Raw genomic sequence first — 54,706 nt, 5'->3', positions numbered from 1 at the left:
GTTGTCGCCTGTTTTGCATGTTATTTTGACATTAATACTAGTCACATATCAGTTTACAAACAATGTAAAAAAAAAAATCTAAAAAATAAAGATATGGTCTCTTTTTTGCTTTCTTGAGTAAAGCAGCTCAAAATGCAGGTGTTTCAGTCAAGCTCAGTGCTTTCTGTGGTGGTGGGAGGGGCAGCCAGTAGAACATACAGAGCATAGGGGTTGGTAATGTTCTCTAGCTGCGCCGTGATTGGCTCAGTGTTCTGTCACTCATGGGGACACTGCCTCACCGCAAAATCTACAGGATGAGCTCTAAAACTTCAAACCCCTTGGTGCTGCCATAGATTTATATTAGAAATGCCCATCCAAGAAGGCTCAAGGTCACAAATGAAATGACGTCAAATCATGTTATATCTACCGTAGCTTTGATTGTAATGATCAAATAGCAAGCTAGACAGTCAGTCATCATCAGGAAGTCGACAATCTACTGGCAAATCCTTTTCAATCATTGTCATATGAAGAGAAAATATAGATAAAACATCGGTGCTCATCCGTCATTGGACATAAACATTACACAACAAGTTGGAAACTGCAAATTCCACAATGAGTGGTTTGTAAGGAATCAGTGGCTAACTGCAAGCGTTGCAAAGCAATCACTAGCCTGCTATTCAGTGGAAAGGGTGTGTGGTTCAAGTCTGGGTTTAAGGGTCTCTTTTCCAAGCTTAAAATGATCGACATTCACATGCAACACCATTGTCCAGAAAAGGTTGAATACATTGGCCATGACTTCTGCCGCTTTCAAAATAACTGGAAATTCGGAACTGGGCAATCTCAGACTTCACTGAGTTCAAGACAACTGGAAACTTGGAAAATGATGAGCTCCGACTGGGAAAATACGTTTTGAACGTTCATCCAACTCGGAATTCCGAGTCAGGAACTCGGGCTCTTTCTAGAGCTCCGACCTCAAGATCACTGACGTCATGATTCAACCTTGTTTTTTTCAGAGTTCCCAGTTGTCTTGAAAGCACTATAAATCTAGAGATGACATAAATCCAGTTTGATGACAGAATTTGCCCACAGGAAGGACCACCACGCCACTTTGCTGTTCAAGTGAGCATAGCACAACAAAAATGTATTGTATGCTGCTGCATAAATTATGTAATTTGTCAGGGAGATATGTATACTGTAGCTAAGAAAGTAATACTAAGTGTATGTTGTGTAGTAAGCTGTTAGTAGCCCGTATGCCTCACCCTAATAATTTGGTCCTTTTCCCCCTCATAACTTAGCCTACTGTTCTGACTTGGTTGTAGCCTGTTTTAGAGAAATGTCCTCATCAAATATTGTACGAGCTTTCACTGTCTGTTTATATGCCCCTTTTATTTATCCTACGGTTCTGACTTTGTGTACAGGGAGAATACTGTAAGAATGGCCCATGTTCTGAATTCTGTCGCTGTACATTTAGAAAGTGCTAAACAGATAGTTATATTGACTACGTCCGTCCTAGCTAGCTCATTAATGCCTTAATCGAAATTACGGATTGCCTCTTATCCGCTCATCGTTCCCTTATGCCATAGTTTGTACATCTCAATTGTCAGTAGAAACCACATTTGTTGAAGCAAGTCAGCCATATCCACTATGTTTTATAAAAGGCAGTAAATGAGGCTGAATGAACTGTTTCACTGCCAGACAAGGCTCCGCTGATAGCCAGGTGTAGCGGTGGTAAGGTGTTGGGACAGCTTCATGTAGGTCCTAATAGTTTGTGGACACCGTTTGTCACCGTTATTGTGCAATTAATTGTTTAGTGTTGTGTAGTGGGTTTGCTGGCATGCATCCCCCCCCCAAAAATTGTTTTGCCCCACCAAGATTGACATGCTAACATTGCCACTGATGATGGAGGGTGCATATTAGCATAATAGGCTATTACAAATATTCATAAGCATAGTGCTTAAGTTTTTCCTTCGCTGTAGTTAGACTAGCCTATATCAATGAATGTCGGAACAATTTTGGGAATAGGAGTGTAAATATCTAAATATACACACTTTTCAAAGTAGTCACATTCTAACTGAAAACTGGGACAGAGGACAAAGGAGGGGTGATGACAGGTGAGGTGACGTGGTGGAATTGAAAAGCTCCTCTATGTTTTCATGTTGTCTGTTTCCCTCTAGTGATTCACTTAATCATAACAGAGTACCTCAGCTTGAGAGCATTGTGCTATAACCCCCTTGGAAAGGTCATGTATCAGGCTGCTTGCTGAGAAAGTCCACTGTCACTGTCGTAGGCTGGTTTATTTTGAACATCTTGGGATTTATATTTTACCTCGGCCAATCATTCCACTCAGTAGAGAGAGAGGTTTTGAATACTGTGCCTCTTTGAGAACATGAATCTGTTCTGCTTCAATGTGGCTATAACAATTGAACATCTTTGAATGTAATTCACTGAAAAAGACATGCATTGTCCTATCCTATCATCCTATGTCTGACTATGTCTGGAAACTGCCCATAGCAGATCAAACCCAGAACCAGCGCATGTAGTTGTACGGAAACAACTGATGACAGCAATTTTCATGGCAATTTTGCCTGTCTGAAAGGGTTCCCCATTCAGATCGATGGCTGATTGTGTGACAATGCATCATCATTAGAATCTCCATCAGACAAACAATAGGAAATGGGCTGCACAAAGAACACATCACCAAACAAGGAACAGATGGACTTTACATTGCCCCACATAGCATAACGCAACATGGCACACACTGAAGTGAAAGTGGTGCTTGTATTATTACATACAAGGGTGTATTCTGTAAAGCCTTGAGCAATATTTTAAAAAGGATATAATTATGCTAACACTACAATAAAGTGGATTGAAGTGAACTGCATCATTGGTGTTGAGCAAAACCTACAACAGAAAGTTGAGAAGTGTCGAGGTAAGTAAGATAAATGAATTATATTTTAATGGAACATAGATATAGGACTTTGAAAGGTTAAAATCACAGGAGGTTGGTGGCACGTTAATTGGGGAGGACGTGCGCGGGATAATGGCTGGAGCGGAATAGGTGGAATGGTATCAAATACATCAAACACATGGTTACCATGTGTTTGATTCCATTCCATTCTATCCGTTATTATGAGCCATCCTACCCTCAGCAGCCTCCACTGGTTAAAATGTTGAAAAGAAGTCAGGAGTTGGCTGGAGTACCTGCTGGAATTGTATTAAGGAAGAAATCAAATGTATGCATAGTCAATATTCACTACTTCATCATAAAAGCTGATTTATTGTCAATGCCTTTCAAAGTACACTTAAATCATATTAGAGCTAACACTTTTTATGGCATGACCTATAGAGTATGGCAAATGCAGTAATGAGAGGACAATTTAACTAATGCACACAGATATATGATTCAGTATGTACTAGAATTCTGCGTGCAAAACCAATCAGTGTCCAACTGTCCTGATACACAGTACCAGTCAAAAGTTTGGACACACCTACTTATTTCATGGTTTTTCTTTATTTTTACTATTTTTTACAGAAATAATAGTGTAGAATAATAGTGAAGACATCAAAAAAGGAAATAACCCATGTGGAATCATTTAGTAACCAAAAAAAGTGTTAAACAAATACACATATATTTTATATTTGAGATTCTTCAAAGTAGCCACCCTTTCCCTTGATGACAGCGTTGCACACTCTTAGGATTATCTCAACCAGATTAATGAGGTAGTCACCTGGAATGCATTTCAATTAATATGTGTGCCTTGTTACAGTACATTTGTGGAATTTCATTCCTTCTTAATGCCTTTGAGCCAATCAGTTGTGTTGTGACAGGTAGGGTTGGCAAACAGACGATAGCCCTATTTGGTAAAAGACCAATTCTGTATTATGGCAAGAACAGCTCAAATAAACAAAGAGAAATGACAGTCCATCATTACTTTAAGACATGAAGGTCAGTCAATCTGGAAAATGTCAAGAACTTTTAAAGTTTCTTCAAGTACAGTCACAAAAACCATCAAGCGCTATGATGAAACTGGCTCTCATGAGGACCACCACAGGAAAGGCAGACGCAGAGTTACCTCTGCTGCAGAGGATAAGTTCATTAGAATTACAGTACCAGCTTCAGAAATCCGCAATTAACTGCACCTCAGATTGCAGCCCAAATAAATGCTTCACAGAGTTCAAGTAACAGACATATATCAACATCAATTGTTCATAGGAGACTGCGTGAATCAGGCCTTCATGGTTGAATTGCTGCAAAGAAACCACTACTAAAGGACACAATAAGAAGAAGAGACTTGCTTGGGCCAAGAAACACGAGCAATGGATATTAGACCAGTGGAAATCTGTCCTTTGGTCTGATGAGTCCAAATTTGAGATTTTTGGTTCCAACCGCCGGGTTTTGTGAGACGCAGAGTAGTTAAACGGATGATCTCCACATGTGTGGTTCCCACCATGAAGCATGGAGGAGGAGGTGTGATGGTGTGGGGGTGCTTTGCTGGTGACAGTGTCAGTGATTTATTTAGAATTCAAGGCACACTTAACTAGCATGGCTACCACAGCATTCTGCAGCGAATCACCATTCCATCTGGTTTGCGCTTAGTGGGACTATCATTTGTTTTTCAACAGGACAATGACCCAAAACACACCTCCAGGCTGTGTAAGGGCTATTTGACCAAGAAGGAGAGTGATGGAGTGCTGCATCAGATGACCTGGTCTACACAATCACCCGACCTCATCCCAATTGAAATGGTTTGGGATGAGTTGGACCGCAGAGTGAAGGTAAAGCAGCCAACAAGTGCTCAGCATATGTGGGAACTCCTTCAAAACTGTTGGAAAAGCATTCCAGGTGACTGCCTCATGAAGCTGGTTGCGAGAATGCCAAGAGTGTGCAAAGCTGTCATCAAAGCAAAGGGTGGCTATTTTGAAGAATCTAAAATCTAACATATATTTCCATTTGTTTAACACTTTTTTGGTTACTACATGATTCCATATGTGTTATTTCATAGTTTTGATGTCTTCACTATTATTCTACAATGTAGACAATAATAAAACATAAAGACTAACCCTTGAATGAGTAGGTGTGTCCAAACTTTTAACTGGTACAGTACATAATTCATATCCGCTACTATGGAACAATTTGATTTGTCACATGCTTTGTAAACAAGAGGTGTAGGTAGACTAACAGTGAGATGCTTATTTAAGGGCCCTTCCCAACAATGCAGAGAGAAAACAAGAGAAATAATAGAAAAATAATAACACAAGGAATAAATACACAGTGAGTAATGATAACTTGGCTATACACGGGGTACCAGTACCGAGTCGATGTGCAGGGGTACGAGGTAATTGAGGTGGATATGTACATATAGGTAGGGATAAAGGTTACCAGGCAACATGGTAGATAACGAACAGTAACAGCAGCGTATGTGATGAGTTACAGTAGTTCACTGTGAAAAAAAGATTCTGTGTTCTTGATCAATTGGAACAATTGGAACGGTTGAACATCCTTATTGAGCAGTGTCTTCTTTCTCTATAGGTTCCTATACATTCCTGTAACACTTCAATGAAATAGGCCTCTGGGGACATCAAAGTGCTCCTCACAATCAATATGGTGATCACGGAACACTTTAATCACCTGTCTACGCTGAGATTGGTCGTTCTGTGTTCTCATACCACGCTGATTAGGGTTTCTAATTGGCCAAACCAAACTCATTATGCGTATTGTGCTAAATCAGTGTTGCATGGTCCCATCCAGATGCAAAGTCGAGAAATATGGACAAGATATACACACGTACACGTACACGTACACACACAGTCCACTAATTACCCTCCAATATTCTTGAGTTTGTTTACCCAGACGTCACAACAAACATGCTCATTCATTCTGACAGTATAGCAAGTCACAAGCACACTGATTTTATTTCAGATAAAGCAGTGATATTGTAAATCAAGATGTTCAAAGCTCTGTGTTTTCTAAAGGTCCGTCTATAATTGCCATTCATGGGGTAAAGCTCTTCCTACAGTATTTCATAATCATGTCAACATTGTTCAGACTGCACACTGTGCACAGCACATTGCTTGTATTTCTTAGACTTGCACCACAGCGCCTTTCATGAATGTACATGAGGCAGCAAGAGAACTACAGTTCCTTTATTCAATGTCTGTATTCAGTGGATGACATAATATAAAAGGAGTAGTCATTAAAGTTATAATTGTTAAAGGCTCTAAATGCCTAGAACAGACATATTCCCAATTGTTGGTCAGCTCCATGAATGTATTTATTGTGATGATCCGTACACATTGACCAAGCTTCATCTATCCCCTGCTGATTTTGTACGTTTGCCCACTGACAAAGAAATTATCAGTCTATAATTTTAATGGTAGGTTTATTTGAACTGTGAGAGACAGAATAACAACAAAAAAATCCAGAAAAACGCATGTCAAAAATGTTATAAATGGATTTCAGGAAGATGGTGAACTAGATAACATGGGATTGGTATACAGTCAGGAAGATGGTAAACTAGATAACATGGGATTGGTACACAGTCAGGAAGATGGTAAACTAGATAACATGGGATTGGTATACAGTCAGGAAGATGGTAAACTAGATAACATGGGATTGGTACACAGTCAGGAAGATGGTAAACTAGATAACATGGGATTGGTATACAGTCAGGAAGATGGTGAACTAGATAACATGGGATTGGTATACAGTCAGGAAGATGGTGAACTAGATAACATGGGATTGGTACACAGTCAGGAAGATGGTAACTAGATAACATAGGATTGGTATACAGTCAGGAAGATGGTAAACTAGATAACATGGGATTGGTATACAGTCAGGAAGATGGTGAACTAGATAACATGGGATTGGTATACAGTCAGGAAGATGGTAAACTAGATAACATGGGATTGGTACACAGTCAGGAAGATGGTGAACTAGATAACATGGGATTGGTACACAGTCAGGAAGATGGTAAACTAGATAACATGGGATTGGTATACAGTCAGGAAGATGGTAAACTAGATAACATGGGATTGGTATACAGTCAGGAAGATGGTAAACTAGATAACATGGGATTGGTACACAGTCAGGACTGGATAGGTGAGCATTCAGCCAGTGACTCTCAATCAGATAGCGTAGCCAGCTCTATGCATGTACACACAGTGGCAAGAAAACTATGTGAACCCTTTGGAAATACCTGGATTTCTGCATAAATTGGTCAGAAAATTTGATCTGATCTTCATCTAGTTCACAACAATAGACAAACACAGTCTGCTTAAACTTATAACACACAAACAATTATACATTTTCATGTCTTTATTGAACACACCATGTAAACATTCACAGTGCAGGGTGGGAAAAGTATGTGAACCGTTGGATTTAATAACTGGTTGACCATCCTTTGGCAGGAATAACCTCAACCAAACGTTTTCTGTAGTTGCAGATCAGACCTGCATAACAGTCAGGAGGAATTTTGGACCATTCCTCTTTACAAAACAGTTTCAGTTCAGCAGTATTCTTAGGATGTCTGGTGTGAACTGCTCTCGAGGTCATGCCACAGCATCTCAAATCGGGTTGAGGTCAGGACTCCGACTGGGCCACTCCAGAAGGCATATTTTCATCTGTTGAAGCCATTCTGTTGTTGATTTACTTCTGTGTTTTGGGTCGTTGTCCTGTTGCATCACCCAACTCCTGTTGAGCTTCAATTGACAGACAGATAGCCTTACATTCTCCTGCAAAAATGTCTTGATAGACTTGGGAATTCATTTTTTCGTCGATGATAGCAAGCTGTCCGGGCCCTGAGGCAGCAAAGCAGCCCCAAACCTTGATGCTCCCTCAACCATACTTTACAGTTGGGATGAGGTTTTGATGTTGGTGTGCTGTCATTTTTTCTCCACACATAGTGTTGTGTGTTCCTTCCAAACAACACAACTTTAGTTTCATCTGTCCACAGAAAATGTTGCCAGTAGCACTGTGGAACATCCAGGTGCACTTTCGCAAATTTCCGACATGCAGCAACGTTTTTTTTGACAGCAGTGGCTTCTTGCGTGGTGTCCTCCCATGAACATCATTCTTGTTTAGTGTTTTACGTATCGCAGACTCGTCAACAGAGATGTTAGTATGTTCCAGAGATTTCAGTAAGTCTTTAGCTGACACTAGGATTCTTCTTAACCTCCTTGAGCATTCTGCACTGTGCTCTTGCAGTCATCTTTGCAGGACGGTGTAACGGCCGTCTGAAAGAGTAGACCAAGGCGCAGCGTGGTTAGTGCTCATCATGAAATTTATTTGAATGAACACTGAATCAAAAAAAACTAAAGTGCAACAGCTAAACAGTTCTGTCAGGTAGCAAATGACTAAACAGAAAATAACCACCCACAAAACCCAAAGGAAAACAGGCTGCCTAAGTATGGCTCCCAATCAGCAACAACGATATACAGCTGTCCCTGATTGAGAGCCATACCCGCCGAAACAAAGAAATACCAAACATAGAAAAAAGGACATAGAATGCCCACCCCAACTCACGCCCTGACCAACCAAAATAGAGACATAAAAGGATCTCTAAGGTCAGGGCGTGACAGACGGCCACTCCTAGGGAGAGAAGCCACAGTGCTGAACTTTCTCCATTTATAGACAATGTCTTACTGTGAACTGATGAACATCAAGACTTTTAGAGATACTTATGTAACCCTTTTCAGCTTTATGCAAGTCAACAATTCTTAATCTTAGGTCTTATGAGATCTCTTTTGTTCGAGGCATCGTTCACATCAAGCAATGCTTCTTGTGAATAGCAAACTCTAATTTTGTGAGTGTTTTTTATGGGCAGGGCAGCTCTAACCAAGTCTCCAATCTCGTCTCAGTGATTGGACTCCAGGTTAGCTGACTCCTGACTCCAATTAGCTTTTGGAGAAGTCATTAGCCTAGGGTTTGACATACTTTTTCCAAACTACACTGTGAATGTTTAAATTATGTATTCAATAAAGACATGAAAAATACAATCATTTATGTGTTATTAGTTTAAGCACACTATGCTTGCCTAAATTTGATTACCAATTTATTCCAAAGGGTTCATATACTTTTTCTTGCCACTGTACGTTGTAGACACACACACACACACACACACACACACACACACACACACACACACACACACACACACACACACACACACACACACACACACACACACACACACACACACACACACACACACACTGACACACACACAGTGAAATATACAGTAACTACTGACATTTCATTACATGTTCGCTTTTAAACCAAGGCCTACTATTACTTGCTCTGATGAGTGCACTGCAGTAAAATCCTACAGGCTGTATCGTTAAAACGCTTTCTGCCTCAGATTCAAAATAAAATTATTCCACTCGTCTGTTTTTCTTGGCAAATTTCAGGTTTTTAATTTCAGGTTTTAATCGAAAGGTTTATTCCATTCAATTCATTACGGCTGCGGAGTCAGTCATGCATGAAAGTGATCATTTTTCTCTATCTCCTCCACCTAATTTCATGCACCTCACTCTCTCACCCCACTTTCTATACTTTCTGGAATGTCATTAAAATGCCAGAAGTCTTTTGCCCTATCTCCAAAGGAGCTCTTTACCTGTCAGTGGAAATGAAACAGAGCCAGAGCTTCTCTATGTATTTCACTAGATAGATAGCCAAAAGTGGGGATTTTAAAACCGTGAAATAATTTAGGCACGTGTATTCACTCCGTCAATTTGTACACCGCAGTCCAGTACTTACAGGAGATCATTCAGAAAGGAGATCTTCTTTCTCTTCTTGAGAGCCACTAATGTTCCGTTCAGAGTTCATTTCCCAGGGAGCTATGCGATGAACTGTCTCCCTCCCGTCTTTCATTTATCTGAAGGAGTTTTGCTTTGGCAAAGTGTGAACAGGAGCCAATTTTACAGCCTGTTTTGTCCTAGCACCTCTCTATCACTCTCTGACAGACAGACAGACCTCTTCACTGGCTGTTCACTCCGACAGGAGGTGATGATTACTATGAAGAAGTGGAGCATCTCACAGCAACGGGCTCTCTCCTCCTCTCTGCTCTCCTTTTCCAACATCTCCTCGTCTCTTCTACAAGAGCAGAACAGTAAGCCTGAGTATCAGTGGTTGAAATGAGAAAGTTTTACTTCCTTGAAGTGCAAAGGTTTTCTTGCAGTCTTTTTGTTATCTGCCATAACGTCTGCAGGAAACTTCCAGAAATAGTATGGGGTTGTATACTCTAAAGACCAAAACTGGTGAGAGAGTCTTGAGTAGAGCTTCCAATCCCTCACAATGCGGAGGTGGGTTATGGCCCACATCTTTCCTCCATCATTCTGAGCTCCTCCACTTGCAGTGGAGAGTAGGAGATGACAGAGTGCGGGAGAGATTGCGGCCAAAAATAAAACTTCTCATCCCGACTGTGTTGAAATAGACTTAATCCACTTCCCCCATGCAATAAACGATAGCTGTTATTATGGCAAGTGTATAATAGTGCTTTCATGTATGTGGACTGCATTCAAGCAGCATAGCTGCATATAGTAGGGCTATGAATAAAAAGCACCATCACACAAGTGTGTGTGTCATTATTTGTGCACAGAGCTACATTTTAAATATGTAATTTCCCTTTTTTAACTAGGCAAGTCAGTTAAAAACAAATTGTTATTTTCAATGACAGCCTAGGAACAGTGGGTTAACTGCCTTGTTCAGGGGTAGAATGACAGATTTGTACCTTGTCAGCTCAGGGATTCGATATTGCAACCTTCCAGTTGTTAGTCCAACGCTCTAACCACTAGGCTACCTGCCTAGGCATATGTATCCCCTTAGTATATCCCCTTAGTAGGCCTATGTATCCCCTTAGTATATCCCCTTAGTAGGCCTATGTATCCCCTTAGTATATCCCCTTAGTAGGCATATGTATCCCCTTAGTATATCCCCTTAGTAGGCCTATGTATCCCCTTAGTATATCCCCTTAGTAGGCCTATGTATCCCTTTAGTATATCCCCTTAGTAGGCCTATGTATCCCCTTAGTATATCCCCTTAGTAGGCCTATGTATCCCCTTAGTATATCCCCTTAGTAGGCCTATGTATCCCCTTAGTATATCCCCTTAGTAGGCCAATGTATCCCCTTAGTATATCCCCTTAGTAGGCCTATGTATCCCCTTAGTATATCCCCTTAGTAGGCCAATGTATCCCCTTAGTATATCCCCTTAGTAGGCCTATGTATCCCCTTAGTATATCCCCTTAGTAGGCCTATGTATCCCTTTAGTATATCCCCTTAGTAGGCCTATGTATCCCCTTAGTATATCCCCTTAGTAGGCCTATGTATCCCCTTAGTATATCCCCTTAGTAGGCCTATGTATCCCCTTAGTATATCCCCTTAGTAGGCCAATGTATCCCCTTAGTATATCCCCTTAGTAGGCCTATGTATCCCCTTAGTATATCCCCTTAGTAGGCCAATGTATCCCCTTAGTATATCCCCTTAGTAGGCCTATGTATCCCCTTAGTATATCCCCTTAGTAGGCCTATGTATCCCCTTAGTATATCCCCTTAGTAGGCCTATGTATCCCCTTAGTATATCCCCTTTGTAGGCCTATGTATCCTCTTAGTATTGCGAGGGCAACTATATGCATTAAAAGATTATGACAGTTCAAACATGAGCTAATATCAATGACAAAATGCTAACTTGGGCACATTTCCTTTAGTTGGTTAATTCAATGCAATCCAACAGCAGCAAACTAAATTCTTGAAGTAAACATTCCTCCCAATCCAAAATGGTGTATTCTGCAGCCTGTATCTCTTCGACTTGGGTTCAGGGAGAGATTGGAATAATAATACATTGGTCATAGCAGACAACACAACCAGGCCTACTGTAGGTACATGGTGCATAATACCCTCACAGGAAAGTCAGTCAATGTGGCAGAAATGCCCACTGTGTATACCTAGTCAGCACATTATTGAAATTAAGAAGTGTAACATCAGATATCACATATGTACACACCCACATACACACACACATGCATACACACACACACACACACACACACACACACACACACACACACACTCCCCCAGGAAGACCCATCACAGCAGAACAATAACGTGATGGATTCAGTGCTGTGGCTCAGAGACTGTTTTCTAAAGGCTGGGACAAGCTGCATTACTCTCTGCCTCATGTAACAACCAGACTGCTACATGCAGAGCTTGGTGTAGATTAGAGTTTGTTGGAGTCGTTTGGAGAGTCTAAACACCATCCAACGCTGAAAAAACTTCTGAAGACAGAAAGAAAGTAAGAAAGTTGCCAGTTCTAAAGAAAAATGTGAAAGAGAGAGAAAAGGGAAGAAACAGACAAAGAAAGCAAGAGAGAGAAAAATAAATGACTATAAAAAACAAGCAACCAACGTTTCCTTCCGTTTCCTCCACTATCCCTAAAACAAAGACATGCGCAACAGCTCTGCTGTGACCCTATTTTCAGGAACAAAGTCTTGTTTCCAGCACCTCTACAGTATTTCAAAAAATATTTGACCTTTAGTTAACTAGGCAAGTCAGTTAAGAACAAATTCTTATTTACAATGACAGCCTAGGATCAGGGGATAACTGTGAAACTGTGATACAACAGTGAAATGCTTACTTACGGTGAAATGCTTACTTACAAGCCCTTAACCAACAATGTTTTAAGAAAAACAAGTATTCAAGTATTTACTAAAATAAACTGAAGTAAAAAATAAAAAAATAAAAAAATAACATAATTAAAGAGCAACAATAAAATAACATTAACGAGGCTATATACAGGGGGTACCGGTACAGAGTCAATGTGTGGGGCACAGGTTAGTCCATGTAATTAAAGTAATATGTACATGTAGGTAAAGTGACTGGTCCCTGCCTCTGGAAAAACATCCCCATAGCATGATGCTGCCACCACCATGCTTCACTGTAAGGATGGTGGTGGCCAGGTGATGAGCGGTGCCTGGTTTCCTCCAGACGAGACACTTGGTATTCAGGCCAATAAGTTAAATCTTGTTTCTCAAGGTTCTGAGTCCTTTAGGTGGCTTTTGGCAAACTCCAAGCGGGCTGTCATATCCCTTTTACTGAGGAGTGGCATCTGTCTGGCCACTCTACGATAAAGGCCTGATTGGTGAAATTCTGCAGAGATGGTTGTCCTTCTGGAAGGTTCTCTCATCTCCACAGAGGAACTCTGGAACTCTGTCAGAGTGACCATCGGGTTCTTGGTCACCTCCCTGACCAAGGACCTTCTCCCTGATTGCTCAGTTTGGCCAGGCGTCCAGCTCTAGGAAGAGTCTTGGTGATTCCAAACTTCTACCATTTAAGAATGATGGAGGCCACTGTGTTCTTGGGGACCTTCAATGCTGCAGGACATTTTTGGTACCCTTTCCCAGAGCTGTGCCTCAACATAATCCTGTCTCGGAGCTCTACGGACAATTCCTTCGACCTCATGGCTTGGTTTTTGCTCTGACATGCACTGTCAACTGTGGGACCTTATATAGACAGGTGTGTGCCTTTCCAAATCATGTCCAATCAAGTTGTAGAAACATCTCAAGGATGATCAATGGAAATAGCATGCATCTGAGGTCAATTTTGGGTCTCATAACAAAGGGTCTGAATACTTATGTAAATAAGGTATTTATTTATTTTTTATTATACATTTGCAAACATTTCTAAAAACCTGTTTTTGCGTTGTCGTTATGGGATATTGTGTGTAGATTGATGAGGGGATAAAAATATTTTATCAATTTTAGAAGGCTGTAACGTAACAAAATGTGGATAAAGTGCAGGGGTCTGAATGCTTTCTGAATGCACTGTATATAGCCAGTAGACAATAAGCTCTCAGAAAGACCCTCCGCTGCCACTCAGATGAAAGAGAATGAGAGGTACTTTCTAAGAGTCACTTCCCCTTCCTCTCTGTTTTGATGTGGGGTTGTCTGATGAGTGCTGTCTGATGAGTGCTGTCTGATGAGGTCAAATAATATTCTCTGTCTATTTAACCCCATTGGCACAGAGGAATGCATGGCAGCCCAGCTAGTACATAACATTCTGAGAACCATACTTTTCTTAGAGCTTGGTGAGAGCGTGGTTGTCTTATGGTTATTTTGCATACAACCTTCCCACAACTTTCTAGGAATGTTATTGAATAGTTGCTTGGCTTTGGAACATTCTCAGCACATTTAAGGAACTTGACAAAATAACGTTATTTTCTTGGTATTTTATTACATTAACAGAACGTTTCCTAAAAGTTCAAACATGGTTACGTTTAATAAACATTTTGGTAATGTTCTGGGAACGTTCTGGAAATGGTTTAACATTGGGAATGTTCTCAAATAGTTCACTGACTTTAATTCTGAGGAATGTACTTTTCTGGTTTTGAACGATTACAGTAATTTGGCATGGAGGGAAATAGCCAGAGGCACCTATTACCTTGGTGTTTGACCATTTCCATATTAAAACAGTTTACATAATTTGGTTCAGAACCGGTTACATACTCTTTCGTAACCTTTCAACATCAATCATGTTTCCCTTCAAATCACCTTCACAAATTCATTAATAAGTAATCAATGTATTTTAATTTCGGCCTGCAAACCTTCAACACCATATCTTTGAGGAATAATTCTGGGGTGGAACGAGAGACCATAGGGCATTTTGTTACTGTCAAACCTGTGTCCCTCTCACCTTTAAAAAACAATAAAAACAATTGCAAAAACAATAAAGCTGTGTGTCCCTCAAAGCTGCAAGGATGGAATGTGGACAAGCAACACGCAAAGCAGTCTGGGAAATGTTAATAAATAACAAGGGGAATTGAATAATAAGAACACTATTGTTAGAATGATCATAGGCTCTCCTTAGGAGTTCCACTGACCAGTTTGTTCTCCACTTCCTCAGTGACAGACGAGCCGCGGGACATGTTCACGTTATTGTGGTAATGAGCTGAAATGGTCATTTCCCCTGAAAGCTTGAGTGATCACAGAGCGTTCAAACTACAGCTGCTTGTGTCTGAGAGACATGTAAGGGGACAGAACATACGATGGGTGAGCTAACAGTCTTCAATATGAGGAGCACATCAGTTTGGATTCCAGGCTAATGTGACCATGTTAATGACGTGTGAGCAATGCTAGCTTGGTGACCTGGTCTGGTCTGGAGCATAAAGATTGGTGTTCCTCTAAGCTAATACTTAGGCTCTAACTCAGTGTGAAACAGGGTCTTGACTCTTGAGTCATGTCGATGATCTGGGTTCTGAACCTTGTAGGTTTTATGTTACAATATTTCCATTCCGTGTAGGTTTAGGTTACATTAGTTCTGTAACTTGGATCATCAGTCAGATGGGTTTTCTATGAATAAAGCACACTATGCTAAATGTATTACATATTACACATGCCTTCTTTTTATGCAAAATAACCCTCCCGCTAACAGACGCCACAGGCTCATTGTACTGTGGTTTGATGGATGGAGGGTATGTGTCCTGTGTCATGTCATTCCTGATGTATCCTGATATGACTGATGCTTGTCGTTACTGACTCTCCATACAGAGCTCTGTTGATTAGAGTGTCTCACGCACACAGACACACACACACACACACACACACACACACACACACACACACACACATGCACACTTTCTGCAATTTCTTAAAGTGCGTCCTGCATGTTTTCATTATGCATGTTAGAGACGCTGGCTAAATATAGATGGGTTTCTCACCCTTCATTAGTTCTGCAGGCTCTCCTCAGATTTTTTTGTGATGGTCTTTCGTGTCGAAGCAATCATTGATTTATGCCCATCAACACACACCCTGTGTAACTAATGGAGTGGCTGAGATGTTCTTGGAATGAGACTCAGTTAGTCAGTGAAAGCATAGGGATGTGTTAGTTATAATATTGAAGGCAATTTATTCACATTCCATGTTTTATATTGACTGATTGATTTTTGCCCTTAGCTGTTGTATAATCCTACCAATTAGGCAAATATGTCTCTCTCTCTGTCTCTCTCTCTCTCTGTCTCTCTCTCTCTCTCTCTCTCTCTCTCTCTCTCTCTCTCTCTGTGTCTCTCTCTCTCTCTCTCTCTCTCTCTCTCTCTCTCTCTCTCTCCTCAATTTCAATTCAATGGCTGTATTGGCATGGGAAACATATGTTAACAATGCCAAAGCAAGTGAAGTAGATAATAAACACTCACTGTCAACTGCGTTTATTTTCAGCAAACTTAACGTGTGTAAATATTTGTATGAACATAACAAGATTCAACAACTGAGACATAAACTGAACATGTTCCACAGACATGTGACTAACAGAAATTGAATAATGTGTCCCTGAACAAAGGGGGGGGGATTCAAAATAAAAAGTAACAGTCAGTATCTGGTGTGGCCACCAGCTGCATTAAGTACTGCAATGCAACTCCTCCTCATGGACTGCACCAGATGTGCCAGTTCTTGCTGTGAGATGTTACCCCACTCTCCACCAAGGCACCTGCAAGTTCCTAAACATTTTTGGGGGGAATGGCCCTAGCCCTCACCCTCCGATCCAACAGGTCCCGGACATGCTCAATGGGATTGAGATCCGGGCTTTTAGCTGGCCATGGCAGAACACTGACATTCCCGTCTTGCAGGAAATCACGCACAGAACAAGCTGTATGGCTGGTGGCATTGTCATGCTGGAGGGTCATGTCAGGATGAGCCTGCAGGAAGGGTACCACATGAGGGAGGAGGATGTCTTCCCTGTAACGCACAGCATTGAGATTGCCTGCAATGACAACAAGCTCAGTTTGATGATGCTGTGACACACCGTCCCAGACCATGATGGACCCTCCACCTCCAAATCGATCCCGCTCCAGAGTACAGGCCTCGGTGTAACGCTCATTCCATCGACGATAAACGCGAATCCGACCATCACCCCTGGTGTGACAAAACCGCTACTCGTCAGTGAAGAGCACTATTTGCCAGTCCTGTCTGGTCCAGCGACGGTGGGTTTGTGCCCATAGGCGACGTTGTTGTCGGTGATGTCTGGTGAGGACCTGCCTTACAACAGGCCTACAAGTCCTCAGTCCAGCCTCTCTCAGCCTATTGCGGAAAGTCTCAGCACTGATGGAGGGATTGTGCGTTCCTGGTGTAACTCAGACAGTTGTTGTTGTTGCCATCCTGTACATGTCCTGCAGGTGTGATGTTCGGATGTACCGATCCTGTGCAGGTGTTGTTACATGTGGTCTGCCACTGTGAGGACTATCAGCTGACCTGACCTGTAATGTCTTCCTGTAGTGCTGTCTTAGGCATTTCACAGTACAGACATTGCAATTTATTGCCCTGGCCACATCTGCAGTCCTCATGCCTCCTTGCAGCAGAAAAACTCCTTGCAGTGTTTTTCAGAGTCAGTAGACAGGCCTCTTTAGTGTCCTAAGTTTTCATAACTGTGACCTTAATTACGTACCATCTGTAAGCTGTTAGTGTCTTAACGACCGTTCCACAGGTGCATATTAATTAATTGTTTATGGTTCATTGAACAAGCATGGAAACAGTGTTTAAACCCTTTACAATGAAGATCTGTGAAGTTATTTGGATTTTTACTAATTATCTTTGAAAGACAGGCTCCTGAAAAAGGGAAATTTCTTTTTTTGCTGAGTTTATGTAAGAAGACTGTAGTCGGCCTCAGCATCAAATACAGTGTGAATACATGGTGACTGTAGGGAAAGAGCAAGAGGCTAACTGAATGATGGTGTCTTTACAATGGAGTAATCAACCAAGCTTCCTAGTGATGTAGTGAGGCTAACTGAATGATAGTGTCTTTACAATGGAGTAATCAACCAAGCTTCCTAGTGATGTAGTGAGGCTAACTAAATGATAGTGTCTTTACAATGGAGTAATCAACCAAGCTTCCTAGTGATGTAGTGAGGCTAACTGATGGTAGTGTCTTTACAATGGAGTAATCAACCAAGCTTCCTAGTGATGTAGTGAGGCTAACTGAATGATAGTGTCTTTACAATGGAGTAATCAACCAAGCTTCTTAGTGATGTAGTGAGGCTAACTGATGGTAGTGTCTTTACAATGGAGTAATCAACCAAGCTTCCTAGTGATGTAGTGAGGCTAACTGAATGATAGTGTCTTTACAATGGAGTAATCAACCAAGCTTCTTAGTGATGTAGTGAGGCTAACTGATGGTAGTGTCTTTACAATGGAGTAATCAACCAAGCTTCCTAGTGAATGTAGAAGGGCACAGTTGACAGATGTTTGGCACCAAAGTACATTTTTATTAAAAAAAATTACAATGTACAATATACAATAATATAGAGTACCAAAAAATTCACCGTGTCTAAAAGGCATTGATTAAAAAGTCTCAATTCACAAATCCAACAGCCATGTTTGTAGTTCTGGAAAAGAACAATAACTTGTGAGCAGGACTACAATACCCAGCTGACAGTACCACCTGGTTGATTTACAATGAAGTTCTGTGAAGTTATTTGGATTTTTTACGAATTATCTTTGAAAGACAGGGTCCTGAAAAAGGGACGTTTCTTTTTTTGCTGAGTTTATTTACTATGGCGTTTGTTCTTCACTGGTTGTCCTTTTCTTATGGCAACAGGTCACAAATGTTGCTGCTGTGATGGCACACTGTAGTATTTCACCCAGTAGATATGGGAGTTCATCAAAATTGGGTTTGACTTCAAATTATTTGTGGATCTGTGTAATCTGAGGGAAATATGTGTCTCTAATACGGTCATACATTTAGCAGGAGGTTAGGAAGTGCAGCTCATTTTCCACCTCATTTTGTGGGCAGTGTGCACATATCCTGTCTTCTCTTGAGAGCCAGGTCTCCCTACGGCGGCATTTCTCAATAGCAAGGCTATGCTCACTGAGTCTGTACATAGTCAAATCTTTCCTTAATTTTGGGTCATTCACAGTGGTCAGGTATTCTGCCACGGTGTACTCTCTGTTTAGTGCCAAATAGCATTCTAGTTTGCTCTGTTATTTTATGAATTCTTTCCAATGTGTCAAGTAATTATCTTTTTGTTTTCTCATGATTTGGTTGGGTCTAATTGTGTTGCTGTCCTGGTGCTCTGTGGGGTCTGTTTATGTTTGTGAACAGAGCCCCAGGACCAGCTTGCCTAGGGGACTCTTCTCCAGGTTCATCTCTCTTTAGGTGATGGCTTTGTTACGGAAGGTTTGGGAATCGCTTTCTTTTAGGTGGTTATCCATAGACAGGATAACAGTCTAATAGTCTTTCTCCCTTCTCTTCCTCCCTCAATCCCTCCATAGACAGGATTCTAATAACAGTCTAGGTGACAGGTACAGTTGAAGCACCAGTGATTCTGAGAACACTGTCCTGCGGCGACACAGCAATGATTTGTCACATATAGGAGACACTTCTAGTGAGTAAGTGATTCACTTGGCTGTCTGACTGTGCCAACTGTCAGTGTGTCTTCTCTACCATGAATAAATAACATGCTCATTTTCCTTCAGCTTGAGTCAGTGGAGGGGGGTGGCATGTGCCACACTCTGTGGCTTATGTCCCTGGCAGGCAGATGTCTCAGCCAGCTTATGTTTAACCAGGGCCCAGATGTCGTGCACTGCTTGTCAAAATGATGCTTCATGGTTGCCAGACTTGATATAGCTCCCGAGTGGCACAGCGGTCTAAGGCACTGCATCTCAGTGCAAGAGGAGTCACTACAGTCCCTGATTCGAATCCAGGTTGTATCACACCTGGCCATGATTGGGAGTCCCATAGGGTGGTGCACAATTGACCCAGCGTTGCCTGGGGTAGGCTGTCATTGTAAATAAGAATTTGTCCTTAACTGACTTGCCAGGTTAAATAAAGATTAAATGAAAAATATTGAAGGCACCTTTAGCTCCCAGGAGATTGACTGGGACTTTGTGGGGATGTGGGGTTCGAGTTTCAGAAGAAACGGTTCCAAGCTGTGAGTCTATTAAAGTTTAAAACCATATCAGAATACAAGAAGAGCTTTGTTTTGTGTTACTCCCTGACACCTAACACTTCTGGATTGTGGTTTTGATTGATAGTGCCCTCAGGCTGTATGCAGGTTGGACAGCCTAGTTTAAACGCACTCTGCTCTTCTTGACCATGTTGAATGACAGGTGTGAGAGGAAGCAGAATAGTTTTAATGGCTTCCAGAATGTATTCTCAACATTCCAGGGAAAAATCACTCAAATGCTCTTTACTCCTGAAGTCCTGGAAGGCCTAATCTCAGAACCCAGAACCAAATCTCCTGTGCACTGGCCAGCTACTCCATTTATGTTAACAATCTGTCACGAGAGACCTACCTTCCCTGTATGGCTTCGTAAAGGGTCTCTCAGCCCCTCCACATTTAACCTTACATCCCCAAAAAAACACTGTATGAAAACATCTCACCACTTCTCCAGCCTTAACCACTGTGTTATTTTCTAGAACATGGCCCTGTTGATGTGTTAGCAATGAAGTTGGTACAGAGAGCACGCGTGTGAGCGGAGATTTGCACCACTTATTACATGGATGAATGAAGTGAATCAAAGAAGTACATTATACAGCAGAATAATTGGGTGTTTTAATGTCATGGAGCAACAGCTGAAAACAAGAAATGTTTTATGGCTGACTTAATGACTAGTGGTTATGTTCTAAGGGATTTTATAGATGCTTAGCAATGACTGAGTGCCCTTTATAAGGATCATTTAAGGGTTTTGAAATAGCTATTGTGTCAAACCCGGTGAGCAATGTCATTAAAATAAATATGAAACGTTCGTTTAATGCTTTAATCTGAGTTATCCCATAAGAGAGCTAATGAGTTTGTCTCTTATCCTTAGAAACATCAGAAACAGCATCAGTAATCATTTTCTCAGGTCCTTTTCCATTACAATCCCTTTATTTAAGTAGGCTTCACACAAGTTAAGGACACACAAGTTTTTAGTTGCCTTTAGACTCAAAGAGCCCTGGAGTGACATGTAATGCCACTTGTTAATTTGTACATTTTCATCCCGAAAATTAAATGGGTCAAAATTGATCAAAGCTGTGTCTGGGTTCAGGAAATGACTCTCTCCAATGACTGGCAGACCATGAAATAGGTTAAGGTTTGTCCTTACCAGTTCCAATATCTGTATCTAACAAAGATCCCGACTCTTATGGATACCCTCTATAACTACAATTTAATTAAGCAATAAGGCACGGAGGTTGGCCAATATACCACGGCCAATCTACCACAAACCTGAGGTGCCTTAATTGCTATTAGAAACTGGTTACCAACGTAATTAGAGCAGTAAAAATAAATGTTTTGTCATACCCGTGGTATACGATCTGATATACCACGGCTGTCAGCCAATCAGCATTCAGGGCTCGAACAACCCAGTTTATAATTAGGATTCTAAACCTGGGGTTTGTTCAGGAGGATGCAACATTATTGAACATTCAGAGAGAAACATGGAAGTCAAATAATGTGGCTCAACTTGTTTGTTTGTTTATTTGGATCCCCATTAGCTTTTGCAGAAGCAGCAGCTACTCCTCCAGGTGTAAAATATTCAATACATTTAAAAACCCATCACACAAATGTTAAATACAACGATATATAAATACAAAATAAAATACAATTCAAACAACACAACAACAAAATACTGTGTGTGTTAAGAGTGTCTGTACAGTATGTGCGTGTTTGTGTCCGTTGCCGTTCCATGTTTACCCCACAGAGAGGCAGTATTGGACTTTAAGCAAGGTGAGAAAGTGTGCGCTTATTTTTGGTCAAAGAAATGGGTAGATGGACCAAGTATGTAAAGTATATGCTTTAGGTTACATTAAACTATATATCTTTTAGAAGTTTTTAGCTTATTTGATCATTTAAAAAATGTGTATATGCCTATCAAATTTGGAAAATGTCGGTCAGCCTAATTCAATTGTAGTCGAAATGTGACACTCCCAACGAATTTAGAGATGTAAAATAGTCTAAATCAGAGCCAGACTGAGGGCATTCTGACATCAGCAGTCCAAAAGGGGATGAGACCCTCGGAAGGAAGAGGCGGTTTGTGATGATGTCACGGAATGCCACTGTAGTGGATCAATTTCAATTTGAAGCTCGAGCTCCTCGCCTCGCGGTTGCGGTAGAGCACACTGGATTGAACCATCAGTGAACGGACAACAGGACTATTAGCGCTCTGGGAAAAGGGTCGGGAAAAGCAGAATTTGATATTTTATTTTCATTTGAAGACTACATTTCTCAGTAAGGTAAGACACATTTTAATGAATTCCAGTCCAGCATAATGACAGATGTGAATAACTTCTGGTCTCTTTCTGAAATTGGTTCTGATTGGGTTTGGGTTGGCTATCAAGGAGTATCAGAATAAAATTGTCTACACAAATAGGCCTAATGATAATAAAGTGATAGTATATTGTTGATTGTTAAGATTGGGTCAAGAGCTAATAAAGCTTGATCAACCATGCAGAGTTCCTTCTGAAGAACAGTTGTTTAAACATCTCGGTTTACGTCCACTCCCACCCTGTTGCTGTTGTTGTTTTTGTTGTTGTTACCTGCACTCTTATGTAAGAGGGAGTTTGAAGATGATGAAATGTTAAGGGATAATATGGTTTAGATAGATAGGGCTGGCCATGGTGTGATGCCACGGCAGGATTATATGCACTTCTAGAAAGAAAACTTCACGAAAGGCAGGGAGACAAGCGTACACGACAATATGAACAAAGGAAATAACACATATCAACGGCTATATCCTTCACACACAAGGGGATACTATTGAAGTTTCATCGTTTTTCTACCAACTTGTCATCTTGTAAGTTTAATGTTCTTTCTTTTGAGCATTACAATGCCACATATTGGCTGGTTGCGCAGCTCCACTGAGTTCTATGATGACATTGTTCCTTCTCAGGATAATAGAACCTTCACTAGCTGTTGTCATGGAGATTCAGACAGTTTGGAGTATGTCTGGATGCCACTTCTTGATGCCTGCTGAATGGCTCACACTGCCTGTTATGAAATAGTCTGGACTGCAGACTAACAGAAATAGTCTGGACTGCAGATGTCTGCTGGCAAACGTCTCATTACCATGGTTACGTGGTTACAAAAGCACCATGGTCAGTCTAAACAGATTGATAGAAGGCTTTGGTTCTGACTTCAGAAGCAGCACCATGTCAAATGTACACACATTGGTGATTGGTTTTGCTGCAAATCATTGATGTGAAAAGATTCCATTCCAAAGAGATGAGATGTGAGAGTACACACACACACACTGACAAAAGCTTTATCTTATTTCAATACACTATACAGATGCAGGCGGTGCTTGACTTCGGCAGGAGCTCACCGGAGCTGAGTACCGGCACCTCAACGTTTCTACTGCTTGAGCTCCTGTTCTTCATATAGAATATTAGCTCAAAGGTATAGTGGAGCTCCTGCACCTAAATATATACAGTACAGGCACCTATTTCAGTCCAAGTCAAGCACTGGTTGCAGGGCATGCTGTAACAAAACATGTGCAACAACACTTTCATCTTCAGGTGTCCTAGCTACACAGTGGAATGGGCTTGGTGCCCCTGAATGTGCCCCTTGACGAGAGAAAGCACTGTGTGTTGACTAGGGTTTTGGACAGTGGAAAGATTTGGGTACATTTCCAGGGGTGTGTTGGAGAAGGACATAAGTTAAACAAACTGTCAGAGGGTTGACAAGTTCTTCCTGATTTAGGAGGGCTGGGATGGGGCTACTGCAGGAAAGTGAGAAAGAGAGGGGGGAGAAAGAGAGAGAGGGATAGAGAGAGACAGGGAGAGGAGAAGGAGAGAGGGAGGATGGCAGGGGGGTAAATACCTCCATGTTTTCTTGGTTCTGCCAAGCTCTCTCACAAACGCTCTCTCCTCACCCCCTCATGAATTCCATTCATTTGGTACTGTGGAACCTTTGGGAGTGTTGGCCGACTCAACCCTTCATGTTATGACCCAGGAAAGCTTGGAGAGGAAACCCTGACATGTCTCTCAGGCCCCTCCCTGCTGTTCCTCCCTGCTGTTCCTCCCTGGTGCTTCAGGAAGGGCACAAGGTTATCATTGTTGGGCCTGCTGTTATTCTGCTTGGCTTCAGAGAAGAGAAGTGCTTTTGTCTTATTGCCAAGCTGATGGTTTAAACCTGACGCTGCATGTTTGGGGAACGAGCGTCGCTAGCTCTGTTTTTGTTTGAGAAAAAGATAGCTAATGCATTAATATCCAGCGGTGGGAGTTTGAGTAGCCGAGATCCCTGTGGATTTACAGTCAATCCCATAAATATTTGGACATTGACCAAGTTATTATAATTTTGGCTCCGTACGCCACCACAATGGATTTGAAAGGAAACACAGCATATTGGAGTTGAAAATAAATTAAATTGAAATTAAATAATGAATGTGAGCTGACAGTTTTTAGCTTTCATTTGAGGGTATTTACATCCAAATCGGGTGAACAGTGTAGGAGTACAGCACTTTTTATATGTGCTCCCCCCAATTTTAGGTGCTCAAAAGTAATTGGACAAACTAACATAATCATAAATTAAATTGTGAGTTTTAATACTTTTTGCATATCCTTTGCAGTCAATGACTGCCTGAAGTCTGTAACCCATAGACATCACCAGATGCTGGGTTTCTTCCCTGGTGATGCTCTGCCAGGCCTTTACTGCAGCTGTCTTCAGTTCCTGCTTGTTCTTGGGGCATTTTGCCTTCAGTTTTGCCTTCAGCAAGGGAAGTGCATGCTCAATTGGATTCAGGTCAGGTGATTGACTTGGCCATTGCAGAACATTCCACTTCTTTGCCTTAAAAAAGCATTGGGTTGCTTTCGCAGTATGCTTCGGGTCATTGTCCATCTGCACTGTGAAGCGCCGTGAAATGAGTTTTGAAGCATTTGGCTGAATCTGAATACAAGGGAAGCAATTCCATTGGCAGCCATATATGGCCATAACACTACCTCCACCATGCTTCACAGATGAGGTGGTATGCTTCGGATCATGAGCAGTTCCTTCCCTTCTGCATACTCTTCTCTTCCCATACGTCTGGTACAAGTTGATATTTGTCTCATCTGTCCATAAGATGTTGTTCCAGAACTGTACAGGTTTTCTTAGATGTTATTTGGCAAACACTAATCTGGTCTTCCTGTTTTTGAGGCTTGCCTGTGGTTTACATCTTGTGCTAAACCGTCTGTATTTACTCTGGTGAAGTTTTCTCTTGAATGTTGACTTTGACACAGATACGCCTACCTCCTGGAGGGTGTTCTTGATCTGGCCAACTGTTGTGAAGGGGTTTTTCTTCACCAGGGAAATAATTATTCTGTCATCCACCACAGTTGTTTTCCGTGGTCTTCCGGGCCTTTTGGTGTTCCTGAGCTCACCAGTGCGTTCTTTCTTTCAGAATGTACCAAATAGTTGATTTGGCCACACCTGATGTTTTTACTATCTCTCTGATGGGTTTGTTTTGATTTAATGATGGCTTGCTTCACTGGCAGTGTCAGCTCTTTGGACTTCATATTAAGGGTTAACAGCAACAGATTCCAAATGCAAATGCCACACTTGAAATCAACTCTAGATCTTTTATCTGATTACTTATAAATGAACTAATGAGGGAATAACACAAGGCTGGCCATAGAACAGCTGAGCAGACAATTTTCCAATTACTTTTGGTCCCTTAAAAAGGGGGGGACCACATATAAAAAGTGCTATAATTCCTACACTGTTCACCCGATTTTGATGTAAATACCCTCAAATTAAAGCTGAAAGTCTGCACTTTCAGCTTATATTAATTAATTAATTTCAACTGTCCGAAATAGTTATGGACCTGAATGTATGTGATAGACAGATGTATATTACCCACTACTCGCTATGTACGGTATCTTAGTTTTACGGGTAGTATATTTGTCAGTTGGTGCCGTTCCCTTCACAGGTGCCATTGGGCTGCACCTCCATGTGTGTTTTATTATTGAGGAAAGGACCAAAGGGGCCGGTTCTGGGTTCAGTTCTGTGTGATTGATGGCTTCATCACATCACATCACATCAACACGTGTCTCTTTAATGCTTTCAAACCAAAACAAGTGTGTTTTGAAATAGACTCAGACGATTTGTTTACTGACATGGATGTGATAGGGTAGTTGGCTATGTCAGTGGTGACATAACCAGGGGCGCAACTTTGGTTTTAGAAGTGGGGGGGCATGAATAATTTTTTTCCGCATGGGCCAAAAGCAGACCGTTGCCTCATTTTGTATCACATTCCAATGATAAAACTGGGGGAACAAAAATGCAATTTCAGAATGTGTGGGGGGCATGTCCCCCTTGTCCCCAGTGAAAGTTGCGCCCCAGGACATAACATTCATATAAGTGACAATGTCATTGATAATAATGTAATTAATTTATCATATGAGTGACATAGCATTCAATCATATGAATGGTTAATCTAGATCCATCTATGAAGGTTTTCTTGAAGAAACCTTGTTTAGTGTATTATTATGACTGTGATCTCTCTCCCTCTTCTCCCTGTTTCTGCAGTACTTTCTCCCTCTTCTCCCTGTTTCTGCAGTACTTTCTCCCTCTTCTCCCTGTTTCTGCAGTACTTTCTCCCTCTTCTCCCTGTTTCTGCAGTACTTTCTCCCTCTTCTCCCTGTTTCTGCAGTACTTTCTCCCTCTTCTCCCTGTTTCTGCAGTACTTTCTCCCTCTTCTCCCTGTTTCTGCAGTACTTTCTCTCTCTTCTCCCTGTTTCTGCAGTACTTTCTCCCTCTTCTCCCTGTTTCTGCAGTACTTTCTCCCTCTTCTCCCTGTTTCTGCAGTACTTTCTCCCTCTTCTCCCTGTTTCTGCAGTACTTTCTCTCTCTTCTCCCTGTTTCTGCAGTACTTTCTCCCTCTTCTCCCTGTTTCTGCAGTACTTTCTCTCTCTTCTCCCTGTTTCTGCAGTACTTTCTCTCTCTTCTCCCTGTTTCTGCAGTACTTTCTCCCTCTTCTCCCTGTTTCTGCAGTACTTTCTCCCTCTTCTCCCTGTTTCTGCAGTACTTTCTCCCTCTTCTCCCTGTTTCTGCAGTACTTTCTCTCTCTTCTCCCTGTTTCTGCAGTACTTTCTCCCTCTTCTCCCTGTTTCTGCAGTACTTTCTCCCTCTTCTCCCTGTTTCTGCAGTACTTTCTCTCTCTTCTCCCTGTTTCTGCAGTACTTTCTCTCTCTTCTCCCTGTTTCTGCAGTACTTTCTCCCTCTTCTCCCTGTTTCTGCAGTACTTTCTCTCTCTTCTCCCTGTTTCCGCAGTACTTTCTCTCTCTTCTCCCTGTTTCCGCAGTACTTTCTCTCTCTTCTCCCTGTTTCTGCAGTACTTTCTCCCTCTTCTCCCTGTTTCTGCAGTACTTTCTCTCTCTTCTCCCTGTTTCTGCAGTACTTTCTCCCTCTTCTCCCTGTTTCTGCAGTACTTTCTCCCTCTTCTCCCTGTTTCTGCAGTACTTTCTCCCTCTTCTCCCTGTTTCTGCAGTACTTTCTCTCTCTTCTCCCTGTTTCTGCAGTACTTTCTCCCTCTTCTCCCTGTTTCTGCAGTACTTTCTCCCTCTTCTCCCTGTTTCTGCAGTAATTTCTCTCTCTTCTCCCTGTTTCTGCAGTACTTTCTCCCTCTTCTCCCTGTTTCTGCAGTACTTTCTCCCTCTTCTCCCTGTTTCTGCAGTACTTTCTCTCTCTTCTCCCTGTTTCTGCAGTACTTTCTCCCTCTTCTCCCTGTTTCTGCAGTACTTTCTCCCTCTTCTCCCTGTTTCTGCAGTACTTTCTCCCTCTTCTCCCTGTTTCTGCAGTACTTTCTCCCTCTTCTCCCTGTTTCTGCAGTACTTTCTCTCTCTTCTCCCTGTTTCTGCAGTACTTTCTCCCTCTTCTCCCTGTTTCTGCAGTACTTTCTCTCTCTTCTCCCTGTTTCTGCAGTACTTTCTCTCTCTTCTCCCTGTTTCTGCAGTACTTTCTCTCTCTTCTCCCTGTTTCTGCAGTACTTTCTCCCTCTTCTCCCTGTTTCTGCAGTACTTTCTCCCTCTTCTCCCTGTTTCTGCAGTACTTTCTCCCTCTTCTCCCTGTTTCTGCAGTACTTTCTCCCTCTTCTCCCTGTTTCTGCAGTACTTTCTCTCTCTTCTCCCTGTTTCTGCAGTACTTTCTCCCTCTTCTCCCTGTTTCTGCAGTACTTTCTCTCTCTTCTCCCTGTTTCTGCAGTACTTTCTCCCTCTTCTCCCTGTTTCTGCAGTACTTTCTCCCTCTTCTCCCTGTTTCTGCAGTACTTTCTCCCTCTTCTCCCTGTTTCTGCAGTACTTTCTCCCTCTTCTCCCTGTTTCCGCAGTACTTTCTCCCTCTTCTCCCTGTTTCTGCAGTACTTTCTCTCTCTTCTCCCTGTTTCTGCAGTACTTTCTCCCTCTTCTCCCTGTTTCTGCAGTACTTTCTCCCTCTTCTCCCTGTTTCTGCAGTACTTTCTCCCTCTTCTCCCTGTTTCTGCAGTACTTTCTCCCTCTTCTCCCTGTTTCTGCAGTACTTTCTCTCTCTTCTCCCTGTTTCTGCAGTACTTTCTCTCTCTTCTCCCTGTTTCTGCAGTACTTTCTCTCTCTTCTCCCTGTTTCTGCAGTACTTTCTCCCTCTTCTCCCTGTTTCTGCAGTACTTTCTCCCTCTTCTCCCTGTTTCTGCAGTACTTTCTCCCTCTTCTCCCTGTTTCTGCAGTACTTTCTCCCTCTTCTCCCTGTTTCTGCAGTACTTTCTCCCTCTTCTCCCTGTTTCTGCAGTACTTTCTCTCTCTTCTCCCTGTTTCTGCAGTACTTTCTCTCTCTTCTCCCTGTTTCTGCAGTACTTTCTCTCTCTTCTCCCTGTTTCTGCAGTACTTTCTCCCTCTTCTCCCTGTTTCTGCAGTACTTTCTCTCTCTTCTCCCTGTTTCTGCAGTACTTTCTCTCTCTTCTCCCTGTTTCTGCAGTACTTTCTCTCTCTTCTCCCTGTTTCTGCAGTACTTTCTCTCTCTTCTCCCTGTTTCTGCAGTACTTTCTCTCTCTTCTCCCTGTTTCTGCAGTACTTTCTCCCTCTTCTCCCTGTTTCCGCAGTACTTTCTCCCTCTTCTCCCTGTTTCTGCAGTACTTTCTCCCTCTTCTCCCTGTTTCTGCAGTACTTTCTCCCTCTTCTCCCTGTTTCTGCAGTACTTTCTCCCTCTTCTCCCTGTTTCTGCAGTACTTTCTCCCTCTTCTCCCTGTTTCCGCAGTACTTTCTCTCTCTTCTCCCTGTTTCTGCAGTACTTTCTCCCTCTTCTCCCTGTTTCTGCAGTACTTTCTCCCTCTTCTCCCTGTTTCTGCAGTACTTTCTCCCTCTTCTCCCTGTTTCTGCAGTACTTTCTCCCTCTTCTCCCTGTTTCCGCAGTACTTTCTCCCTCTTCTCCCTGTTTCTGCAGTACTTTCTCTCTCTTCTCCCTGTTTCTGCAGTACTTTCTCCCTCTTCTCCCTGTTTCTGCAGTACTTTCTCCCTCTTCTCCCTGTTTCTGCAGTACTTTCTCCCTCTTCTCCCTGTTTCTGCAGTACTTTCTCCCTCTTTTCCCTGTTTCTGCAGTACTTTCTCTCTCTTCTCCCTGTTTCCGCAGTACTTTCTCTCTCTTCTCCCTGTTTCCGCAGTACTTTCTCTCTCTTCTCCCTGTTTCTGCAGTACTTTCTCTCTCTTCTCCCTGTTTCTGCAGTACTTTCTCTCTCTTCTCCCTGTTTCTGCAGTACTTTCTCCCTCTTCTCCCTGTTTCTGCAGTACTTTCTCCCTCTTCTCCCTGTTTCTGCAGTACTTTCTCCCTCTTCTCCCTGTTTCTGCAGTACTTTCTCCCTCTTCTCCCTGTTTCTGCAGTACTTTCTCCCTCTTCTCCCTGTTTCTGCAGTACTTTCTCCCTCTTCTCCCTGTTTCTGCAGTACTTTCTCTCTCTTCTCCCTGTTTCTGCAGTACTTTCTCTCTCTTCTCCCTGTTTCTGCAGTACTTTCTCTCTCTTCTCCCTGTTTCTGCAGTACTTTCTCCCTCTTCTCCCTGTTTCTGCAGTACTTTCTCTCTCTTCTCCCTGTTTCTGCAGTACTTTCTCTCTCTTCTCCCTGTTTCTGCAGTACTTTCTCTCTCTTCTCCCTGTTTCTGCAGTACTTTCTCTCTCTTCTCCCTGTTTCTGCAGTACTTTCTCTCTCTTCTCCCTGTTTCTGCAGTACTTTCTCCCTCTTCTCCCTGTTTCTGCAGTACTTTCTCTCTCTTCTCCCTGTTTCTGCAGTACTTTCTCTCTCTTCTCCCTGTTTCCGCAGTACTTTCTCCCTCTTCTCCCTGTTTCCGCAGTACTTTCTCCCTCTTCTCCCTGTTTCTGCAGTACTTTCTCCCTCTTCTCCCTGTTTCTGCAGTACTTTCTCTCTCTTCTCCCTGTTTCTGCAGTACTTTCTCTCTCTGCTCCCTGTTTCTGCAGTACTTTCTCTCTCTTCTCCCTGTTTCTGCAGTACTTTCTCCCTCTTCTCCCTGTTTCTGCAGTACTTTCTCCCTCTTCTCCCTGTTTCTGCAGTACTTTCTCTCTCTTCTCCCTGTTTCTGCAGTACTTTCTCTCTCTTCTCCCTGTTTCTGCAGTACTTTCTCCCTCTTCTCCCTGTTTCTGCAGTACTTTCTCTCTCTTCTCCCTGTTTCTGCAGTACTTTCTCCCTCTTCTCCCTGTTTCTGCAGTACTTTCTCTCTCTTCTCCCTGTTTCTGCAGTACTTTCTCTCTCTTCTCCCTGTTTCTGCAGTACTTTCTCCCTCTTCTCCCTGTTTCTGCAGTACTTTCTCCCTCTTCTCCCTGTTTCTGCAGTATTTTCTCCCTCTTCTCCCTGTTTCCGCAGTACTTTCTCCCTCTTCTCCCTGTTTCTGCAGTACTTTCTCCCTCTCTCTGAGACCGATAGGGTGATTATTGCAAGCAGTCTTGGCTCTGAGCCATAAATAGCAGTTCGCTTGGCTGGAGGTCAAATTTTCCTCTCAGTAAAACCCCATCTACCGTTCACAGACCTGCTGACCTGTCTCTATCTCTCCTCCAGGACCCGTTGACAGCAGAGCCAGGATGGATGCTAACGGCATATTCTCACTTCTGTTGCTGTGTTCTGTCACTGAGGTAATATACTCACCCAAGTTGTGAAGTCATTTACCCTTTATCCTCGATATGCCTTTTATAAACTCACTGTGGCATGCAGAGTGAATATGGTTCCTCTTGAAAGTCGTTAAAACATGATCAGAACTCATATTTAACGCTCAAATCCACACTCTCATTTTTTTGGTTTGATACGCTAAAATACTCTATGATCATCTCCTTAGCTGTCTGTGAGTGTATCGTTTCCTCTGAGTGTTAGCCATTTTTTTCTCAGCTGTGTGTGTTGGCAATCCCTGAGGGGAATGACTCCCAGCAGCAGCAGCATACCCAGAACGTCTACCACGACATCGGTGTCACCAGGAACACCATAGTCACTGCTCAGTTTGAGTGCTATCAGAAGATCATGAAAAACGACAAACACAACAAAATAGGTAAGGGTCCCTTACGGGTGGTGTGGTGCAGGTTGTAATGGGGTAGCTCATTTGTTCAATTTCAATCTCATGATTTGCATGGTAGAGCATTTCAATTTACTCTTAGCATATTCAATTTGAATTTGAAACAATATTCAGTCTTAACTGAAATGGTCCTAACGCCAGTGAATATCACCTTCTAAGGGATACTTCCGGATTTTGGCTAAATCTATTTCCCCAGAGTCAGATGAACTTGTGGATACCTTTATAATGTGTGCAGTATGAAGGAAGTTAGAGGTAGTTTTGCGAGCCAATGCTAACTAGCGTTAGCGTGATGACTATGGGTATCTGCTAGCATGCTCATTGCCAAAATCCCGAAGTATCCCTTTAAACTGCATGTGTTGTCGTGTCCCTTCACTCAGGGCCAGTTTGTAACAGGACGTGGGATGGCTGGCTGTGCTGGGAGGACACAGAGGCAGGCTTCACTACAAACCAACACTGTCCAGACTACTTCCAAGACTTTGACACAGCAGGTCTGTATTTTGCACCCTGGCTGGTCTCTCCAACCCAATGACATTGAACAGAGATTATTGTATGACTGTTTGAGGTAATGTACGAGTCAGCCTGGCTATTCTTTGTTAGGCTTTTAGAGAAATGTCCTTTGCTGTTTTCAACGTTTATTTTAGTATGGATAAAGGGATGAAATTTATTCTCATGAATGGATATCGTTCTTTTTGAATTAATGCTGTGTTGATTGCTGAGATGAGCAAGTGTCACAACTATCCACTCTTCTGTTGACTCACGTTGGTTGATGCACTACACCACTCACCTTCTGTTTCTAATCACCAGAAATGGCGTCCAAAGTGTGCAGTGAAACGGGTAATTGGTTTCTACACCCGGAGAGCAACAGGACATGGACAAACTACACCAAATGTACGGCATACACCAGCGCAGGAAGAGTGGTAAGAAAATTGACCTTTTGATAAGCTTTTTAATGTAGTTATATTGTTGTGGATATTATATTGTAATGCATGTTAGGTTGACATGTTGTATTCTTTCTCAGACAGCGATGAATCTCTACTACCTGGTTCTGATTGGACATGGACTGTCGCTAACATCATTGTTCTTCTCATTGGGAATATTTTTCCATTTCAAGTAAGTCACTCTGTTAGCCAATAAGTATGCTCCTGTTTTATATTTTATTTAATTAACCTTTATTTCATCCTGAGGAAGGCACAGTGATACCGAAACGTTGGTAAATACCCTTTCAATTGCTGGGAGATTAAGCATGCAGTGTGCGACTTTCTTTATTTTGATAGTTTATAGTTTATTGGCCGTTTACTAACTAACAGAATCTTCACTTAGAGCATTCCCCACTACTGTTTTAAATTATATAGAAATATATCTAAATTAAATTAATATATATATGGTGTTATTCATACTTTAGATTGAATCATTTAATTATTATATATGGAAAGAAGAAGGATCAACATACTGGCCTACTCATAAGGAGCCATTAACAACAACAGCGTGATAAATTATGTTGGGAGAATGTATTTATAAGGACTTGTAGAGAGTTTAACTCAATAAAGATACTACATTGATCCCCTTCCATTGTTGTCCATTCAACATAAGGATATTTTCTTTCTTTCTTTCCCTACCAGGAGTCTAAGCTGCCAGAGGATAACGCTCCACAAAAACCTATTTTTTTCGTTTGTGTTGAACTCAGTCATCACCATCATCTGGTTGACAGCGGTGGCTAGCAACCAGGGACTAGTGCAGAGCAACCCTGTGAGTATGATGGCTAACAACCAGGGACTAGTGCAGAGCAACCCTGTGAGTATGATGGCTAACAACCAGGGACTAGTGCAGAGCAACCCTGTGAGTATGATGGCTAACAACCAGGGACTAGTGCAGAGCAACCCTGTGAGTATGATGGCTAACAACCAGGGACTAGTGCAGAGCAACCCTGTGAGTATGATGGCTAACAACCAGGGACTAGTGCAGAGCAACCCTGTGAGTATGATGGCTAACAACCAGGGACTAGTGCAGAGCAACCCTGTGAGTATGATGGCTAACAACCAGGGACTAGTGCAGAGCAACCCTGTGAGTATGATGACTAACAACCAGGGACTAGTGCAGAGCAACCCTGTGAGTATGATGACTAACAACCAGGGACTAGTACAACCCTGTCAGTATGATGACTAACAACCAGGGACTAGTACAACCCTGTCAGTATGATGACTAACAACCAGGGACTAGTGCAGAGCAACCCTGTGAGTATGATGGCTAACAACCAGGGACTAGTGCAGAGCAACCCTGTGAGTATGATGACTAACAACCAGGGACTAGTGCAGAGCAAACCTGTCAGTATGATGACTAATAACCAGGGACTAGTACAGTACAACCCTGTCAGTATGATGACTAACAACCAGGGACTAGTACAGTACAACCCTGTCAGTATGATGACTAACAACCAGGGACTAGAACAGTACAACCCTGTGAGTATGATGACTAACAACCAGGGACTAGTACAACCCTGTCAGTATGATGACTAACAACCAGGGACTAGTACAACCCTGTCAGTATGATGACTAACAACCAGGGACTAATACAAACCTGTCAGTATGATGACTAACAACCAGGGACTAGTACAGTACAACCCTGTCAGTATGATGACTAACAACCAGGGACTAGAACAGTACAACCCTGTCAGTATGATGACTAACAACCAGGGACTAGAACAGTACAACCCTGTCAGTATGATGACTAACAACCAGGGACTAGTACAACCCTGTCAGTATGATGACTAACAACCAGGGACTAGTACAACCCTGTCAGTATGATGACTAACAACCAGGGACTAGTACAGTACAACCCTGTCAGTATGATGACTAACAACCAGGGACTAATACAACCCTGTCAGTATGATGACTAACAACCAGGGACTAATACAACCCTGTCAGTATGATGACTAACAACCAGGGACTAGTACAACCCTGTCAGTATGATGACTAACAACCAGGGACTAGTACAACCCTGTCAGTATGATGACTAACAACCAGGGACTAGTACAGTACAACCCTGTCAGTATGATGACTAACAACCAGGGACTAGTACAACCCTGTCAGTATGATGACTAACAACCAGGGACTAATACAACCCTGTCAGTATGATGACTAACAACCAGGGACTAATACAACCCTGTCAGTATGATGACTAACAACCAGGGACTAATACAACCCTGTCAGTATGATGACTAACAACCAGGGACTAGTACAACCCTGTCAGTATGATGACTAACAACCAGGGACTAGTACAGTACAACCCTGTCAGTATGATGACTAACAACCAGGGACTAATACAACCCTGTCAGTATGATGACTAACAACCAGGGACTAGTACAGTACAACCCTGTCAGTATGATGACTAACAACCAGGGACTAGTACAGTACAACCCTGTCAGTATGATGACTAACAACCAGGGACTAGTACAACCCTGTCAGTATGATGACTAACAACCAGGGACTAGTACAGTACAACCCTGTCAGTATGATTACAAACAACCAGGGACTAGTACAGTACAACCCTGTCAGTATGATTACTAACAACCAGGGACTAGTACAACCCTGTGAGTATGATGACTAACAACCAGGGACTAGTACAACCCTGTCAGTATGATGACTAACAACCAGGGAATAGTACAGTACAACCCTGTCAGTATGATGACTAACAACCAGGGACTAGTACAGTACAACCCTGTCAGTATGATGACTAACAACCAGGGACTAGTACAACCCTGTCAGTATGATGACTAACAACCAGGGACTAGTACAACCCTGTCAGTATGATGACTAACAACCAGGGACTAGTACAGTACAACCCTGTCAGTATGATGACTAACAACCAGGGACTAGTACAACCCTGTCAGTATGATGACTAACAACCAGGGACTAATACAACCCTGTCAGTATGATGACTAACAACCAGGGACTAGTAACGTACAACCCTGTCAGTATGATGACTAACAACCAGGGACTAGTACAACCCTGTCAGTATGATGACTAACAACCAGGGACTAGTACAACCCTGTCAGTATGATGACTAACAACCAGGGACTAGTACAGTACAACCCTGTCAGTATGATGACTAACAACCAGGGACTAGTACAACCCTGTCAGTATGATGACTAACAACCAGGGACTAGTACAGTACAACCCTGTAAGTATGATGACTAACAACCAGGGACTAATACAACCCTGTCAGTATGATGACTAACAACCAGGGACTAGAACAACCCTGTCAGTATGATGACTAACAACCAGGGACTAATACAACCCTGTCAGTATGATGACTAACAACCAGGGACTAGTACAACCCTGTGAGTATGATGACTAACAACCAGGGACTAGTACAACCCTGTCAGTATGATGACTAACAACCAGGGACTAGTACAGTACAACCCTGTCAGTATGATGACTAACAACCAGGGACTAATACAACCCTGTCAGTATGATGACTAACAACCAGGGACTAGTGCAGAGCAACCCTGTCAGTATGATGACTAACAACCAGGGACTAGTACAACCCTGTCAGTATGATGACTAACAACCAGGGACTAGTACAACCCTCTCAGTATGATGACTAACAACCAGGGACTAATACAACCCTGTCAGTATGATGACTAACAACCAGGGACTAGTACAACCCTGTCAGTATGATGACTAACAACCAGGGACTAGAACAGTACAACCCTGTGAGTATGATGACTAACAACCAGGGACTAGTACAACCCTGTCAGTATGATGACTAACAACCAGGGACTAGAACAACCCTGTCAGTATGATGACTAACAACCAGGGACTAATACAACCCTGTCAGTATGATGACTAACAACCAGGGACTAGTACAACCCTGTCAGTATGATGACTAACAACCAGGGACTAGTACAGTACAACCCTGTCAGTATGATGACTAACAACCAGGGACTAATACAACCCTGTCAGTATGATGACTAACAACCAGGGACTAATACAACCCTGTCAGTATGATGACTAACAACCAGGGACTAATACAACCCTGTCAGTATGATGACTAACAACCAGGGACTAATACAACCCTGTGAGTATGATGACTAACATCCAGGGACTAGTACAACCCTGTCAGTATGATGACTAACAACCAGGGACTAGTACAGTACAACCCTGTCAGTATGATGACTAACAACCAGGGACTAGTACAACCCTGTCAGTATGATGACTAACAACCAGGGACTAGTACAACCCTGTCAGTATGATGACTAACAACCAGGGACTAATACAACCCTGTCAGTATGATGACTAACAACCAGGGACTAATACAACCCTGTCAGTATGATGACTAACAACCAGGGACTAGTACAACCCTGTCAGTATGATGACTAACAACCAGGGACTAGAACAACCCTGTCAGTATGATGACTAACAACCAGGGACTAATACAACCCTGTCAGTATGATGACTAACAACCAGGGACTAGTACAGTACAACCCTGTCAGTATGATGACTAACAACCAGGGACTAGTACAACCCTGTCAGTATGATGACTAACAACCAGGGACTAGAACAGTACAACCCTGTCAGTATGATGACTAACAACCAGGGACTAGAACAGTACAACCCTGTCAGTATGATGACTAACAACCAGGGACTAGTACAACCCTGTCAGTATGATGACTAACAACCAGGGACTAGTACAACCCTGTCAGTATGATGACTAACAACCAGGGACTAGAACAGTACAACCCTGTCAGTATGATGACTAACAACCAGGGACTAGAACAGTACAACCCTGTCAGTATGATGACTAACAACCAGGGACTAGAACAGTACAACCCTGTCAGTATGATGACTAACAACCAGGGACTAGTACAACCCTGTCAGTATGATGACTAACAACCAGGGACTAGTACAACCCTGTCAGTATGATGACTAACAACCAGGGACTAGTACAGTACAACCCTGTCAGTATGATGACTAACAACCAGGGACTAGTACAACCCTGTGAGTATGATGACTAACAACCAGGGACTAATACAACCCTGTCAGTATGATGACTAACAACCAGGGACTAGTACAACCCTCTCAGTATGATGACTAACAACCAGGGACTAGTACAACCCTGTCAGTATGATGACTAACAACCAGGGACTAGTACAACCCTGTCAGTATGATGACTAACAACCAGGGACTAATACAACCCTGTCAGTATGATGACTAACAACCAGGGACTAATACAACCCTGTCAGTATGATGACTAACAACCAGGGACTAATACAACCCTGTCAGTATGATGACTAACAACCAGGGACTAATACAACCCTGTCAGTATGATGACTAACAACCAGGGACTAGTACAGTACAACCCTGTCAGTATGATGACTAACAACCAGGGACTAGTACAGTACAACCCTGTCAGTATGATGACTAACAACCAGGGACTAGTACAGTACAACCCTGTCAGTATGATGACTAACAACCAGGGACTAGTACAACCCTGTCAGTATGATGACTAACAACCAGGGACTAGTACAGTACAACCCTGTCAGTATGATGACTAACAACCAGGGACTAATACAACCCTGTCAGTATGATGACTAACAACCAGGGACTAATACAACCCTGTCAGTATGATGACTAACAACCAGGGACTAGTACAACCCTGTCAGTATGATGACTAACAACCAGGGACTAGTACAGTACAACCCTGTCAGTATGATGACTAACAACCAGGGACTAGAACAGTACAACCCTGTGAGTATGATGACTAACAACCAGGGACTAGTACAACCCTGTCAGTATGATGACTAACAACCAGGGACTAGTACAACCCTGTGAGTATGATGACTAACAACCAGGGACTAATACAAACCTGTCAGTATGATGACTAACAACCAGGGACTAGTACAGTACAACCCTGTCAGTATGATGACTAACAACCAGGGACTAGTACAACCCTGTCAGTATGATGACTAACAACCAGGGACTAATACAACCCTGTCAGTATGATGACTAACAACCAGGGACTAGTACAACCCTGTCAGTATGATGACTAACAACCAGGGACTAGTACAACCCTGTCAGTATGATGACTAACAACCAGGGACTAGTACAACCCTGTCAGTATGATGACTAACAACCAGGGACTAGTACAGTACAACCCTGTCAGTATGATGACTAACAACCAGGGACTAGTACAACCCTGTCAGTATGATGACTAACAACCAGGGACTAGTACAACCCTGTCAGTATGATGACTAACAACCAGGGACTAGTACAACCCTGTCAGTATGATGACTAACATCCAGGGACTAGTACAGTACAACCCTGTCAGTATGATGACTAACAACCAGGGACTAGTACAGTACAACCCTGTCAGTATGCAAAGCAGCACTAATTATACTGTACATGTAACGTACCAGTCAAAAGTTTGGACACACCTACTCATTCAAGGGTTTTTCTTATTCAAAACTATCAAAACTATGAAATAACACATATGGAACCATGTTGTAATCAAAGAAGTGTTAAACAAATCAAAATATATTTTATATTTTCAATTCTTCAAAATAGTCACCCTTTGCCTTGATGACAGCTTTGCACACTCTTGGCTTTTTTCTCAACCAGCTTCACCTGGAATGCTTTTCCAACAGTCTGGAAGGAGTTCCCGCATATGTTGAGCACTTGTTGGCTGCTTTTCCTTCACTATGCAGTCCCAACTCATCCCAAACCATCTGAATTGGGTTGAGGTCGGGTGATTGTGGAGGCCAGGTCATCTGATGCAGCTCTCCATCACTTTCCTTCTTGGTCAAATAGCCCTTACACAGCCTGGAGGTGTGTTGGGTCATTGTCCTGTTGAAAGACAAAATATAGTCCCACTACGGTCAAACCAGATGGGATGGCGTATCGCTGCAGAATGCTGTGTTAGCCATGCTGGTGTCACAGTGTCACCACAGTGTCACCAGCAAAGCACCCCCACACCATCACACCTCCTCCTCCATGCTTTACGGTGGGAACCACACATGCGGAGATCATCCGTTCACCGACTCTGCGTCTCACAAAGACACGGCAGTTGGAACCACAAATCTCACACTTGGACTCATCAAACCAAAGGACAGATTTCCACCGGTCTAATGTCCATTGCTCGTGTTTCTTGGCCCCAGAAAGTCTCTTGTTATTGGTGTCCTTTAGTAGTGGTTTCTTTGCAGCAATTTGACCATGCCTCATTTATGCAGTCTCCTCTGAACAGTTGATGTTGAGATGTGTCTGTTACTTGAACTCTGTGAAGCATTTATTTGGGATGCAATTTCTGAGGCTGGTAACTCTAATGAACTTATCATCTGCAGCAGAGGTAACTCTGGGTCTTCCGTTCTTGTGGCGGTCCTCATGAGAGCCAGTTTCATCACACCGCTTGAGAGTTTTCGAGACTGCACTTGAAGAAACTTTCAAAGTTCTTGACATTTTCTGGATTAACTGACCTTCATGTCTTAAAGTATTGATGGACTGTCATTTCTCTTTGCTTATTTGAACTGTTCTTGCCATAATATGGACTTGGTCTTTTACCAAATAGGGATATCTTCTTTATACCAACCCTACCTTGTCACAACACAACTGTTTGGCTCGAATGCATTTAGAAGGAAAGAAATTCCACAAATGTACTTTTAACAAGTTAATTGGAATGCATTCCAGGTGACTACCTAATGAAGCTGGTTAAGAGAATGCCAAGAGTGTGCAAAGCTGTCATCAAGGCAAAGGGTGGTGTCACGTCCTGACCATAGAAAGATGTTATTTTCTATGGTAGAGTAGGTCAGGGTGTGACAGGGTTTTTATTTCTAGTTTAGTTTTTCTATGTTGTCAGGTTCTAGTTTTGTATTTCTATGTTGGGATTTGTTTGGGATGATCTCCAATTAGAGGCAGCTGGTCCTCGTTGTCTTTAATTGGAGATCATATTTAAGTAGGGGTTTTTGCCACTTGGGTTTGTGGGAGATTGTTTTTGAGTAGTGTATGTTTCACCTCTGCGTCACGGGTTTGTTGTTTTGTTCTTTAGTTCCTATTTATGTATTGCATAGTTTCACAGTGTAAATAAAATGTGGAACGACACACACGCTGCACTTTGGTCCGCTCCTCCTTACGACAACCGTGACAGGTGGCTACTTTGAAGAATCTCAAATATAAAATATATTTTGATTATTTGTTTACCACTTTTTTGGTTACTACATGATTCCATATGTGTTATTTCATATTTTGATGTCTTCACCATTATGTAGAAAATAGTAAAAATAAAGAAAAACCCTTGAATGAGTAGGTGTGTCCATCTTTTGACTGGTATTGTATATTAAAGGTATATATTAAAGGTATATACACTACCGTTCAAAAGTTTGGGGTCACTTAGAAATGTCCTTGTTTTTGAAAGAAAAGCACCTTTTTTTCAGGCCATTAACATAACATCAAATTGATCGGAAATACAGTGTAGACATTGTTAATGTTGTAAATGACTATTGTAGCTGGAAACGGCAGATTTTTTATGGAATATCTATATAGGCGTAGAGAGGCCCATTATCACCATCCATCACTCCTGTGTTCCAATGGCACGTTGTGTTAGCTAATCCAAGTTTATAATTTTAAAAGGCTAACTGATCATTAGAAAACCCTTTTGCAATTATGTTAGCACAGCTGAAAACTGGCCTTCTTTAGAGTAGTTGAGTATCTGGAGCATCAGCATTTGTGGGTTCGATTGCAGGCTCAAAATTGCCAGAAACGAAGCACTTTCTTCTGACACTCGTCAGTTTATTCTTGTTCTGAGAAATGAAGGCTATTCCATGTGAGAAATTGCAAAGACACTGAAGATCTGGTACAACAGTATGTACTACGCCCTTCACAGAACAGCGCAAACTGTCTCTAACCAGAATAGAAAGATGAGTGGGAGGACCCGGTGCACAACTGAGCAAGAGGACAAGTACATTAGAGCGTCTAGTTTGAGAAACAGACGCCTCACAAGTTCTCAACTGGCAGCTTCATTAAATAGTATCCGCAAAACACCAGTCTCAACGTCAACAGTGAAGAGTTCCTCTGTCCAGTGCCTGTGTTCTTTTGCCCATCTTAATATCTTATTTTTATTGGCCAGTCTGAGATATGGCTTTTTCTTTGCAACTCTGCCTAGAAGGCCAGCATCCCGGAGTCATCTCTTCACTGTTGGTGTTTTGCAGGTACTATTTAATGAAGCTGCCAGTTGAGGACTTGTGAGGCGTCTGTTTCTCAAACTAGACACTCTAATGTACTTGTAAGTAACCCCAAACTTTTTAACGGTAGTGTATATTAAAGGTGTAAATATATTAAAGGTTTATATATCAAAGGTCCCAACCTGTTTCACAAGAACATAATTAACTTAGCATGTAAATAATGACCAAAGCATTTCCAAGCTCAGTAGACAAAAATGTCTACTCAACCATAGACTGTTAGTTGACACTGACAGGGGATATTCCAAGCTGATACCAGTTCTGCTACCCCACCACCACCAGGTGAGCTGTAAGGTGATCATGTTTATTCACCTGTACCTGTTTGGCTGTAACTACTTCTGGATGCTGTGTGAGGGCATCTACCTGCACACACTCATCGTCGTGGCCGTGTTCTCTGAGAAACAACACCTCATGTGGTACTACCTGCTTGGATGGGGTACGTCAAGTTACGCCGAAACCATTAACTAATGAAACAATTAACTAACTATTGCACGATTATACAATGTTTGCCTTTTTATGGGACGTTTCTAGAGGTTCGTTTCATGTTGAATTACAGTTGTTTGTCCATTATGTCATCCATTAAAATCAATTATTGAATCATCTCCCAGGATTTCCACTCATACCTGCATTGATACATGCAATAGCACGAAGCTACTACTACAATGATAAGTAAGTATTTTGATAACTTTTTCTCTGGTCTTTTATAAGTATGCCATTCTCAGACATACAGTAATTCATGGATAAGCCATGTTGTCCACATGAGTCAAATATCTCTTGGCATCTCCATCTCTCCTCCACAGTTGTTGGATCAGCTCAAACACATCTCTGCTCTACATCATCCATGGTCCCATCTGTGCTGCCCTGCTGGTGAGCCCTTCTTTAAGCCACAATTCCAATAAGTACAATAATTAACAGTTACGAACATCCCTGTTCTTTTCCTTGTGTGATCACTGTAAACAAAACAGTCATCAACCTCAGGTCTCCTTTATACTCTGGGTGGGATTTTAAGTACATTTACTTTGGACATAATGTACTGGTCTCTGGCTGGACTCATTGGACACATTGTCTTATTTCCAAAATATCTTTCTCTCTCTCTCTCTCTCTCTGTCTCTTCTCCCCCTCCCTCCTTCCCTCTCCCTCCCTCCTACACCCCTTCTCTATCCCTCTCTCCCTCCCCCTCTCACTCCCCCTCTCTCTCCAGGTTAATCTGTTCTTCCTGTTGAACATTGTGCGTGTCCTCATCACCAAACTGAAGGTAATCCACCAACAAGCAGAAGATAATTTCCTCTATTTGCTGTAAAAAATGGACTAATAAAGTTGTATTGTATTTTAGGTGACACATCAGGCTGAATCTAGCCTCTACATGAAGGCTGTGAGAGCCACCCTGATCCTGGTCCCTCTCCTGGGCATCCAGTTTGTCTTGTTTCCCTACAAACCCCAGGGACGCTTCGCCTTGGAGATCTACGACTATATTATGAACATCCTCATGCACTACCAGGTAGGACAACCCTAGAACATTCTCAAATTTCAACTCTAGAAGTTAAGTTAGAGTAGTGTCCCAAGCTGGTTAGCGTTATCTTCTTTGTGTTGAAATATCCTCTTTCTATCCTCAGGGTCTCCTGGTTGCCACCATCTTCTGCTTCTTCAATGGGGAGGTAAGACTTCAGCGGGATATTACGTCAATTCTGAACTAACTCTCCATCAGAAAGCTGAGTTGATGTGGCCATAATTACTTTAATAAGGTATAACGCTGAAGCAATGTAAACTTTTGTCCGATGGGACTTTCTTTCTTCCAGGTCCAAGGTGTTTTGCGACGGCACTGGAACCAGCAGAGGATCCAGTTTGGCAGTAACTTTGCCCACGCAGACGTCTTCCGCTCAAGCTCATACGTGGCGTCATCCCTGACGGAGGTGCACCGCTGCTACAGCATCGACGGGCACACCGAACACATGAACGGCAAGAACAACTACCACGACATCGAGACGGTGACACCCACCATACTCCGGTCGGACAACCTGTTTGCCTGAGGCCTGAGGCTGAAGGTCGGAAGTCACGGGCCTTGGGTCTGTACAGTTACACAGTGGCAGTTCAACTTTCAGTTGAAATGGCTGCAGACAATTTGGAACTCTTTTTCCACCATATTCTAGAACATTTTCTCAAACCTTTTGGCAGTAGCCTTCACAGCCATTGGATGATGGTGAAAAAGTACATGAATGTTTATAGGGAGCACTACTCAACCTCTTGATCTGGTAAATACAGTTACCTTCAACTGATTCACTTTAACTTTACGAGGACTGAATAGGCACTTAACTGGAGACACCTGTGTAAAGGAATGGACACTACCTACACTACCTTAAGGGTTTTAGCGTAAATAATGGACACTACCTACACTACCTTAAGGGTTTTAGCGTAAATAATGGACACTACCTACACTACCTTAAGGGTTTTAGCGTAAATAATGGACACTATCTACACTACCTTAAGGGTATTAGTGTAAGGAATAAATCTTGCCGTTTCATCCTGTGGACTGAAGAGCCTGCGACTCTACAACAACCTTTAACCCAAGAACCTGAGACTCTACAACAACCTCTAACCCAAGAGCCTGAGACTCTACAACAACCTCTAACCCAAGAGCCTGAGACGCTACAACAACCTCTAACCCAAGAACCTGAGACTCTACAACAACCTCTAACCCAAAAACCTGAGACTCTACAACAACCTCTAACCCAAGATCCTGAGACTCTACAACAACCTCTGACCCAAGAGCCTGAGACTCTACAACAACCTCTAACCCAAGAGCCTGAGACTCTACAACAACCTCTAACCCAAGAGCCTGAGAATGTACAACAACCTCTAACCCAAGAACCTGAGACTCTACAACAACCTCTAACCCAAGAGCCTGAGACTCTACAACAACCTCTAACCCAAGAGCCTGAGAATGTACAACAACCTCTAACCCAAGATCCTGAGACTCTACAACAACCTCTGACCCAAGAGCCTGAGACTCTACAACAACCTCTAACCCAAGAGCCTGAGACTCTACAACAACCTCTAACCCAAGAGCCTGAGAATGTACAACAACCTCTAACCCAAGAACCTGAGACTCTACAACAACCTCTAACCCAAAACCTGAGACTCTACAACAACCTCTAACCCAAGAGCCTGAGACTCTACAACAACCTCTAACCCAAGAACCTGAGACTCTACAACAACCTCTAACCCAAGAATCTGAGACTCTACAACAACCTCTAACCCAAGAGGAGTACAGTGCAATTAACTTGTTGGGCCTACTGGTGATATAATTACTTCCATTCTGTAAAGGACAAATGAAACCTAATGTACATGGACCTTAAGCACTGGATTATGTATTAAGATGGGCAGGCTCTTTATGGCTCTCTTTATGACAAGTAACTAAAGGTCACAGTGGATGTTTTGATACAGTGTACAGTTACAATTGTTTTCTTTTACAGCAATTAGCATTGAATGTGTTACCATGTGTTGTTGTCTGTGGTTTGAATTTGCATGGTCATCGATGGCTACTTATTTATAACTAGGATGGACCACCCATTAGAATGTTAATTTCCTGTCAATGTATTTCCCTGTCTAGTGGTCTTCTCCCTTCTGTCTAGACTAGGGTTTAGTCCCTCTGTGGGATTTATGTCTGGCACATAAAATGACCTTGGTTTTGCCTCAGTTTTATCTGTCATAGTTGAAAGTATGTAAGTCTTGTTTAAGTATGTATGGTTTTTTTTCTCGAAGAGTTGCTTCATATCCAAATGCTGGAGAGAATTCTGCTCACACGTGGATACTTAATGTAGAGGGAGAGAGAGCGCGTGAGAGAGAGCAAGAGAGAGACAGAGGGGGAGGGAGAGAGAGGGAGGAGAGGGAGGCAGAGAGTGGGAGAGAGAGAGAGAGACGGGGAGAGAGAATGAGACAGAGAGAGAAAGAGACGGGGAGAGAGAGAGAAGGACAAAGTGTTTGTGTTTCCTGTATATTTCAATATGTATGTCTATGGATATGCCAATATAGAAATACAACATGTTCAAGGAGGAGTCTGTAGGGTATTTATGTTTATGTTACCTATCAACCATGAGTTACCTATCTACCATGAGTTACCTATCTACCATGAGTTACCTATCTACCATGAGTTACCTATCAACCATGAGTTACCTATCAACCATGAGTTACCTATCTACCATGAGTTACCTATCTACCATGAGTTACCTATCAACCATGAGTTACCTATCTACCATGACTTACCTATCAACCATGACTTACCTATCAACCATGAGTTACCTATCTACCATGAGTTACCTATCAACCATGAGTTACCTATCTACCATGAGTTACCTATCAACCATGAGTTACCTATCAACCATGAGTTACCTATCAACCATGAGTTACCTATCAACCATGAGTTACCTATCAACCATGAGTTACCTATCTACCATGAGTTACCTATCTACCATGAGTTACCTATCTACCATGAGTTACCTATCTACCATGAGTTACCTATCTACCATGAGTTACCTATCTACCATGAGTTAGCTATCTACCGTGGTATGTCATGTGGATTTTGTCAGCACTGTTTTTATGAACTTTGTAGTAGTATTGTATACCTTGATATTGTAGAACTGCAGTTCTGTTTTCATTATACATGATAACTGATGGCTGGGCCTGACATGAATTATGGATGGTGTCTGAACTCAGAGTAATGTTCATTTGGTCTTTGGTAGTCAGGGATAGGATATAGAATTCAGAACAAACTGTTTTGTGTTCCACCCAATTCTGACTTTTACTTAGGAACGCTTCAGGCATGTTTCTCTGTTCTTCTATGAATCAAATGTTTTTCCTTGCGCTGAGTGTTGACATTGTACAGGTGCCAAACTGTTTATTATTTTGATTGTGGGGAATGCTGTACTGAATGTTTGTGAAGTGTAATGCAATTATAGGTCATTAACAGACGTTGCTTTGACACTGCTGGTCTGTGGTATTCTGTACTGAGTTGTGAAACCAACACTGATGGGCCGTGGTGTACGCAGTGTACACACACACACACACACACACACACTCACTCTAAAACATACACACAGATGACAGACTTACTGTATACAGTACACAGTCCTAGACAAGCTGTTGGTCCATAGTGGAAGTGTATCAAAACTGTCTGTGTGGTCTAAGCCATTTGTAGCCTGGCTTCAAAGCCTTCCCCTCTTAAATGAAGTCAATGGTAATGTCAGCACTTCAAACTACATGTGTGGTTTTGTTGTACTGGATATGATGCATGTGTGGTCTGTTTTATCGTCATCTGGGCTTTGAACAAATCTTGCTATTGCATGAAATTAGTATTGATTGCTACACTACAAACACTCCCATTTTTATTGATTCATTGGATTCATATGTGATCTAGAATCCCCTGTATGAAAGCTGTTACAAGTTAATACAAGCGTTATAAGCATACAGGAGAGAAAAGTCATTTCCATCAGTAGGGAACTTCAATATCTTCAAACAATTCATGCCGGGAAAACACCAAAGTGCTGAAATGAACCGTAATGGTTTAATCAATGTTTGTGGAAATCGAAACTCTAAACATCTGTTTTTTGTTTAAAGCAAATTGGGGATTACTTTGAAAAATACTTAATGATTAAGTTTCCTGAGGCATAACCTCCCAGTTAACATATTTTAACATCTGCTATGCATATTTCTTGGTAAAAGTAAGTTGCATGTTTGATATTCTTGTCCCATTATGAGAACCAACAGAGCTCAAAGGATATGCATTACTGGAAAACATTAGCCATCAATACTATGCTATACTGTTTCCCATAATAATGACCAATGTCCCTGAGAAAGGCATCTTGTTGATCAATGTCCCTGAGAAAGCCATCTTGTTCATGTTATTGTATCCACCTCTTTGATCTTGTGTCTGAGTCTGGAACTAGAACTGGGTCTGAAACTAGGTCTGGGTCTGGAACTGGGTCTGGGACTGGAGCTGGGTCTGGAACTGGGTCTGGAACTGGGTCTGGGTCCGGAACTGCGACTGTGTCTGGGTCTGGAACTGGGTCTGGAACTGGGTCTGGAACTGCGACTGGGTCTGGAACTGGGTCTGGGATTGGGTCTGGAACTGGGTCTGGGATTGGGTCTGGAACTGGGTCTGGGACTAGGTCTGGAACTGGGTCTGGAACTGCGACTGGGTCTGGAACTGGGTCTGGAACTGCGACTGGGTCTGGGACTGGATCTGGGTCCGGAACTGGGTCTGGAGCTGTGAATGGGACTGGGTCTGGGTCTGGGACTGGGACTGTGTCTGGAACTTCCTATGGAGAGTTGGAGTTGTTTTTCATCAGAGGATGCATGTCCACTTCCTCATTGTGACACACTGCTCCATATTTTCCTCTCAGTCACTGGGTTACTGTAGTTGCCAAATTACTGTAGCAGAACATTTCCTTTCACCTCTTAAATCCTAAAAGTCACTCATCAATGACATGATACTGTATATATAAGGTTGACACGCTTGAAATGATTGTTCCTATCTATGACACTCCACAACAACAATATCAAAACAACTGGCTTCCGCTCAGTTCTGTATTGTTGTACGGATCGAAATCTGAAATGTGTTATGTACAGAACACAGACTCACTTCCTGTTTAAAAAAATACGCCATTGAACTTGTGATCCGTCTGCTCTGGTGTTCAGTCGCAAACAGTTCCCCTTGTCTCATGACCACTGCCTGTTTACTAAGTATAGCATTCACATGGCCAGTAATACCATGGCTTCTGTCAACTGTCTGGTCATTGGATCTCTATGGAACAACCATTCTGTAAGTTATATTTCTATAGGAATGGCGTCTCCATCTCTGACAATGCAGAATGTTCGGTGTAGAATTCTCCGGCTCTTCTTGATCAGCTTTCCCCAGGTCTGGTACGGACCTGAACTGTTAGGATGGAAGGCCCAGAAACGGCCCACAACCAACACTTCCAGGCAACGTCAACCTTCCCCCCAGAGAAACTCAGTCAGTGTCCGTTGAACTGTAGCTCCATCAACGAACATATTACAACTAATGGTCAGGAATGTCACTATGTTTGTACCACCGGAACATGACTCCAAAAAGGAACCAAATGTTGAGCCGATCGACCCTTCTATGACACCGCCCCTCCCTCCTACTCTTGGCAGCCCTCTTGGATCTAGCCGAACTTTACAAAGGGCCCATAGGCGTCACTGTGCGGCCATAATGACGTCTGTCACACTGACCCTGGGCAGCTGAAACAGGTGCAATGTAATCAATCTCTACCAAATGGAGGTGCAAATGGGAGAGAGAGACAGAGAGAGAGACAGAGAGAGAGAGATTTGAACCCTGCTCCAATACCTTCAGTTCTACATAATGTCTTTTAGTGGTGATGACGACCAACCCTAATCTGACTTCCTTCAGAGTTTAACTCTGGCAAAACATTAGCATTCCCCCTGTCTGGCTTTAGAAGAGGAGCAATGGAACTGAATCCCATCACCACCTAAATATTTTGTAAACTATAAGGGGTCATAGCCTGTCTCTACACACTATGTGTACGTCCCAAATGGCACCCTATTCCCAATATAGCACACTACTGTTGAGCAGGGCCCATATGGTATTGGTCAAAAGTAGTACACTATGTAGCAAACGGGGTGCCATTTGGGACGCAGCCTGTATCTGCCATAGACCCAGATTCCCAGTGTGTCTGTCAGTGTGTGGGTGAAAGATGAGCGAGGGTCAGATAGATTGCATAGAGCAGGCTTGGCCTGCCTTCCATGGAACACTGACAACTTCTCTAACACATTCCAGAACTACGTATCTGTGGAAGTATGTGTGGGACATTCTTTTTGAGGTTTGCTTGAGGAGGGCCATGTTGACAGGATAATCCCTTGACCACAACATCGTAATCAAGGGCTTTTTGCATGAGGAAATGAAATTGAATGGAATTTACCTCCATTACTGGTGGATCCAGCTTATAGGGTAGGCTATAGGCTAATATCAGCCCACTTTGCTTCAACCACAACGTATTGTCGAAGATCATTTCCAGTCACACCGTCATTGCCATTAGTGACAGTAAAAACCAGCGATGATGACAACACAATGCGAACAACCACACCATAGGCTACTATACTTAACTACCAGAGACAGACAGATCTGGCAAAGAGATAAATGCTTAGAACATGATCTGGGCTTGCCAAGTATAGGATGTCTGCACTCTTGAGAACAATGGAATGACTAATTGGCTGAGGCTGGGTGTGGAGGGTGTGGAGGGGTTAGGTCAAGCTCTGAGCTCCGTGGCCCAGTTGAGTGGATGTGACCTGGGCTGGCTGGGCTGGATGGCTGGGTGGGGCCCGCAGGAAGTCTGGTGCTCCGTTGGCTCATCAGTCCGCACGGCTTTACCGACAGACAGACATGGGGCCGTAAATTGTAAACTGTCAGGGCGCTCCCATTTGATTCCACAGTGAGGTTTTTGGGTGTCATTGGTGGTTTGGGATGCATGCAGCGTAACACTCATTATTGAATAGATTTACAAGGGTCTCACTGAAATGCTGTGAAACAGAATGCTCTGAACGTTATGGGCATACCACAACCCTAACAGAGAACAGATACTGAAGGCTTTCTGTAGAAGTTGATGAACATGCAAGCGATGGGGTCATTCCTATAGTGTTTCTCACATATTGTTGTTTATAAAAGTTAGGTGAGGAAACGTCTCAAAGCCATGTTTCATTGTTGGATTTCTCATAAGACAACCCCTCCCCAAAGTCCAGATGATAAATTATCTGTGAAGGTCAAAGGGAAATTATTTAGTCATAACTATTTTAGTAATTGGGTTGCCGATATTGCTTGCATGATAATGTGCAATGAAAAGCACAGTACAGTTTTGTCAGATGGAGGAAACAGAATACGTTGGTGTTCAATGTTTGATTTCCTGTTGTTCATCAATGACTCACTAAACATGTAAACTCAAATTCATAATTTCCCACACCAGCTTGTGAAACCAAGTATTTTCCAGACACACTTAACTTATAGTTAGTATCAGGCGAGCAACTTGAACCCAAACAAGTTCTCAAGGAAGGAACAAAGTCCTTAGTAATTCCTAAAAGAGCCCATTAAGACATTACAGAAACAATCAGGGGGCTAATAAACTATTCAGAGGAATGCTAAGGGAAAATGTCCAGCCAGTCCACTCACACTAGGTGTGCCTTCCTCCAGCCCTCCACCCCTGTACCCCTCTACCCCTCAACCCCTCCAGCCCTCCATCCCTCTAGCCCTCCAGGCCCCCACACCTCTAGCCCTCCACCCCTCTAGCCCTCCACCCCTCTAGCCCTCCAGGCCTCCACACCTCTAGCCCTCCACCCCTCTAGCCCTCCACCCCTCTAGCCCTCCAGGCCTCCACACCTCTAGCCCTCCACCCCTCTAGCCCTCCAGGCCTCCACACCTCTAGCCCTCCACCCCTCTAGCCCTCCACCCCTCCACCCCTCTAGCCCTCCAGGCCCCCACCCCTCTAGCCCTCCACACCTCTAGCCCTCCAGGCCCCCACACTTCTAGCCCTCCAGGCCCCCACACCTCTAGCCCTCCAGGCCCCCACCCCTCTAGCCCTCCACACCTCTAGCCCTCCAGGCCCCCACACCTCTAGCCCTCCAGGCCCCCACACTTCTAGCCCTCCAGGCCCCCACCCCTCTAGCCCTCCAGGCCCCCACACTTCTAGCCCTCCAGGCCCCCACACCTCTAGCCCTCCACCCCTCTAGCCCTCCACCCCTCTAGCCCTCCACCCCTCTAGCCCTCCACACCACTAGCCCTCCACACCACTAGCCCTCCACACCTCTAGCCCTCCACACCTCCAGCCCTCCAGGCCCCCACACCTCTAGCCCTCCACCCCTCTAGCCCTCTAGCCCTCCACCCCTCTAGCCCTCCACACCTCTAGCCCTCCAGGCCCCCACACCACTAGCCCTCCACCCCTCTAGCCCTCCACACCTCTAGCCCTCCAGGCCCCCACACCACTAGCCCTCCACCCCTCTAGCCCTCCAGGCCCCCACACCTCTAGCCCTCCACCCCTCTAGCCCTCTAGCCCTCCACCCCTCTAGCCCTCCACACCTCTAGCCCTCCAGGCCCCCACACCTCTAGCCCTCCACACCTCTAGCCCTCCAGGCCCCCACACTTCTAGCCCTCCAGGCCCCCACACCACTAGCCCTCCACACCTCTAGCCCTCCAGGCCCCCACACCTCTAGCCCTCCACCCCTCCACCCATCTAGCCCTCCAGGCCCCCACCCCTCTAGCCCTCCAGGCCCCCACACCTCTAGCCCTCCACCCCTCTAGCCCTCCACCCCTCTAGCCCTCCACACCACTAGCCCTCCACACCTCCACCCATCTAGCCCTCCAGGCCCCCCACCCCTCTAGCCCTCCAGGCCCCCACACCTCTAGCCCTCCACCCCTCTAGCCCTCCACCCCTCTAGCCCTCCACACCACTAGCCCTCCACCCCCTCTAGCCCTCCACACCTCTAGCCCTCCAGGCCCCCACACCACTAGCCCTCCACCCCTCTAGCCCTCCAGGCCCCCACACCCTCTAGCCCTCCACACCTCCAGCCCTCCAGCCCTCTAGCCCCTACACCTCTAGCCCTCCACCCCTCTAGCCCTCTAGCCCTCCACCCCTCTAGCCCTCCACACCTCTAGCCCTCTAGCCCTCCACCCCTCTAGCCCTCCACCCCTCTAGCCCTCCACCCCTCTAGCCCTCCACACCTCTAGCCCTCTAGCCCTCCACCCCTCTAGCCCTCCACCCCTCTAGCCCTCTAGCCCTCCACCCCTCTAGCCCTCCACCCCTCTAGCCCTCTAGCCCTCCACCCCTCTAGCCCTCCACACCTCCAGCCCTCCAGGCCCCCACACCTCTAGCCCTCCACCCCTCTAGCCCTCTAGCCCTCCACCCCTCTAGCCCTCCACACCTCTAGCCCTCCAGGCCTCCACCCCTCTAGCCCTCTACCTCTCTAGCACTCTAGGTCCCCACCCCTCCACCCCTCCACCTCTCCACCCCTCCAGGCCTCCACCATGCAGTCTCCACCATTCCAACGTCTCCCAGAGAACTCTCTCACTCCTCTCCGTGTTTCCTGCCATTGTTCTTATCGCAGCGCCGACCGCAGGCTCCTCCCAGGATATGGGAAAAGGTGGGCTGTTAAAGCACATCGTTTCCTGTCGACCAGCGCCGTGGAGAGGGAGGGGTGGGTGGGCGGGCGGTGGGAGGGCGGGCCAGATATGACCTTTGACCCCTCAAAAGAAGCATGGCATTTTTAGGAGAATCCATCCAGGTGGAGGAATAGGCTAGTCTACAGACCAAGTAAGGAAACCTTTGAAAGCGTGACGTTTCGGGATCCGGACTTGTTACATGTACAATATCTGTATACTCACTCACAAACCAAGCCTGATCGCCAACGTTATGAGTTGCACAGACCACAGCACATTTCCCATGCTTGTTCGAGTAAGGTTTCATAATCCCTGGCTTGGAAAAGTCAGCTGGATAAATCAAGTAGACTTAAGAGATTCTACGTAGCCAGAAGAGTGCAGCCAGATGTCATATTGAGCAATTAGACTGTTACTGAGTGAGGATTACCGGAGCTTCCAGTCGGCAAGATGTCAGACCTAACTTTTGGTTGTTTGGTTGTCCAAGGGTCCTGAGTGATTAAAGCCAAGAGGTTTTCATAGGGCCAGTATGTCTCGATGCCACAACATTAAGTGTATCTACAGTATTATACGGTATTAAAAAATACATCATATTGTGCCTATCTATCTACAAGATCTTCATTTTCAACACTGAAGCAACAACATTATGTGTTCTGATAAACAGTTGGGCTGTTATGCAACCATTCTGTCAACAACCCAGTAATGAGCGTGAAGAACTGAGTGTGAAGTACATAAAGTAATGAGGCCTCTAACCAGTGGCCACGGAGGAGAGTGGTGAGAGAAGAAGAACCTCCCCAGTGGCCACGGAGGAGAGCAGTGTGAGAAGAAGAACCTCCCCAGTGGCCACAGAGGAGAGCGGTGAGAGAAGAAGAACCTCCCCAGTGGCCACGGAGGAGAGTGGTGAGAGAAGAAGAACCTCCCCAGTGGCCACGGAGGAGAGCAGTGTGAGAAGAAGAACCTCCCCAGTGGCCACGGAGGAGAGTGGTGAGAGAAGAAGAACCTCCCCAGTGGCCACGGAGGAGAGCGGTGAGAGAAGAAGAACCACCCCAGTGGCCACAGAGGAGAGCGGTGAGAGAAGAATAACCTCCCCAGTGGCCACAGAGGAGAGCGGTGAGAGAAGAAGAACCTCCCCAGTGGCCACGGAGGAGAGTAGTGAGAGAAGAAGAACCTCCCCAGTGGCCACAGAGGAGAGCGGTGTGAGAAGAAGAACCTCCCCAGTGGCCACGGAGGAGAGCGGTGAGAGAAGAAGAACCTCCCCAGTGGCCACGGAGGAGAGCAGTGTGAGAAGAAGAACCTCCCCAGTGGCCACAGAGGAGAGCGGTGAGAGAAGAAGAACCTCCCCAGTGGCCACGGAGGAGAGTGGTGAGAGAAGAAGAACCTCCCCAGTGGCCACGGAGGAGAGCAGTGTGAGAAGAAGAACCTCCCCAGTGGCCACGGAGGAGAGTGGTGAGAGAAGAAGAACCTCCCCAGTGGCCACGGAGGAGAGCGGTGAGAGAAGAAGAACCACCCCAGTGGCCACAGAGGAGAGCAGTGAGAGAAGAATAACCTCCCCAGTGGCCACAGAGGAGAGCGGTGAGAGAAGAAGAACCTCCCCAGTGGCCACGGAGGAGAGTAGTGAGAGAAGAAGAACCTCCCCAGTGGCCACGGAGGAGAGCGGTGAGAGAAGAAGAACCTCCCCAGTGGCCACGGAGGAGAGCGGTGTGAGAAGAACAACCTCCCCAGTGGCCACGGAGGAGAGCGGTGTGAGAAGAAGAACCTCCCCAGTGGCCACGGAGGAGAGCGGTGAGAGAAGAAGAACCACCCCAGTGGCCACGGAGGAGAGCGGTGAGAGAAGAAGAACCTCCCCAGTGGCCACGGAGGAGAGCGGTGA

General features: G+C 43.7%; 1 protein-coding gene across 2 annotated transcripts; it reads left to right on the top strand.

Annotated features, from left to right (window-relative positions):
* The first annotated feature begins 21,973 nt into the window (after positions 1-21,973).
* Positions 21,974-46,641, top strand: LOC106575713 (calcitonin gene-related peptide type 1 receptor). 2 transcript variants are annotated; one of them, XM_045698069.1, is made up of 15 exons: positions 22,009-22,165; positions 23,220-23,327; positions 30,937-31,010; positions 31,261-31,417; positions 31,819-31,929; positions 32,246-32,358; positions 32,460-32,551; positions 33,061-33,187; positions 41,949-42,102; positions 42,275-42,335; positions 42,467-42,533; positions 42,868-42,921; positions 43,000-43,164; positions 43,280-43,321; positions 43,463-46,641. In XM_045698069.1, the coding sequence occupies exons 3-15, from the start codon at positions 30,960-30,962 to the stop codon at positions 43,691-43,693; spliced, it is 1,425 nt and encodes a 474-aa protein (XP_045554025.1). In that variant the 5' UTR covers positions 22,009-22,165; positions 23,220-23,327; positions 30,937-30,959; the 3' UTR covers positions 43,694-46,641. The 2 variants fall into 2 exon arrangements, with proteins under 2 accessions (XP_045554024.1, XP_045554025.1); XM_045698068.1 differs by lacking the exon at positions 23,220-23,327 and having other exon boundaries at positions 21,974-22,165.
* Positions 46,642-54,706: the final 8,065 nt, after the last annotated feature.

Source organism: Salmo salar, chromosome ssa16 (assembly GCF_905237065.1).
Source record: "Salmo salar chromosome ssa16, Ssal_v3.1, whole genome shotgun sequence".
NCBI lineage: Eukaryota > Metazoa > Chordata > Actinopteri > Salmoniformes > Salmonidae > Salmo > Salmo salar.
The sequence above is the reverse complement of the archived record's forward strand: the minus strand, read 5'-3'. Positions and strand labels throughout refer to the sequence as shown.

Excerpts from the sequence above, each read along its gene's own strand:
- LOC106575713 (XM_045698068.1), top strand. The coding sequence starts at position 30,960 with ATGGATGCTAACGGCATATTCTCACTTCTGTTGCTGTGTTCTGTCACT. Across the intron at positions 42,922-42,999 it reads TCCTCATCACCAAACTGAAG|GTGACACATCAGGCTGAATC; the intron begins GTAATCCACCAA and ends ATTGTATTTTAG. Across the intron at positions 43,165-43,279 it reads ACATCCTCATGCACTACCAG|GGTCTCCTGGTTGCCACCAT; the intron begins GTAGGACAACCC and ends TTCTATCCTCAG.